The sequence below is a fragment of the Gekko japonicus genome, unplaced genomic scaffold (assembly GCF_001447785.1).
Source record: "Gekko japonicus isolate JY-2015 unplaced genomic scaffold, Gekko_japonicus_V1.1 scaffold1051, whole genome shotgun sequence".
NCBI lineage: Eukaryota > Metazoa > Chordata > Lepidosauria > Squamata > Gekkonidae > Gekko > Gekko japonicus.
Window position 1 is genome coordinate 137,999 of NW_015160868.1, and position 71,338 is coordinate 209,336.

The window sequence follows — 71,338 nt, forward strand, 5'->3', positions numbered from 1 at the left end:
CTTTTCTCAGAGGAATTTTAAGGAATACAGCTGGTAATCCGGTTGGTCTTAAAACCTTGTTGTGCCTTTTGTAGCAAGCAGAGACTCCAGCCCGGTGATGAGATCTAGCAGCACATTACCCGTCCCCCAACCCAGTAGTGCTCCCCCGACTCCAACCCGTCTGACCGGGGCTAACAGTGATATTGAGGAAGAAGAGCGAGGGGACCTGATTCAGTTTTATAACAATGTCTACACAGACCGCATTAAAGACTTTGCCCTGAAGTATTCCCCGACCAATGGAGTAAGTTGACCATAACCTTTCTCTTATAAATACAGGTGGTTTCCTTATCCTGTCTACTTGGCAGTTCTGGAAGAGGGGTTGTTTTTAGAACGATAGCCTTGACTGTGAAGATTACAATTTGTCCCTGCGTGCTTTCTCCAAAGGGATTCCCCTGGCTACTTACCAGCACCACATTTAGCTCCTAGTGTTAAAAGTGGTCTGTATCCATCCTAAGAAACTGTGTTCTCGCGTATGTGCAACGTGGCAGCAAGTCACAGACAACTTACGGCAACCCCAGCAAGGGCCTCTCAAGGCAAGTGGGAAGCAGAGGTAGTTTGCCACTGCCTCCCTCTGCCGTTCATAACACTTCCTTAGGTGGAAGGGCCCGAGTACACCCTCTGCCCTGGGTTTCTCTGCTGACGACGGGGGCAGATTTCATTTCAAGGCTTTCCCTCCACAGGGTGAAGCTCCCCCCCTGTCTCCGTACCCGTTCGTGAGAAGCAGCTCTCCACGCAAAATCCAGCTGTCCCAGAACCACCCGATTTACATCTCCCCTCACAAAAACGAGTCCGTGCTCTCTCCGCGCGAGAAGATATTCTACTACTTCAGCAGCAGCCCGTCCAAGGTGAGAGCCGGGGGTCGTCGTCCGCCTGCGGCTCAGGGGTCCCCCAACTTTTCTTTGAGCCACCGGGCGTCATTGGGACTGTGGTACAGTCACAAAACGGCTGCCGCAGCAGGTGGGGCCACACCCACAGAGGAAGCCCACAGGTGTGGGGGGGAGGGGTGATATAAAAATACACTGGGAAGGGGAACAAAGAGGGGAAATAATAATAATCTTTCAATTTATTAATCGCCCAATCCTGCAGAGCTTGCTGGCTCTGAGCGATTTTACAGTTACTCATTCACGCGGGACTAACAATGATGTATGGGGTAAGGGAGGACAACATATATCTTTTAAATCACACACATTCACAGTCGGCGAGGGTTTGTTCAGCTGCGGGTCAGACGTGTTCCGTCGGCATATTCACTTCGGCTCGGCTAGATGACGTCAGCTTCTCCAGGTCTTGCAGCGCTGCACTGCCACCGCCTGGCCGGAACAGTCCATTACAGGCTTCTCGGAGTCAAAGAGATTTTTTCTTAGGCTTTCAATCTTGCAAGCTGAGCATTCTGGTCGCCGGCTAACACCTCCCCCACGGGGTTTTTGGTGTGCCCACCCTCTCTAAGGAGTGGTACCCATTTTATCTACTCGCCGAAGCTTTCGAACCGCTGGGTGGACGGCGAGCTAGGGACAAGGCTGGTAGCTCACACCAACACGGGGCTAGAACTGACAGCCGTACTGTTCAGCTCAGATGTTGCTAACCAGAGGATAAATCCTCTGTGCCACCGCACGGTGGTGGCAGCTGCCAGTTAAACTTACTTTATTGTCATCTGCACAGCTAATCAGATCTCCAGTGGCCCAAGAGCCCCACTCCCTTCCTTAAAAAAATCTTGGCACCAGGAAAGATGTCAGCAGGCACCATGCCCTTTGCACAGCCTATCAGGTCTTTTGAGCGTTCAGCCTAATCTACAGAACTGATGGCTCGGTACTTATTTAACTTTGCTAGATAACTACGTATTGAAGGAGGCTTAAGGTAGCGGTGCAGCTATTCTGTGGAAGCGTCCCCAGTGTTCGAGGAAGGGGACAGACGTGGCTAGACTTGACTGGGCCTGAGTCAGCCACACTGAACTCCCCCCCCCCCCCCCCTCCCCTCTGTTTCAGAGGCTTCAAGAAATCAACAGTATGATTAGAACTGGGGAGACAGCGACAAAGAAGAGGGGCATCGTCCTGGAGGAGGGGGCCGAATCGCCCGCCAAGCGCATGTGCCCTGAAAACCACACTGCCCTCCTGCGGCGCCTGCAAGACGTGGCCAACGACAGGGGGGCTCATTGACGTCGGTGACGCCGAGCCGGGTTTGCCTTCTGTCGCTCAGCCAATAGAGGCAGAGCCTGCAGGCCTTTTCCGCTTCTAAGGCACTTTTCCAAGGAATAATGAAGCATTTTTACCGGGGTGGGGTGGGGGGCAAGGTGCTTCTGTCGCTTGAGGAACTGCAGCCTGCAAAGAGACTTCGGCTTCCCTCGCATCCGATGGGACCGCAGCACCGATCCCGGTTAGGTGGGGAGCAGAAATTTGCCTCCATGCCGACGCCGGAACAGCAGAAGGCCCTGCCCTCCCGCCTTGACGTACGTACGGAGAACGTTTTTAACTGTGACTTCGGTTTCGAACGACAGACTTTTTTTTAACTTATTGGCAAAAGTGATAAATGTACAGGGGCCAGTGTTTTAACGGCCAGCTCTTTCCTTTCCTTTTTTTTTTAATCACACCAGAAAAGCATTAATTTTGTGTTTTTAAGCCGTGTGTTTGGAACCTTGTGCTCGGAAGAGGCAGCATTGCAAAAAAGATAATCACTTTCCCCCCACCCCTGAGAATCTCTTGCTTTCAGTCTAATGATGGAATTGGCATTGTGTCTGTTTGGCCCCAGGCAATGGGCTCTTGAGAGCTTCAGCACTCTCGAAGGGCGGCAGTGAAGACCAAAAGCAGATTCCTTTCCTGATGCCCATTAGGGACTAACATTGGGGTGCTTTACATAATGCAGGGGCACTATGCTGTTTTTAGCTGTGCAGTGTCAAGAGGACTCTTGGGCAGAAAGCTCTGAAGAAGGTTAGAGTTCGCTGTCTGCTTACAACGGCACTTTTTAAGAGAATAGATTTTAAATAGCCAAATCCTAAAATAATGCACGTTTTCCTGTGTTAGATGGCCAAAATATATTTATTTTGAGTATGCAGTAGCTACACTTGGAACTTAAAATATACTGATGTGGGGGGGGGAGGGTCAGACGGCTTTCTTACCCTTTTGTATGATATGGTTACCTTGTGGTTAAATGAATTTAAGTGTTTAGCTGGCTATTTCACAGACCGGTGCTTTTAAGCGCGGCGGGGGTGGGGGAGAGAAGGAGAGGGGGTGTGTAGGGTGATATCTACTTAGCCACATTCACCGAAGGTTTGACAGCTAACATTTAATTCATTCTACTCCTCTAGAAGGAATGAGTCAAAATAAAGGCACATGAGACAGTTATCAGCTTTTGGGACTGTTGCTGAAGAGAAACCGTATTGGTTGACGCAGCTGTCAGTAATGCAGAATGGGCACGTGATCAGTGCACGGGACACAAATGGTAGCTTGGATCCCATAATGCGCAAGCAGAAAGTGCAGAACAGAGCTTGAGTCCAGTGGCATTTTTAAGACCGACAAAGTTTAATTCTGGGTATAAGCTTTGGTGTGCAGGCACACTGGACTCAAACTGCTCTGTTGCTTCAGACCAACACTGCTGCCCACCTGAAACTAACTCCAGCACCGCTCTGCTTGCACAGTGCCTTACACTTCCTTTCCTCTTTGTGTTTGAGTGCCCAGAAATTGGTTTTGCAAGGTCTTATGCAAGCGGCAACACACCAGGGGGGATACAAGGAATTTGACTAGGCGGAAGTGGCTACTGGTCTTTTTGTTGTACGAGTGGAAATTTTGCACTGGATCCAACCTGTGGGGCTTGAAAAGGAGTGCTAGTAAGACTGTTTGGGGAAAAGTCACCTAAGTTGGTGCTGCTGAAACTGCAGGGGAAAACATTAGAGCTCCATAAGTCCTTTTTAACAGCACAAGGCAAATCCTTCTTGTGCCCATCTGGTTCGACGTGAACAGAAGCCTCTCCACTTCCACGGAATGGGGGTGACATGACAACGACCAGAATCTGTTGCCCACCCCCTCGCACTCGCCTCCAGCAGCAGGTTTCAGTTAAATGAGGCATTGAAAAAAAGGGTATGTGTGGGGAAAGGAGACTGGAAATGTGAACGTCTGGTATGCAACTGAAAGCTAAAGGCATGTTTTCAAAAAAAGATTATTGTAAGTCCAATAAATTCCAAACTACATGTCCTGTAATGGATACGGTAGAGTGGAAAGTGCTGTCAATTTGTCACTGACTCACAGCGACCCCCAAAGGGTTTTCAAGGCAAAAGACGTTCAGAAGTGATTGGCCGTTGCCTGCCTCTGTGTTGTGGCCCTGGACTTCCTTGGTAGTCTTCCACCCCATCCCTGCTTAGTTTCTGAGATCTAAGGAGATTAGACTATAGCCTGGCCCATGCAGGCCAGGGCTTAATGAATATACAATAAAATAATCATAACATAAAATTCTAATCAGTTGTAAGATGAAAGACCAGTCAACCATACAAAGTTTCTTTCCCCTCTAATAAACAAAGCCAATTCTTATGTCAAAAATACATGCAAATCATACAAAGCAGTCTTCTACACTGCAGTGCACAGTTATCCACAGTTTAAATTTCAGAAACGTGACCCTTTTCGGGTCATGCCCAGTTCATGTTCTTTTATTTATTTATCAAATGTATACCCCGCTGGAGCAGGCTCGGGGGTGGCTTTTAAAAGTTCATTTTCAGGAACTGAACAAATAAAACACATACTGACCCAGCTAAACCGTTCACTGCTTGTGGCTTCATGAATCACTTGACTATCTTTCATGAAGGTCCTTATGACGTCCCTCGTCACCAACAGAAGTGAAATTTCCCAGCAAACCTGTTCTGCCATTACCTTTAAAAATGGTAAAAAAATTACATGACATTTACTGTCTCTGTCCATTAACAAAACTTTAAAGGTAGGGCTTTATTGTAGTGGTTTACAAAAGACACTTTGGTAAAGTGACAGGGACTGTGGGCCATAGGACCGTGTATTGCCTGTTGCTGAAAGCATGCTCCTATTGAATAACTTCTGCATTGTTTAATGTGTCATGTTTAAATGCTTATGCTTTATTTCAGAACAAAGTTTGAGTCCAGTGGCATCTTTCAGATCAAGAAAGTGTAATTCTGGGTATAAGCTTTTGTGTGCACACACATGAAAGTTTATACCCAGAATTAAACTTTGTTGGTCTTAACGATGCCACTGGACTCAAGCTTTGTTTCAGAGTTTTGCTATCCAAAGCCCTCTTGCATCGTTCAGGGGACGTCCCATCCTGTTGACCATCTTTGACTTACACTGTGTAATCTTCCTGGAGTCTCAGTGAGAAAGAAGAAAAAAGGGGGAAAAACTGAACCTAAACCTAGAATTCAGAACCTAAAAAGGTTAGTCAGGAATAGAAAAGGGCCAGCTCTAAAAATCTAATCATAAAATATACAAAAATATATATGTGTGTTTATTCAACATAAATTAAAATAACAAACAAGGGCCCATTCATACCTCATATAAAACTATAAAAACATACAAGGGCTAATAAGATAGACCTAACGCGTTTCGGCCTTTACAGGCCTTCCTCAGAGGTCTAATACATACAGAACATATTGGCTGATGTGCAAAAATACATACAATTCTACATAGAATTAAAAGACTGCTTTTAACCTAAGGAACATTTGGAACATTTGGCTGTACAACCTTCGATGAATATACAGTTGACCAGAGAGAAGTACCACTGGACATGTGATTACACTGGAGGCTTCATTTGTATTTCTGTATTTCTTTTCCTTGCCCAGTGGTTAAACTTTGGAACAATTGGTTTCTGGTCTTTATTCCATATTTTGTATATGTAGAATTGTATGTATTTTTGCACATCAGCCAATATGTTCTGTATGTATTAGACCTCTGAGGAAGGCCTGTAAAGGCCGAAACACGTTAGGTCTATCTTATTAGCCCTTGTATGTTTTTATAGTTTTATATGAGGTATGAATGGGCACTTGTTTGTTATTTTAATTTATGTTGAACAAACACACACATATATATTTTTGTATATTTTATGATTAAATTTTTAGAGTTGGCCCTTTTCTATTCCTGACTAACCTTTTTAGGTTCTGGAGTCTCAGTGAGAAAGACAGACTCTAAACACTTTTTTTTAAAAAAACAACTCACCATTAGAATTTTATCTCCCCGATTATTAAAATCTTAAAAGGAACAACATCACAAGACTCGAAAAGCCCATGCCTTGATTAAAGTTACACAAGCTGGGGTAAGTCAAATAAGAAATGGTCATTATAGCATCCTGGTGTGAATAAGAGTACAAACACCTTCTTAGTTCTTACAGAGAACCAAACAAAGGCTCACCACCTGTCAGTTGGGAGCCATTCCATATGTTTAACCACTAATGGGAAACGGTTTGTCAAAACCTATTTGGTCTTACCTTACAATTGACAATAAGAGTCTTTGTGTGTTGTGGCAGAGGTGTGTGTGCACGTGTTGTGACTATTACATTTGCTGTACATCCCTTAAAGGATATTTTTGTCTTAGAATATATTGGATTTACAGCATCTTTTACAGACACAGCCGAACTTTTGTTTTCTAGCTTTTTGCTGAAGATTAGTCATGTTCATTGTTAAAGGCTCCTTCCCGGCTGTCCCCTGTTGAAGTTATTAACAACCGAGGAAGCTCCTTGCCTTCTCTGGTGTAACAACCCTTCCAGGCAAAGAGTTTGGTTTAGAACGTGGGCCAGCACCTGGTAAATTTAAGCTTTAGGGACTCCCCTTCCACGACCTCACCTTATAGGCCACATACCAACAATAAAAGCGGTTTTGTTAGAACCTGCTTTTAAGCATCCAGCTGATTAAGGTTTTATTGGAATTTTTCAAAGGATGGAAGCCCCCACAGGTCATAATAATATGGCTGAGCCTCTTTTCAAAGTGGGCGTGGCGTCCAGAGGGAAGGGGGGGTTTGAGGGTTGTCTGCTTGCTAACCCTGCAGAACTGCTGATCCAGCTCTCTGCATGTGTAGAGGGGTTTATAGTTTGGGTAGGTGGACTGTTTTCTCCCTTCAGAGTATATCAGGGCAGCTCAAGAAGACACACACAAGTTAAAACTCGCATCCGCATACTTCCGACCCACTCAAGGATCTCATTCCTTGGTTGTCTAGCAAGGGAAACCAGTGGTAGCTCTGTTCTCCCAACCATCCTTCCCCCCCCCCCTTGGCAAAAGAGTACTGACTAGTAACAGAGACCCATGCCAAGACCGTAGAAGCAGGAAGCCCTGAACAGCCTAGTAGCTGGACTCCTATTAGTTCTGTGGCCCTAACGGAACGGGTGTCCTGAAGTACCTTTGATCAGGAATGAACTAGGTATTAAACAGTGACCATCTGATTGGTGACAGCAATCCGCACTAGCAGGATTGGTCATTCACACGCACGCTGAAGGCCTGCATACCTTTTCTTGCACAGAATGAAAGTTCTGCAGAAGGACCTAATACACTCTCCATTCACCACTGTGGAAAATTAGTTGCTGTAGATTTTCCGGGTTGTGTGGCCATGGGCTTGGTTGGCATTGTAGAACCTGACCTTTCGCCAATAGCTGTGACTGGCATCCTCAGAGCTATAACACAGAAAGATGGAGTACTCTGTGTCAACAACATACTGTGGAAAACGCTAGAACTTCTAGGAAAAAATGTGTTCAGAAGCAATAAAATGACAGCTTGTTAGCATATTAACCTGGTTATGTACTAAAGCATTTAGACTTGCTCAACAGCACCTTGCTATTAAAAAGCATCAGTCCAGGGAACTTGCTAAAGAAAGGAATGCAGAAGGCAACTTTTATTAAATCACAGGCCTTGGTCTGTGTGTAGTCAAGGCTGACTGCGTTATTACCAACTGTCCTTTGAACCAGAGATGCTAGGGCTCCAACACTGGGACGTCTGAGACTGAGGTTCTAAGTCGAACTGGTTTTGCCCAGCTGCTGAGAAGTATCTCAGGAAAAATAAGCCATCAGGTCTTTAGTCATATCACAGCCATAAGAACATATTCTGGCATAGGCAAGCTGCGCAACTCCGGGTGGATCCAACCCAGGATCAACTCTCCTAATTTCGTGACATGGTTTTAATGAACAACACAGGGAAGGCTGATCAGCCCAACCTAACAGCAAACTTTGTTCTAGAAAGTTAATAACAACAATGTTCAAAGCACCCTTCTACATCAAACAGGTAATTGCACGTCTAGCATACAAGAACTGCAATCACACTCTGCCTGTTAATTAAAGCCTTGGGTCTGCCAACTGTGTCATTTGGGGATTTCAAAAGACAACCGGTAAAGCTGATCTGAACAGGCCGAAGACTCTACCACCACCACTCGTACCAATGCCAAAATGTGAAATACCATTTTTCAAGGAGACGGGGTCATCTGGAACACACCACTTTGGCCTGCACCAGTACAGGGTCAGGGAGGGGTAGATATCCTTCTATTTATGACTTGGGTTTGATCCAGCCAGCTTTCTCACTGAATCTTGCCTGATTCTCCAGTCCACATGGCTTCTGTCCATACGGTTCACGTTAGGCTTACCAAGTACCTACCTCGAAATCAGCGGCAGTGCTCCCTCTAAGCTGTGGAGTCTTGTGAGCAAAAATTCTACTTTGCGAGCTGCCAGCATTAAAGTTGCGAGCGAGCCATTTGGCTACTGCATAACTTAGCTTAATCTGGAGCTGTCCTTCCTGAGCGAAGACAAAAACGTGAGCCGGAGGCTATAAAAAAGCTAGCTCACACCAACTCAGCTTAGAGGGAACACTGATCAGCGGGGGACACATACTTCTTGTCAGGAACATTCCCGCATGGAAAAAACGCACATCGAGTTTCCAGCTCCATTGCCAGAGCATCGCCCAGCTACATGCCCAGCGTGCTGGCGTCACGTCTGGGCGACGGCACGGTGGGACAGGGGTGTGTTACACTGAGGGATGTTCCGGCTGGGAACCACGTGTCCTCCACCGATTCGAAGGTAGGTACTTGGTAACCCTAGTTCCCTTGTATCCCAGAACAGGCTTTCTGCGTGGTCAAAGGGGACCTTTCAGCTCCAGAAGAGCTGGCTGGATACAGCCCCATACTTTTGCTGGTGAAATTTCTAAAGCACGGCTCCCCCGACGTGGGTCCCATGGTGCCTGCAGACATATGTCCAGGTGCTTTTAGAAAGCGGGGGGGGGGGCCTTTGCCCAGCAGGGCTTCTGATTGGCCGTGCACATTTGTGAAGAGCTGCTTTCGCCACAACACAAGGACCTTCTGTGTTGCCGTGTGTATGCAGGAAAATATATTTGCGCAATTATGTTCATTCTGAAAGGCATCCTGTTGAACAGGGCTTCTGCCAGAGAGGGGGAAGCGCTACTATTAGATAAGAGAAGCCATGTTGGATCAGGCCAGCAGCCCATCCAGTCCAACACTCTGTGTCACACAGAGGTCAAAACCCAGGTGCCATCAGGAGGTCCACCAGTGGGGCCAGAACTCCAGAAGCCCTCCCACTGTTTCCCCTCCAGTACCAAGAATACAGAGCATCACTGCCCCAGGCAGAGTGTCTCATCTAGACCTTGTGGCTAACAGCCACTGACGGACCTCTGATCCACTCCCCTCTCTAAGCTATCTATGCTTGTTGCTGCCACCACTTCCTGCAGCGGTGAATTCCATGCATTCATCCTGTGACACAAACGAACCTCAGAGGCGGCTGGGCCCCACCTCATAGGGTGCATTTGGCAGGATAGTTAGCATGTACACATTGCTCGCAGAGGCATGCAGACAAGCCACTAAATCGTTAGTAGAATCTGAATGTCCCCCTCTCTGGCTGAGTGGATGCCTCCCATTGGCCTTGTTTTATGATCAACAACCTCTCCTTCCCTCACCCATTGAAGTTATGCATGACCCTAACGTTTTCCGGTTACTTACCGTGCCGCAGCAGCCATTTGGGGGGTGCACCCACCACCCTGTGTCGAAATCCCAAAGGTACCCACAGGCCCAAAAAGGCAAGGGGGATGGGGGGGGCACTCCTTGATCTCAAAGCAAAATGCAGCTGTTAAGAGCCCAACTTGCCACGAATGCTCCCTCTAAGCTGTGGAGTCTTGTGTGCAAAAATTCTACTTCGTGAGCTACTGGCATTAGAGTTGTGAGCGAGCAACTTGGCTACTGCATACATTGGTTTGCTCTGGAGCCCTCCTTCCTGAGCAAAGACAAAAAACTGTGAGCCAGAGGCTAAAAAACTGTGAGCTAGCTCGCACTAACTCAGCTTAGAGGGAACACTGCTTGGCATACCTGGATGGTAGTTTCTTCACGCAAGAGTATGTGATCTTTTTCTAGCTGCCCAGAACAGCCTACCTGGAGCTAGCACAGACTTGAAGACTCCATACAAAACACAACAACAACAGCAGACATTTTACCTTGACTGGAGTTTTATTTTTTTATTATTATTATTTTTAAGATGCCACTATTTCAACACACATTAGCCACGACAGCCTGTCCTGCTATCTCTAAGGGAAGCTACCCCGTATCCTCTAAGATTTAATTGAGCCAAGAATTGCACGCCACTAGAATAAGAGTCATACGAAACCTGGTAACCACCCATCCACCCGCCCCAGCGCAGTTGGCTGTCCAACCTGACTAATGAGTGACTGAAGGCTGCCTCCTAACACAGATCTAAAGACCCCTCGGGACCAGCATCTGAAGATGCATGCAAACGTCACGCAGAACGGGAGGAAGAAGAAAATGCGGCATGGCGTTCTCTTCGTGGTCTCTGACACTTGCGCCAAGTGTGCGTCTTTGCAGCAAAGAAGATCGGATTCGCCTGGCTCCTCCCCCCCACCCCCCCAACGTGATGCTCGCAGGCAATTTGTATCGTGGACCTGAAGACAGGAGGGGAGAACCACGCTAGAAGACAGCCTGTAGTGACAATACTGGAAAATCAGTCTGCAAGTCACGGTACGTGCCAATCTCGGCCTTCCTGCCCTCTTGCGGGCAGCAAGGAATCCAAAAAAACCCCAACTATTTACAAATTCCATATCCTAACAATATTTACAATAGAAACCAAATACATTTTAAAAGTTTTTAAATATAGTATTTTTACTCTGCTATATTAGTTTACATAAACACAAGAACAAAGCGGCTGTTGCCTGCTTCTTTTTAAGTTAAAAAAAACCCCACCTAAGTCCTGGAAGGAAAATAATAATTAAAAAATAAAAAGCTTAAGAGTAACCCCACTTAAGAACCTCAGCATAGGAGAACCTGAGGTAAGATGAGCCACCCGAGGTGGACTTTGCTACCAAAAGCCCAGCCAAGTTAAGAGCTACTTCCCCAACTTGCAGGCTGTCGTTAAAACACGTTTAAAAAAAAACATGAAGAAGAGTCCAAGCCAATCCATTTGAGCGGGTTTACTCGAGTCACCTCTAGCGTTTTTACTCTTTACTAATCCAAAGTCAAGAAGGGAAGGGGAAAAAAAAGATTCCACCGCTTTGCCATCCGGCGCTCTCTGTTACATTCCCTTTCCCTGCAGAAAGTGTTGAGTGCTTTTTGCTTCCCCCCCCCATTCCACTGGGGTTTAAGTAGGCAGGGTCTTCTCCTCTTTGCTGAAGGGCTGAACCGAGCCGGGCTTCACCCAGGAGAGGCCGGACACTTGCGTGCTCTTGCCCTGTTGATCCTCTGACTTCTAGGAAGAGGGAGGAAGAGAATTCGTCAGCAGTTTAGGGATGCCCCGCTTTGACGTAAGATGGCCTCCTAAATCTACTTGCAATTACGCTTTTCTTTTCTTTTTCTTAAGCCCCCGGAGGGGATTTTTTATTGATTTTTTAAACACTACAAAAACTAGAACAGAAAAAAGGGAAAGGGAAAGCTACATATAAGGGAGAAAGTAAAGAACCCACTACTAACTAAAAACCCAAGAGAGGAGATCTCCAACTAGCTTTTTATACTCCATTCAGACTTTTCATCTTTGTACTTCTTATGAAGTGTGTCAGTCTTTTAACCCTTTTAACCATCCCCGGTTACATTTAATTGCCCAATAACAGTGCCCCCCATCATCCCCTAGAACCAAAGTTCTCAAAGGCACAATTCAGAGTCCTTCAGCCTTTACTTCTCCTTCTCTCTCTTCCGCAGTTTGTAGGAACTTTTCGGGGCTGATGCCCCCTGCTCAGACAAAGAGTCCTCACCAGACGAACCAGTTTCCAGCTCTCCACTGGACTTACGCTTTTCAATTAAAAGGGGCTCGGATGAATTGGGGGTGTGTGTGCATGGATGGAACGCACCACCAAGGCACAGTCGACTTAAAACGGCAACTCCATAGGGTTTTACAGGCAGGAGGACCTTCGGAGACGGTTCGCCGTGGCCTGCCTCTGCATGGCAGCCCTGGGCTTCCTTGGAGGTCTCCCATCCGATTGCTAACCGAGGCGGACCCTGCTTAGCTTCTGAGAGCTGACAAGACCAGGCTGGCCGGAGCCATCCAGATCAAGACAACGTTGCTTATTGACTGGGAGATCTTGCAGGATTAATGCAGAGCCAGTTTGGTGTAGTGGTTAGGAGCGCGGACTCTGATCTGGGAGAACCGGGTTTGATTCCCCACGCCTCCACATGCAGCTGCTGGTGTGACCTTGGGTCAGTCACAAGTTCTCTCAGAGCTGCTGTCTCAAGAGCAGTTCCTGTGAGAGCTCTCTCAGCCCCACCAACCTCACAGGGTGTCTGCTGTGGGGAGGGGAAGGGAAAGGAGACTGTAAGCCACTCTGAGACGCCTTTGGACAGCGAAGGGCGGGGTAGAAATCCACACACCCCCTCTTCTTCTATATACTACGTTAATCCTGTAAGGGCTCTCCCTTTTAATAAGCAATCTTGCACACCACAGAACCAAACATCTGGTGGATGGACAGCTGTTGTTTAGCTCCTACCACCCAGATGTGGCTCCTTCAGGGGCCATCCCATCTGCCGGCAGCAGAGAAACAGGAAAGATAGTGAATGCCCCCCCCCCCCAAGTCATCTCTCCTTATATATAATTGAATAGTGGGTGCCAAAGTTCTAATTCTAAAATGCACTCCCTTAGTGTATTGCTGATGGCACTGCTCCTCAGCATATATCACCACCAATCAGAAGGCAAAGCCCGGGTCCCGCCCACACCACAACTGCTGCGACAACCTGGTCTTTTGCATATGGAAGCTGATTGGACTTCACTCCATTCCACACCTCAAACTCCCCCCACCCCCTGCAAGGCAGTTGGAATGTCAGTTGCATATGGAACCTGCTGTATTCTGGTGGTGTGCAGGTCCCAGGTTCATGTTTTAAAAGCAGACTGACACTGTTTGCCCAAAGCCAGAGCACTCTCCCAGAGCCTCTTTCTAGATCCCGTTGTATTTATTTCCACAACGAGCCTTATTTCTAGTTATCTTGTAAAACAGGCACCAAGACTGCTGACAATTAAAGTAGGGTTAACAGATGTCCTCTTTTTTTGGGGGGGGGGGGTCCTCATTTGGGCTCTCTCTCTTTTTTTAAAAAAAACCTGATAAAAAATGGCCTCTTTTTGGGTTGGGGGACGCTGAGCCTGTTCTGCCCTATGATCCCCCAGGGGGAGGCAAGCTTCAGCTTCAACAGCAGGGCTATTTAAAATGAGATCTGCCATAGCAATCAGTTGTTTGAAGCAGTCAGTCGGGAAACAGGCCCTCTTTTACGCTTTTCGAAACAGGGTAACCCTCATTAACGGATTCTGTGCTTTTTCTGTGTGTTCCAATGAAGCTGCTTTTAAAACACTTGAACAGATCCTGGCTCTTTTGGCCAGTCCAAGGCCCATCCCCATGAGACAGAACGTCTTCACAGTGCCAGGCCGGGCAAGCTCCACAGACGAGCGAGCCCATTCCTTCCAGGGCCTCTGCCGAGACATGCACCATTCTGTTCTCTAGGGCACTCGGATCAAGTAATATTGAGGCCGAGTCCTTCAGGATCTTAAAACTGCAGGAGAGTTACAAATGTATTAGGTAAACAGACGGCCTGAAGTAGTGCCGCAAAACGGCTTCAAAAGGGAATTAGATAAGCATATGGAGCAGAGGTCCATCAGTGGCTATTAGCCACAAGGTATAGATAGGGACTCTGGGGCAAGTGATGCTCTACATACTCTGGGGGAAGTGATGCTCTACATTCTAATGTCCTGGCCCCAACTGGTGGACCTCCTGATGACACCTGGTATTTCTGGCCACTGTGTGATACAGAGTGTTGGACTGGATGGGCCTTTGGCCTGATTCAACATTGGCATCTCTTATGTTCTTATGTTCTTAAAACACAATAAATCTGGAAGGAGCTCAGACGTGCTGCCCGGAAGGAGGGCCATCTTACCTGACAGTGGTCTGCTCATAATATGTTCATCCACCAGTCTGAGTGAACGAGTGAGTAGACCCCAGCCTTTGAGGATGGAGGCAGCTCGGAGGAGGGCTTGGGAGAGCAAGAACGCCCTCCCGGCCCTGGAGGGAATTCCAGAACTCTAAAGATTTGCATGTAACCCTAAGCAATAATAAACAAGAGCACGTTAAACCTCTCCAGACTGGTGGATGAGCCTATTCAAGAAGAGCGGCGTAAGGGAAGAGCCGGAGTTAACCTTTCCTTCGGCACTGAAGCCAAGTTAAGACTCCTCTCCAGGGCAAAGGAAGGAGGACCGAATTCCTTCTTTTACACACCGTGCCTGGAAGAGTTTACTAGACAGCGGAGGAACTGTGCAATGTGAGCTACTCTTTACAGCATATGAAAATTTTAGCAGTGCTTAAAGTGGCTCAAGTGGTTAAGATGCTGAACTGCAGGCTGTGGAAGGTCGGTAGTTCAGCAGTTCGAGACCCGGGTGTGCCGCATGACGGAGTGAGCTCCCGTCTCTAGTTCCAGCTCCTGCCAACCTAGCAGCTCGAAAGCAAGAAATTGCAAGTAGATAAATAGGTACCACTTCGGTGGGAAGGGAACAGCGTTCCGTGCGCCTTGGTGTTGAGTCATGCCGGCCACATGACCATGGGAATGTCTTCGGACAGCGCCGGCTCTTCGGCTTTGGAACGGAGGTGAGCACCGCAACCCTAGAGTCGGACTCGACTGGCTTTCGAGCAAGGGAACCTTTACCTTTAAAGAGGGTCACACGCGCCAGGGAAAACGGGGGAGGAGCAAGGCTATTCCCTCCAGCGGAATTTGACCTGCAGTTGCGAGATCACACCTCCCTTTGAAGCTGCAGGTGCAGCCCATCAGTGTGTGATGGGTGAGTCATTTTGGGGGCTTTTTGTGTGCAGTTCCCCCCCCCCATGCACTTTAACAAGGAATCGATGAGCCGCACCTCCACACTGAGGACTCCCTACGGAGTTTGCGATGATGTACGTACTGCGAAGGGGGGGGGGACAACAGCATGGAGTCGGGATGGCCTGATCAGACCATTCCGACGGCATGAGCGCGCGCTGGAGTGATCAGACACGGGAAAGTCTGTCTGTGGCCCGTTGCAACCCGTTTACTACCAGATTCCCCCCGGTGTCTTTTAACTCCACTTCTGCGGCAGAGCAGAACAGGTTGCTGACGGCTGCAGGACACTTCCCAAATGTTGTTGTCCGATCGCTCCTGAGATCCTGGATGGCCTGCATTTCTGAAAATCATGCCAGCTCCCACACCTGTCCAGTGTTTTACATATCATGTCAGAGTCCTGCTACACGAGTTCCCTAAACCTTGTTGCAGTTTGTTGGAGTCCTGCCATACATGCTACATAAAACGCATTAGCAGTTTCTCCGACAAAGAACCTATTTTGCTCATTTGGTTTTTTATGGCTCTTGTTATTACGGTAAGCGAGCAGGACCCATTCCGTACCTTCTGGCTCAACATCTTCTCTCTGGCTTCGTCGTGTATAGCTGGATTCCATGGTGAAAAACTGCAAAGACGCAAGCAGAACAGAAACCTATTATATTCGGATTTCACCAACACAGGAAGGTAGTGATGTGAGAGGCATTGGTTTGAAAAAAAAATCAGTATTGATGAGCATGAAAAATAACTACTGTACAAAAGGGTTCAGATGCCTTTCTTTAAGCGGCACTAGGAATGAACGTGAAATGTACATCCTTGATTCAAGTCAGTGTGGTGAGAAAGGGACTTACTACCATTGTTAGTGGTCGTGTTATTATATTGTTGAATTGTAGCAAAAGGTATTGAAATTGATTCTATTAATAACAGGGTATTCACTCCCTTTACGACCTGAGCTAATACTGCTTAGTCTATGGGAAGAGATTCCAATTCCACAAATACGAAAGACTTTGTCACATTATTAACTGCTGCAAAGACAGCAATAGCTTCAGAAGAGCAAATTGGCGCCTTCGGTTTACTTATGGATGTCTAAGATAGGGGACTGCTATGTTTTAGAAAAAATTACAAACAGACTGTTACAATTTGAACATAAAAATAATCAATCAACTTTTGTTGAAAAAATTGTTTCCGGTCATAAGTTACATGGCACAGAATGGAATTATTTCTGGTTATTTAGTTTCATCTGAAGTGTTTATTCTATAAACCCCAGATTTAGAGTATGTTTTAATTTTGATCAATAATAAGAAGAAAAGAGATGAGAAGAAGAAGAAGAGATTGGATTTATACCCCGCCCTTCACTACCCAAGGAAGTCTCAGAGCAGCTTACAAACTCCTTTCCCTTCCCCTCCCCACAACAGACACCCTGTGAGGTAGGTGCGGCTGAGAGAGCTCTCTCAAGAACTGCCCTTGAGAGAACAGCTCTGACAGAACTATGGCTTGCCCAAGGTCATCCAGCAGCTGCATGTGGAGGAGTGGGGAATCAAACCCGGTTCTCCCAGATTAGAGTCCGCGCACTTAACCGCTACACCAAACTGAACTCAAATACTAGCTAGTTGAACTCAAATTATTACATTTATACAAGATGGTTGCTAACCCAACTGTATTATTAGAAAACATGTTATGAGTTAAGTTTTACATAGATATCCTAAATAGAATATTAAGAATATTATTAATGTTAAGCGGTTTGTATTATTTGGGATTCTCTGTATCAATTGTTTTATATTTAATAAAAAAAAATTATGTCAGACCAACAAGACTTTCATGTTATGAGTTTTCAAGAGCCCAGGCTCCTTTCGTCAGATACCCGAAAGCTCCTACCCCGAAAATCTTGTTGATCTCTTAAGGTGTGAATGGATTCGAATCTAGCTCTCCTACTGCAGATCTACACGGCTACCCTCTGAAACCAACTACATCCTTGGGAATTACCAGCACCTTCTCAATAACTTCTTGGCATCTCCACACACACACACCCCCCAGGCAGTAAGATGACACAGGGCAAAATGAAGCTAGGGTTTTTAAAACACTTTAAATGCCTTTGGAAACTCAGCGACATTCAACACTTCAATCCTGTGAGCAAAAGTAAGTAGATTGTTGTTCAGTCGCACAGTCGAGTCCGACTCTTCGAGACCCCATGGACAAGATCACGCCAGGCCTTCCTGTCTTCCGCCGTCCTCTGAAGTTTGCTCAATTTCATGTTCATTGCATCTATGACACTGTCTAACCATCTCATCCTTTGCCGTCCCCGTCTTCTTTGACCTTCAATCTTTCCCAGTAGAAAAAATAGAAAAAGTAGAAAGTACGGCAACCCAATTCACCAGCATTCGTGGCAGGATTTTGCCTACGCTTGGATTCTCACGAAAGGGCTGTGCCAGGCTGGTAGAGAGCCAGTTTGGTGTAGCAGTTAAGTGCGCGGACTCTAATCTGGGAGAACCAGGCTTGATTCCCCACGCCTCCACTTGCACCTGGCTGGATGACCTTGGGCAAGCCATAGTTCTGTCAGAGGTGTTCTTGAAAAGAGCAGTTTCTGTCAGAGCTCTCTCAGCCCCACCTACCTCACAGGGTGTCTGTTGTGGGGAGGGGAGGGGAAGGGAAAGGAGTTTGTAAGCCGCTCTGAGACTCCTTTGCGTAGTGAAGGGCGGGGTATAAATCCAATCTCCTCCTCCTCTTCTGGAAGTCTGGAACAGCGTCCGTGACCACGCAGCCACTGCACGTGGCTCACTAGAACAGCACGGAAGCGCCTTACCTGATGGCGTAGGGGTCCTCTATTTTTGGTGGGTCAAATAAGTGACTGCTGCAAAGCTTGACACTGTCCACCACCTTGCTTTTGAAAAGCTGGACATCCTTTTCGTACCTAGCAGAGCGACAGAGCGAAACAAAAACACGCCTTTAGGACTCTCCCACTGGATGAGAATGTTCTGTAGCTGCAAGGAACATTATTTTGGGAGTTTTCTAGACCCAAAAAAGTGTGAATGTATAAAAAAACAATGGTACGGTGCAAGAGTTCGGGCAGATCACCCTTCCCTCCAACTTCAGCACGTATCTAACGGGGCTGTGGGCCCTGTATGGTGTCCAGAAGGTCCCAGGCTCAATCCCCAGCATCTCCGTAAGGACCAGGTGATGGGAAAGACCTCAGCCTCGGACCCCGGAGAGCTGCTGCCAGTCCAAGCAGACAATACTGACTTTGATGGACCAAGGGTCGGAGTCAGTACAAAGCAGCTTCATGTGCCTCTTATACCACAATGGAAGCGGGGGAGGGAGAAACCATGCTGCCATTTTTAGCTTCTCTGCTGTACACAGCAGGGCAGCTGTCGTGCTTTGGTTTATTAGATGTCTCCCCTGCATAAATTGGTTTGCTCTGGAGCCACATCCTTCCTGAGCCGAGACAAAACTGTGTGAGCCGGAGGCTAAACAACTGTGAGCTAGCTCACACTGACTCAGCTTAGAGGGAAGACTGAATCCATGAACCAGTTTGGGGTAGTGGTTAAGAGCGCAGACTCTAATCTAGGAGAACCGGGTTTGATTCCCCTCTCCTCCACATGCAGCTGCTGGTGTGACTTTGGGTCAGTCACAAGCTCTGGCACAGCTGTCCTTGAAAAAGAGCAGTTTGTGTCAGAGCTCTCTCAGCCCCACCCACCTCACAGGGTGTCCGTTGTGGGGAGGGGAAGGGAAAGGTGTTTGTAAGCCGCCCTGAGACTCCAAGTGAAGGGCGGGGTATAAATCCAATCTCTTCTTCTTCTTCCTGCCTCCCCCCCCCCCAAAAAAAAACACTGGCTCAGCAAAGGGCTAGCAGATCTCCCCCACCCTCAACTGAACAACATCCGGAAGCACGAGGCACTGTTTTAAAAAATGGTAGGTGTTGCTAATAACCTTAGGGATTCTTCTTTTGGTATGTGTGTGTGTGCGTGCTTGCATGCCTGAAGTCATGGCTACTTCTTTCTTTTTTCTTTCTTTTTTGAGCCCCCGGAGGAGATTTTTTATTATTTTTTATCAAACTACAAAACTACTACAGAAAAAAGGGAAGGGGGGACTACATATATAGGATAAAGCAAAAGAACTCACTACTAACTAAAAACCCAAGAGAGGAGATCCTCACTAGCTTAGTTACAACAAATCTTCATTCCATTTAGATTATTATAAACTGTGTCTAACATTTGTATTACTTTCTTTTTCTTTAACTCTTAAATTTAACTGTTTAGGAACAGTACCCCCAATCATTCCATTTCAGAGTTCTCAAAGGCACAATTCAGAGTCCTTCATGAAGCCATGGCTACTTCTCGCAACCCCTACCGGGGGCTTGGATGTTTTCTTGCAAGGTGGCTTGATAGCCGGCCTCTGCTTCCTGAGCCCCAGTATTCCTTGGAGGTCTCCCTTCCAAGTACTTGCCCGGGTCGGCCCTGCTTAGCTTCCGAGATCTGATGAGATGATCGGGCTTGCCTGGGCTGTCGGGGCAAACCTAGGGATGCTTGAAAGGCAACTGCAGAGACCGTGCACACCAAAGAGCTAAACTGGAATCCGGTAGCACCTTAGAGACGGACAAGACTTTCAGGATGCGAGCTTCTGGGAGTCAAAGTTCCCTGATCTGAGACGACGGGAGCTCTGACGTTCACCAGCTGGCACCCCCAGGATCTTGCTGGTCTCTAAGGCGCTCAAATCTAGCTCTTCCACTGCAGGCCACCACCGCTACCCTCTGGAATAAAGCGCATACAGGTAGAAGAAGAAGAAGAGATTGGATTTATACCCCGCCCTTCACTTGGAGTCTCAGAGCGGCTTACAAACTCCTTTCCCTTCCCCACCCCACAACAGGACATCCTGTGAGGTGGGTGGGGCTGAGAGTTCTCTCAGCAACTGCTCTTTTTCAAGGATAGCTGTGCCAGAGCTTGTGACTGACCCAAGGTCACATCACCAGGTGCAAGTGGAGGAGTGGGGAATCAAACCCGGTTCTCCCAGACTAGAGTAGCATTAGTAGTGGAAAGTGCCGTCAAGATGCAGCTGATGTACGGCAACCACATGGGGTTCTCAAGAGACGTGCAGAGGTGATTTGCCGCTGCCCGCCTCTGCTAACCACTAATCCACCATCTGGAACGTTGTCAGGGATGCAGACTGCAAACTTTGTACTGATCCAAGCAATGTTCCCTCTAAGCTGCGGAGTCTCGTGAGCAAAAATTCTCCTGCATAAATTGGTTTGCTCTGGAGCCACATCCTTCCTGAGCCGGGACAAAACTGTGTGAGCCGGAGGCTGAACAACTGTGAGCTAGCTCACACTGACTCAGCTTAGAGGGAAGACTGAATCCGTGTACCAACCACGGCCAATGCTGCTTAAGCTTCTATGACCTGATGAGGTCAAGCTAGCCTGGGCCGTCCCAACTGGAAACTTACAGCACAGCAGCTTCAGGATTCAGAGGGCTGGTAGTGTCGATCTTATAAAAAACTCTGCGGGCGTACATCAGGATTTGCCATATGTGGTTATGGTTCCGCCTTTAGGGAGGAGAAGCACAAGAAAAACAGCGTTAGCGGGCCATCCTGACAAAGCCCCCGCTTCCAGATCAGGGCTCCCGGCACGTCCCACTGACCTCCACTTGGCAAAGGCTCTTTTCACGTCCAGTTCACCCGAGATGGGATCGACGAGCGGGTGGAAGATGGGCAGGTCGAAGACCAAGCGCTGAACGGGGTGGAAAGAGAGGAATGTTAGAATCCAGGTAAAGCTGAGCTCACACAGGGGCCAGACCGCCAAAAATAGAATCATGAACAGGGTGCTGGACTAGATGGACCCCTGGACCCCCCCCCCCAAAAAAAAACACTGGCTCAGCAAAGGGCTAGCAGATCTCCCCCACCCTCAACTGAACAACATCCGGAAGCACGAGGCACTGTTTTAAAAAATGGTAGGTGTTGCTAATAACCTTAGGGATTCTTCTTTTGGTATGTGTGTGTGTGCGTGCTTGCATGCCTGAAGTCATGGCTACTTCTTTCTTTTTTCTTTCTTTTTTGAGCCCCCGGAGGAGATTTTTTATTATTTTTTATCAAACTACAAAACTACTACAGAAAAAAGGGAAGGGGGGACTACATATATAGGATAAAGCAAAAGAACTCACTACTAACTAAAAACCCAAGAGAGGAGATCCTCACTAGCTTAGTTACAACAAATCTTCATTCCATTTAGATTATTATAAACTGTGTCTAACATTTGTATTACTTTCTTTTTCTTTAACTCTTAAATTTAACTGTTTAGGAACAGTACCCCCAATCATTCCATTTCAGAGTTCTCAAAGGCACAATTCAGAGTCCTTCATGAAGCCATGGCTACTTCTCGCAACCCCTACCGGGGGCTTGGATGTTTTCTTGCAAGGTGGCTTGATAGCCGGCCTCTGCTTCCTGAGCCCCAGTATTCCTTGGAGGTCTCCCTTCCAAGTACTTGCCCGGGTCGGCCCTGCTTAGCTTCCGAGATCTGATGAGATGATCGGGCTTGCCTGGGCTGTCGGGGCAAACCTAGGGATGCTTGAAAGGCAACTGCAGAGACCGTGCACACCAAAGAGCTAAACTGGAATCCGGTAGCACCTTAGAGACGGACAAGACTTTCAGGATGCGAGCTTCTGGGAGTCAAAGTTCCCTGATCTGAGACGACGGGAGCTCTGACGTTCACCAGCTGGCACCCCCAGGATCTTGCTGGTCTCTAAGGCGCTCAAATCTAGCTCTTCCACTGCAGGCCACCACCGCTACCCTCTGGAATAAAGCGCATACAGGTAGAAGAAGAAGAAGAGATTGGATTTATACCCCGCCCTTCACTTGGAGTCTCAGAGCGGCTTACAAACTCCTTTCCCTTCCCCACCCCACAACAGGACATCCTGTGAGGTGGGTGGGGCTGAGAGTTCTCTCAGCAACTGCTCTTTTTCAAGGATAGCTGTGCCAGAGCTTGTGACTGACCCAAGGTCACATCACCAGGTGCAAGTGGAGGAGTGGGGAATCAAACCCGGTTCTCCCAGACTAGAGTAGCATTAGTAGTGGAAAGTGCCGTCAAGATGCAGCTGATGTACGGCAACCACATGGGGTTCTCAAGAGACGTGCAGAGGTGATTTGCCGCTGCCCGCCTCTGCTAACCACTAATCCACCATCTGGAACGTTGTCAGGGATGCAGACTGCAAACTTTGTACTGATCCAAGCAATGTTCCCTCTAAGCTGCGGAGTCTCGTGAGCAAAAATTCTCCTGCATAAATTGGTTTGCTCTGGAGCCACATCCTTCCTGAGCCGGGACAAAACTGTGTGAGCCGGAGGCTGAACAACTGTGAGCTAGCTCACACTGACTCAGCTTAGAGGGAAGACTGAATCCGTGTACCAACCACGGCCAATGCTGCTTAAGCTTCTATGACCTGATGAGGTCAAGCTAGCCTGGGCCGTCCCAACTGGAAACTTACAGCACAGCAGCTTCAGGATTCAGAGGGCTGGTAGTGTCGATCTTATAAAAAACTCTGCGGGCGTACATCAGGATTTGCCATATGTGGTTATGGTTCCGCCTTTAGGGAGGAGAAGCACAAGAAAAACAGCGTTAGCGGGCCATCCTGACAAAGCCCCCGCTTCCAGATCAGGGCTCCCGGCACGTCCCACTGACCTCCACTTGGCAAAGGCTCTTTTCACGTCCAGTTCACCCGAGATGGGATCGACGAGCGGGTGGAAGATGGGCAGGTCGAAGACCAAGCGCTGAACGGGGTGGAAAGAGAGGAATGTTAGAATCCAGGTAAAGCTGAGCTCACACAGGGGCCAGACCGCCAAAAATAGAATCATGAACAGGGTGCTGGACTAGATGGACCCCTGGTCTGATCCAGCAGGGCCCTTCTTGCATTCTTACGAAGGCCTCGGCCTCTCTGCCCTGTTGTTGGCCCTCCCGAGGAACTGGCTGGCCACTGTGTGAGTCAGGATTAGAAATGTGAAGGCCCAGAAAAAAACTGGAAAAATTCGGGTTAAGACAAGGTGTTCAAATATTTTCCAAATCATTTCTAATATATATATATATGGTATCAGATTGATCTAATTTCTGTGCACTGAGGACAAGCAAGTCCTAGGTTACAAACTGAACTCTCCCATGCAAGAACAAGATGCATTTCTTCCTTTAGGAGGTGCTATTGTCACGAGAAAAGAAAAAGGTTTCAGTTTTGTTTTTGCATGTGGGCGGGTATTCTGTTTGTAATAACTGTCTGGGTACACTATATTTTTAATATGCTAGTTGTGATCATTTCGTGCCAAGCAAAAATGTCCATAGTCATATTTTATGTTCCTAAAGTAACAGAATGACTTCCAATCTGGAAAAGACAAAAGAAGTGCTAATGTAGCATTTTTTTCAATTTTTCCGAAAATGTCCGTTTCCCCCCGGAAAAAACTGGGGGGAAAAAACGGGTTTTTTCCGAGCTTCAACATTTCCGGAAATTTTACATCTCTACTAGACGGACCCCTGCTCTGATCCAACAGGGCTCTTCTTATGTTCTCATGGCAGAATGGAGGACTTGACTCCTGTCATGTATCAAGAGGTGCTCCTTTTTTTGAGCAATACGATGTTTCCATTGAACGACATGCCTTCCAACTACTTCTATTCCATGACTCACACCCTTTGGTGCCCGTCAGGAACAGACTCCAAGAAGGGGGGGGGGGGAGGAGTCACAGCGATACCCAGCTAGACTATTTTGACTCTTGAGCATGAAGAAGAGAGCCGATGCCAAGAAACAGACGCTCTCTTTCGAGCTGACTCTGAACTGGAACAAGTCTCTTCTTAGCAGGCGCCTGAACTCACTGCCAGAAAAAAGGACAAGGAACCATCTTCTACTAAGAGCAAGCAGAGGGACCGGACCCCCCCAAAGCGGCGTTCATGTCCTTGCACTTGGGCTTAGTGAGCAAAGTCCTGTCCAGTAACTTAAATAGACCACCAACCATAAACCACTCAAGTAAGTAAGAGGATGACCTAAGCAATGCTCCCTCTAAGCTGTGGAGTCCTGTGAGCAAAAACTCTCCTTTGCGAGCTACTGACAAAGTTGTGAGCGAGTGATTTGGCTACAGGGGTCATTTCCTGCCGGAGCGCACAGGGGCGGAGCTCCGGCAGGAAAGAGCCCAGGGGGCGGGCACATGCAACAAGCCCCACCCCCTGCTCCCAGCAGCCCTCAGTCAGAGGAAGACGCAGCCAGGTAAGCCGCAGAGCCTCCCCCTCCCCCCGGTCCAAAACAGTCCAGTGGCACCTTTAAGACCAAGTTTTATTCAGGTACAAGCTCTCCCTCCTCTGCCAGGACAGATCTGCACATGCCCCCCACCAACAGCTAGCAAACCAAAACAGTCCTGTGGAGCCTGAGCGGTGGGTGTTGCCTTCCAACACACTTCCGGTGATGTCAGGGGGTGTGGCATATGCAAATAAGTTATGCTACTGAGTTATGCTAATGAGCTCCTGCACCTCTTTTTCTATGAAATGACCCCTGCTACTGCATAACTTAGTTTGCTCTGGAGCCGCCCTCCCTGAGCAAAGACAAAAATGTGTGAGCCAGAGGCTAAAAAAACTGTGAGCTAGCTCACACTAACTCAGCTTAGAGGGAACACTGGACCCAAGTCTTGACAGATTGTTTTTGTTGTCGAGTCACAGCTGACTTATGGCGACCCCACGGGGATTTTCAAGGCAAAAGACAAACAGAGGCGGTTTGCCATGGCCTGCCTCTGCATAGGGACCCTGGACTTCCTTGCTGGTCTCCCACCCAAGTACTAACCGGGGCCAACCCTGCTTAGCTTCCCAGATCCAACAACCTCGGGCTCACCTGGGCTACCCAGGCCCAGGCTTCCCAGCCCTCGCCCGCCCTTACTTACCGGGCAGTCACCATCTGGGTAGTTGTCAGGGATGTAGACTGTAAACTTAAACACACCGTCCTGATACAGGCCGTGCCGAATGAATATGACGCCAAACCACACTGGGGGCAGACAGGAGACGGAGAAAGGAAATTATGAGCGGGTGCAATCGGGGGGGGGGGGGGGGTTTTCAGTGGGGAACCCCCCCCCCCCCCCAAAAAAAACAACCCCAGAAGTTATACTCAAACTTACTTAACGCTGATTGGTAAGAAGGCTGGATGTAGACGCCTGGTAGCTTCTGTTTCACAACCAGAGTGCTGCACAAAAACAGAGACAGGTTCATTGGGGTGCGAATGACAAATGCCTCTGTGGAAAGGCACAGGTGGCTTTCCAGCTTTCTCAAAGGCTGTATTTAGGCTTTCGATCTGGCTGACAACTAAGGATCTCCTCCCCCTTCTCCCCACACCAGAAGGCTCGGACACCCTCACACTGACCCAAGCCGGCTGAAAAGCCTCCATGTAAGAGCCCCCGGTGCTTTTATTTCAAGGGATTACATTATATAGTTTGTATTAAAAAGGAGCTGCGGTGGCTCAAGTGGTTAAGACGCTGAACTGCAGGCTGTAGAAGCTCGGTGGTTCAGAAGTTCCATGTGCCACATGATGGAGTGAGCTCCAATGTTCCCTCTAAGCTGTGGAGTCTTGTGAGCAGAAATCTACTTTGTGAGCTACTGGCATTAAAGTTGTGAGCGAGCGATTTGGCTCCTGCATAAATTAGTCTGCTCTGGAGCCCTCCTTCCTGAGCGAGGACAAAAATGTGTGAGCCAGAGGCTAAAGAACTGTGAGATAGCTCACACTAACTCAGCTTAGAGGGAACACTGTTGAGCTCCCGTCTCTAGTTCCAGCTCCTGCCAACCTAGCAGTTCGAAAGCAAGAAATTGCAAGTAGATAAATAGGTACCGCTTTGGTGGGAAGGTAACGGCGTTCCGTGCACCTTGGTGTTTAGTCATGCCGGCCACGTGACCACAGAAATGTCTTCGGACAGCGCTGGCTCTTCGGCTTTGAAACAGAGATGAGCACCGCAACCCTAGAGTCGGACTCGACTGGCTTTCGAGCAAGGGAACCTTTACCTTTTTATTAACCTGGGGTTGAGAGATAGCATCTTCTCTCTGAGTCATATGCCTGCATATTTTTATCTAGAAGTTGACGGCAGAATTGCAAACTTCCCTCTGCTGGCCATGAAGCACTGGCCAAGGCCTTCCAGCAATGGAGAAAGCCGAGACAAGGTCAGTCAGACGTGGACGGTGGCCTCGCTTGCAACAGCAATGAAAAGGCACTCTGATAGCGAAGAGCCTCGTTTTGCACTCGGGGAAACAGAAATACCAATTGGGCTTTAAGGACCCTCTAGGCAAACAGGCGGAGGAATATAAGAGATAAGAGGCCACAGTGATGGAAAGAACACGAACAATGAGAGAAAGAACTATTTCGCTTGTGGGGGAAAGAGAACTACAAATGCATTCCCAACACCTTTTTTGGTGAGAGAGAGAGAGGAGAAGAGTTGGACTTATACCCCGCCCTTCACTCGGAGTCTCAGAGTGGCTGACAAACTCATTTCCCTTCCCCTCCCCACAACAGACACCCTGTGAGGTAGGTGGGGCTGAGAGAGCTCTTGACAGAAACGGCTCTTTTTCAAGGACAGCTCTTATCAGAACTACGGCTTGCCCAAGGTCATCCAGCCAGGTGCAAGTGGAGGAGTGGGGAATCAAACCCGGTTCTCCCAGATTAGAGTCCGCGCACTTAACCACTACACCAAACTGGCTCTCACCACAAACTGGGCGAGGGGGGGGGAGAGAGAGAGACTCTATGTGTCTGGGAGTCATGATTGACTTCTGGCGATCCCAAGTGGGACTTGGACATTTCAGGGAGATGGCTTGCTGTTGCCTGCCTCTGCGTCCCAACTCTGGTGTTCCCTGGAGGTCTCCCTTCCACGTACTTAGCAGGATCGGCCTTGCTTAGCTTCCAAGATCGGGCTTGTATTCCCAACACTCTTATGAGAAAAGAGAAGGACGATGGTTCAGCAGCTGAGAACATCCTACAAGACTCGGTTCGTGGCATCTCCGGTGCAGAGGACCACGGATAGCTGGGAAAGACCTTTTCCCGGACAAAGATGGGTAGCCAGTAAAAACAGCAAGCGTCCAGGAGCACCTTAAAGACTTAACAAAATTTGTGGCAGGGAAGGAGCTTTTGTGCGTCACTGCTCACGTCCTCAGATACCCCCTGGACTCTTGCTCCTTTTCGGACCAGTGGCTCCACGCGGTACAAAGCAGCCTCTGTATCGGTGTGTGTCCTCATTTCCTGTTTGGGCCAAAAGGGTCTGCACAGCAATGCAAGCTTCTGATCGGAAAAAAAAAACTACAGCAATCTGGAGGAAGCCGCAGAGAAAGAGAAAGAGCAAGAACTGATGCACGGAACAAAGTGAGAACTTTGTTCATTCACACCATCTCTTGCCTCGGCGATAATGTATTTTCTTCCAACTTAAAAAAAAAAATTGCCTTTGAGCGCACATTACACAACCAGAACAGGCAATGGAGTTGTGCTTCCCTCTCGACGCCATGGCTCTCACAGATGGAATTTTAGCCAGCCATTCTGTGGCAGCATGGGGCGCCAGAGGCCGGAGAGGCTCAAATACGCTTTCACAAACAAGCTTTTGGTTAGCTGACGCGGAAAGGCCGGTTTTTGACTGCACAGAGCCCAGTCGATGGGAGGGTTGTGAGAGCCAGTTTGGTGTAGTGGTTAAGTGCGTGGACTCTAATTTGGGAGAACCGGGTTTGATTCCCCGCTCCTCTGCTTGCAGCTGCTGGATGACCTTGGGCAAGCCGTAGCTCTGATAAGAGCTGTTCTTGAAAAAGAGCAGTTTCTGTCTGAGCTCTCTCAGCCCCACCTACCTCACAGGGTGTCTGTTGTGGGGAGGGGAAGGGAAAGGAGTTTGTAAGCCGCTCTGAGACACCTTTGGGTAGTGAAGGGCGGGGTATAAATCCAATCTCTTCTTCTTCTTCTACCGCTGCCAACAGTGCCACCTGCAGAGCAAGCATTGGTGGAAAATGTATACTCCACATGGGTTGAGCCCCGCCTCTTCATTTGCATAGCCCCACCCCTCATTCTAGGTCTTGGCCAAAGTTCAACCTTTACAGAGAGATGGGACCCGAGAAAGTTTTCATACATGTACCAGCTGCTCTGGTAAGAAATGGGGAGCAAATTCGATCACCATCCTCTAATCCTGAGAAACGCAGTGGCAATATTATTTACTGGCCCACGGGGGTCCTCAGACTTTTGGAGATGGCAGGCACCTTTGGAATTCTGACACGGGATGGCGGGCGCAGCACAAAATGGCTGCCACCGGAGGCATTAAAGCTGTGAGCGAGCAGTTTGGCTGCTGCATGGTTTAGTTTGCTCTGGAGCCAGTTTGGTGTAGTGGTTAAGTGCGCGGACTCTAATCTAGGAGAACCGGGTTTGATTCCCCACTCCTCCACTTGCACCTGGCTGGATGACCTTGGGCAAACCGTAGTTCTGATAAGAGCTGTCCTTGAAAAAGAGCAGTTTCTGTCAGAGCTCTCTGAGCCCCACCTACCTCACAGGGTGTCTGTTGTGGGGAGGGGAAGGGAAAGGAGATTGTAACCCGCTCTGAGACACCTTTGGGTAAAGAAGGGCGGGGTATAAATCCAATCTCTTCTCTTCCTCAGACAAAGATGTGTGAGCTGGAGGCTAAAAAACTGTGAGCTGGCTCACACTAAGTCAGCTTAGGGGGAAGACTAGACACAAGCACCCCATCGGAGTCCCCCTGGGCTAGTCCATTACTTCTCTTCAGTCACGTTTCAGATAGCATTTCGGCAGGATTGGGGAAAGCGCTTTGAAGGATTCCAGCTGCTCAAAGTATCGTCCTCCCGGACCCGCAGAGATCGACCCTGAGAAAACCACCCCAGCTCGAGTGGTGCAAAGACCGCTAACGGATCCAGACAATATTCAGAACACAGAACCTTCCCCTTTAAGAAACACCACGGACGGTAGGCAAAACAGTGCAGGCAAGACAGCACAGCAATTTTGAGTACCCACAACACACGTACAATTCGGCCAGGAGCGAGTACTCCAAGTAGAAAGGCCCGTAAGAGGCGTGCGTTCCATTCGTTGATTGAGCGGAAAGGGCGGGAGAGGCGGGTTTGGTCACGGGCACGGCGTTCTTGGGAATCATCGGCAGCTGCTTCTTGGGAGCGGAGCGAGGAGGGCTGTTCTTTGGCTCGCCGGCCAGGGCCTTGTCTTCCGTTTCAGGCCTCTATCAGGAAACGCAGGACAGGGAAGAGGAAACTTTCACGCCAGATTTCAGGACGTCATGACGAAGTCTCCAGATAACCACACACACGCAGCTAAGGCACCAAACTGAGCTCTTATGTGGAAAGAATAATTCTGCCAGTTCTAACAGTTATTATAATGTATCCGGCTGTGTCATGATCTGGGCTGTGCCACCAGAGGCCTACTAGGCCCAGGGAACCTGGCTAGCAGTAGGTGAGGCTGGGCCTACAACTCCTAGAAGCCCCTGAGAGGGTTTGGAGCCAAAATTGACCAATAGGAAAAGAAAAGGGCTTGGAATAAAAGAACTGGAGCAGCAGGAAAAGCTGTTCTTCTTCCCAGGGGGCAGAGCCAGAAGGAAGGCTGCTGCAGGGAAGAGACCCTCATCCTAAGGGTGAGTAGTCTAGTGTTACTTGGAATAGTAAGCTAGGTACAGTATCTATTTAGATGCGTTAGGGCATTTGATTTCTTTTCACCCACTTACTGTTATAATTCTGCACCTTGTTTGTTTGACCTCTTATAAAATAAACTATTTTCATTGTTCACTCTGCCTGGTCCTCATGCCTATTATTCGGCCAAAAGGGAGGTCTAACAGTCTTGGGAGGGTGTTCTGGGCCTTCTCAAGGGAGCCTGGAACCAGAGTGGTGGCAGCGTCAGGTGACACTCCACCTGAGCCATGACAGGCTGCTTTGCTGAATTTAGCTGTATTGCAGCAGTGGGATCGGCTGAGGTCCGGCACAGCCAAGGTGTCCGAGCCAGCCTTGGAGATCAAGGTCAGCCCGTCACGCAAGGCCAGATACTCCCTCTGAACTGCTGCCCTACTCTTCACAGCCAGGAATTATGATTACCAATCTCCAGGTGGGGAATGGAGATCTCCCAGAATTAAAACTTACCTCCAGACCTCAGAGAACAGTTCCCCTAAAGAAAACAGGTGCTTTGGAGGGTGGGCTTCCCAGCATTATACCATGCTGAGCAACTTCCCCTTAGCCACAAGGTATAGATAGGGGCTCTGGGGCAAGTGATGCTCTGCCTTCTTGGGCTTGGGGGGGCCAACAGTGGGAGGACTTCTAATGTCCTGGCCCCACTGGTGGACCTCCTGATGGCACCTGATATTTCTGGCCACTGTGTGACAGAGTGTTGGACTGGATGGGCCTCTGGCCTGATCCAACATTGGCATCTCTTATGTTCTTATATTCCCCTCCTCAAACTCCTCCCCAGGCTCCACCCGCCAAATCTCCAGGGATTTCCCCACCTGGTGCTGGTCATCCTACCAGGAATTCTCTCTCGGGCAAGTCTTCGTCTAAAAAGCATGTATCAGGAGAACCTCTCCAAGGCAGGGAACAGTCTTCAGGACATAAGAAAGGCCATGCTAGGTCAGTGGCCCATCCAGTCCAATACTCTGCGGTACGTCCCATACTTGGATCTCATCCCTGGTTTTATCAGAGTTCAACTCACGACACAAGACCTTGCTTTTCCCCTGGTTATAACAGCACCCGATTATCCCGGGACAAGTGTGGGGCAAAACTGGGGTGACCTCAATGTAATGCGGAAACAAAAAAATACCCGGAGATAATTACAGGGGTGAACTCGCGGGTAGTGTAGAATGTAAATTCGGGGACAGGGTTGAACCAGGATTTAAGGCCTAGTGTGGAAAGGACCTGTGTCACACAGTGGCCGAAACCCAGGTGCCACCAGGAGGTCCACCAACAGGGCCAGAACTCCAGAGGTCCTCCCACTGTTGCCCCTCAAGCACCAAAAATACCAAGCATCACTGCCCCAGACAGAGCGTTCCATTTGTTTCTTGCGGCTAACAGCCACTGACGGACTTCTGCCCCATGTGTTTATCCAATCCCCTCTTGAAGCTGCCTGTGTTTGTAGCCGCCATCACTTGTTGCGGCAGTGAATTCCACGTGTTAATTACTCTTTGGGGAAAGACGTCCTTCCTTTAATCTGTTCTAAGCCTACTGCTCATTAAGTCTTGAAACACTTCAAGGGTACCAACGGCGCTCTCTCGCATATGCACATTGTGCTTTCGACTGGATAGCGGAATACCGGCTTCTGATCCGAGACTTCTATCAACAAGCATTATTTAACTCCATTGCTTTGCATCTATTAAAGACGGGCCCAGGAATTTACTCACCCAATACATTTGCTTTGTCAAAAGTGTTCAGCCTCGGCAAACCGCTCATACCCTACCTTGCGCGCAGAACTCGTGGACATGCTCCAGAAGGTATTCATAACGTGTCTTCCCAGGAGAAGGTAAATAGTTCTATGCCTCCCAACTGAACAGCTTTCTGCAGTGGGTCTTATTCTGGAAACATAAGGTGAAGTTGATCAATATGGTGCCCTGTTTGTCTTGGGGGGGAGGGGGGGAGGATTTAAACCCCGCCCTTCACTCGGAGTCCCAGAGTGGCTGACAATCACCTTCCCTTCCTCTCCCCGCAACAGACACTCTGTGAGGCAGGTGGGGCTGAGAGAGCTCTGAGATAACTGGTCCTGAGAGAACAGCTCTGACCGAACTTGTGACTGACCCAAGGTCACCCAGCTGTAGGGTTGCCACCCCGCCATCGGGGGAGGAGATCCCCATTTCAGGGTCCCCAAACTGCTGCCAGCCAATTGGCTGGCAGGGGAAATCGCACCACCAAACAGTGTCCTGCGGGGACGCCACCAACACAATGACATCACCGGTAGTGACATCATCACACTGGGGCCATCACATGGCGATGCTCTAGCATTCGGGAGGGGACATCCAGACAAGGAGCCAGGAGCAACCTTACCCATCTGGCTACATGTGGGAGAGTGGAGAATTAAACCTGGTTCTCCAGATTAGAGTCCGCCGCGCTTAACCACAACAACAAAGCCAGTGTTCCCTCTAAGCTGAGTTAGTGTGAGCTGGCTCGCAGTTTTTTAGCCTCCGGCTCACACATTTTTGTCTCAGCTCAGGAAGGATGGCCTCAGGGCAAACTAATTTACGTCGCTCGCTCACAACTTGAATGCCAGTCGCTCACAAAGTAGAACTTTTGCTCGCAGGACTCCACAGTTTAGAGGGAGCGTTGCACCAAATGGCTTTAAAGCATCTACGGCATGTGGCATTCCCCGTATCTCGGGGAATGTGAGCAGTGAGAGCAAAGGGCAAACAGCTCACAGCCTATACACCAAAAGCCACAGGAGCACGTCCGGGACTCGACACAACTGTATTCTTAAGGAACAACATTGTCGGGGAACCCAGGTGCCAAAACACAATCCTCCAGGAAAGAAGGGCTGGGGAAAAATAACGAGGCATGGGTGAGCAGCGGTGTTCCCTCTAAGCTGAGTGAGTGTGAGCTAGCTCAGAGTTTTTTAGCCTCCAGCAGACACATTTCTGTCTTAGCTCAGGAAGGATGGCTCCAGAGCAACCTAATCTATGCAGTAGCCAAATCTCTTGCTCACCACTTTAATGCCAGTAGCTCACAATGTAGGATTTTTGCTCACAAGGCTACACAGCTTAGAGGGAGTATTGGTGAGCAGCCTGGAAAACTCCACCGTGCTTCTGACCCAGTGGTCCCTGACCTTTTGGAGCCTGCCGGAATTTGGAGAGGGGGTGGTGAGCATCTTTCCAAAAATGGCAGCCAGGGGAGGCTGAACCAAACCCCAAAGGGCAGCTGGAAGAGGCCAAGTGTAGCTGCTTCCTAACTCACAGAAGGTGAATAAAAAGTAACAAAGGGAAGGCTTGGAGGGGGGGGGAAGATAAGTGGGGGGATCTTTTTAAAAAAGGAAAGCCTGAAGGGGGACCGGAACCTCAAGCCCAGGTGCCTCCCAGTCCTCCGGATCCTCCAGGGGCTGCAGCTGCTATTGCAGCCATGGAAAACACTTCTGTTTGACCAAGGGCAGCTAATGGCAAGCCCTGTCTTACCAGTTTGGTGTACTTCTTGGGAGCACGGACGCTAATCTGGGAGAATCGGGTTTCATAGAATCATAGAATGGAAGGGACCTTGCAGGTCATCTAGTCCAACCCCCTGCACTCTGCAGGGACATAGCCAAAAGACAGTCCTACATACCTACAACATACCCGAAAGACGGTTGCCCAGCCTCCGATGGAAAACATCCACCCCCTCCCGAAGCAGACTGTTCCACTGCTCAACCACTCTGACAGTTAGGAAGTTTCTCCTGCTATTTAGCCGGTAACGACTCCCTTGTGATTTCCACCCATTAGATCTAGTCTTGATTCCCCACTCCCCCCACATGCAGCTGCTGGTGTGACCTTGGGTCAGTCACAAGTCCTCTAAGAACTCTTCTCTCAGGAGCAGTCCTCGAAAGAGCTCCCTGAGCCCCACCTACCTCACAGGGTGCCTGTTGTGGGGAGGGCCGCTCTGAGACTCCTTCGGGTAGTGAAAGGCAGGGTACAAATCCAATCTCTTGTCTTCTTCAATGGTTCTGACCACTGTCTGAAAAGCTTCCGGGCACTCGGGAAGTACTGGGGCACGCCACGGTGGCTCACGGGCACCATGTTGGGGGACCCTACGGTTGCCAACCTCCAGATGCTGCCTGGCGATCCCTGGAATTACAACTGATCTCCAGCCCAGAACACACAGATCAATTCCCCTGGAGAAAATGGCTGCTTTGAAGGAGGGACTGTATGGCATTATATACCAGTGAGGTCCCTCCCCCGGCTATTCCCCAAATTCCCAGGTCCCCAACCTAGAGTTGTCAACCCCAGGGAACCTATTCCCAGTCCCCGCACATCCTCAAAAGCAACATAAGCACGGCTTGCGAAGAAAGAAACACAGCCCACGTAAGTGTCTTTGCAGTGCACATGTCCCTGCTACCTAGAATCATATCACAAGAGTTCATAACGGCTTTCTCCCCAAACTAGAACGAAAGCAGGCGGTGCCTCCGAGGGGAAGCTGAATCGTCCCCATTCCAGCCTACTCTCGTGTGTTAATCTGCATGCGTCAGGCTTTATTATTCAGCAGTCTCTTCCACAATGGGAAATTCAGCTGTGCGCAGGGATGCTGACAAGCCCTGGAACATCCCAGAAACAGACCCTCTGACGTCCAGAGAGCCATCTTGTTTACAGAAGGACCGTTAACCCGTTCTCCCACAGGCCTAACTATTCTGAGGGAACTTAGTGACCCAGTGTGGAATTTGAACACAGGTCTCCCGGTCTTAGTCCAACGCTACCCACAATTGGTTAAGCCTGCAAAGAGGCGCATGGCTGCTCAAAGGCTTCTGTGCCAACATTGTGCCTGCCACAGGCCATGCCGGGCAGGAGCGGCGTCTCACGTCTGTGATGCAAACATATAGCTGAATGACAAAAAAACAAAACCACCCTACCTTTTATTTTACTTCATTTCTACCTTGCCTTCCTGCTCATTTGGAACCTGAAGCAGCTTAAGGTTGCTCTCCTCTATTTTACCTTGGCACCAACCCTGAGAGGCTGAGGATGTGCAAATGGCCCAGAGTCACCCACCAAGCTTGTGGGGTGGAGTGGGGATTCTTAACTTGGGTCTCCTAGTCCAACACGCTAACCACTGCCCTACACCGGGTCTCTTAAAGGCCCAGCACAATTTGCGAAGAACACGGGGAGTCCACGAGCACAGCCGGACACAGAGGCAGGAAGCGATTGTGAGGTACAGAAGTCATTTACGTCAGTGGAGTGCACACAGGGCGACAACCACCATTGACAGAAGACACACCCAGCATCAGAACTTGGTTACTCCAAAGAAGATCAAGAATTTTTTGAAGACTGGAAAGACTTTAAAGACTATCTAGAGGAAAACTGGGACGTTAAACACAATTTATTGTATTTAGAACAATATTGATAGAAATGTTATCTTGTAATAGAATTTAAAATGTTTAAGCAAATATAAGTAATGTAAAGGGAAAAAGGGTCGAGCACTGCAGGAAGCCACTAGCAAGGGAGGGGGGAAAGGGAAATATGGGTATTGGATAAGTGAAAGCCAATGTTAAATGTGATATTATATCCAAAAAATAAAAGTTTTGTACAAAAAAAAAAGAACTTGGTTACTCAAACCCTTTGTCCAACCCCTCTCTCTCTGCAAGCGTTCCGTATGCGGTACCATCATCAGGAGACATGAGCTCACCTCCCGAGCACGCAACGTAAAAACAGGCCAGTCAAAGAACATCAACTGGTTAGACTCGTCTGTTGACGCCGCAACTAAACAACGCCGACACACCTTCTTAATCACTTCCTACAGCAACACTTCTCACACCAATCGCTGGGTGTTTTCATGCCTCCGCCTTCCGATCTTTCCATCAAAAACTACCCGGGCACATTAAACTTCTTATCCTTTGCAGAGAGCTAAAATGGGCTAGAGGAAACAGCAGGCAGATCAGAAAGCTCAGACAAACCTCAAAGGGAATTGAAAACAGGGCGGACAGTTCAGAAGCAGACAAAAAAGAAGACAGAGCGTTTCTTTAAACAAGTGTAGAAACTAAAGCGCCAGGGTATAGCCTGGCTGCAAACATACCTTGCCCATTGTGGAGATAAGCTATCTTACGATCATCTACCGAGAGAGACATGTCTCTAACCGGCCACTCCCTGTGCAAGCTATTCCAGCTTAGCAGCGGCCCCACAAAAAACAAATTTGTGCCATCTATAAAAGCACTCTCTGGGCTAAGAACCCCTTGATGACGTATATAGCAAGAAGAACCTTGCCGTCAGGACCTGCACCAGTTCTCATGATGGATGTCTAAAGCCTAAGAGTCCAGAGGGCTTAGTCACCACATCAGTGCACGACTGGAAGAGATGCCATGCATCCCTGCTCATCGAGAAACCACACGCCTGAGGAAAAAATGCCAACCGAGACCAGCACGACACACCAAGGCACAGCATGTACAAGAGCTTCTGTTAGAAAGGACAACAATAATTCCACTGTGGATCAGACGGTGAACTTCGAATATATCTGTGCTTCAGCACAAGATCCTTTGTTAAACAGAGACCACCCATGCCAAATGAAGTTCTCTGTGTGCAATTGATGTGACAAGCACCCTTTAAAAAAAATTCAAACCCTATCTTCCAAGGAGCTCAGGACACAGAGTTCTCCTTCCGCCTCCCAACAAGTTCAGATGAGAATAATAGGCCAAAGTTCACCCAGCGAGCTTCCGGGTGAGGCAAGGGGAGGTTGAACCCAACCTTTCTGGTCCTAATACCAATAGTAGGACTGCTACACTTCAGTGACTCTCAGTCTCATGCTCAGGCAATGGATGATACTCATTGTTCACACCTGACTCCCTTATTTCCCCCAAACCCGCAGCCAAAGGACACGGCTTTCTTCAGTAGCTTCCCCCCAACCCAACAATATTGAAAAGGCACTAGTTTACCATCTACCTTTCCTTCAGGAAACTCAGCGCCTCCCACTATCAACTAAACGGGCCCTTCCCTGAGTTTTCCTGCCCCCACAATCCTCAGATCAACTCCCCTCTTCTCTCTTCCCTGAGCAAAAAGCTTCTGACTCACCACAGCAAAACCCCAACCTCCATTTCACAAAAGTGGACCTCCCGTTACAATGTCAGCTCTTCATTGGCCTTCCCTTACTTACCTGCCAGATGTCCTACACCTGTGCTCTATCCGCAGCTAAAGGAAGCACCTCTTCCAACTAACTCCCGTCCCTATTTTTAGCCTGGCTTTCTTCCAAGGAAATAAGAGCAGTGCACATGGGTCTCCGGTTTATCCTCAAATGAACCCTGGGAGGGACCTTTGGCTGAATGCAAGCCCGAGGGTCATCCCAGTGAGTTTCATGGCAAAGTGATGACCTGAACTCGGGTCTCTCGGTTCCTACTTCAACACTTCCACCATTAGACCACGCTGAGTCCCCTAGGGAAAAGACACATGCACATCACACCTCTGTCCTTCAAGTCCCGGGGTGTGTGTGTGTCGTTCTTTCTCTCACACACCCCTTTCTCATTAGCCTTCCTACATGCAAAGCTCTTTTTGATCGATTTTACGGAGCTCTGCCAGTATGCTTTTCCAAGTCAGAATATATTGCAATGGCAGAAGGCACCCACCCCAAATTGTCCAGCCGCTCCTTTACAAAGCACAAGACACAAGTCAAGCCACCCCATTCCTTTGAACACAGAAGACAACGTGGTTCTACCCCTGTGCCTTTGAACCCGCAACTTGGCAGGCAGCCATTTAGCAGGTGAAGTATTTTTTGCCATGGGGGGGGGGGAGAAGCCACACCTGCTGGACTCCAGCTTGTCAGGCAGCAGGGCCACTGTGTGTGTGTGTGTTGCAGGAAATCAACAAGTGTGGCTGTCTGTTCTCACTTTCCCTCCTCGCAAGGGTAAAAAAAAACTCCTCCCTGTTGGACTTCTGCCTGCCAAGCTGCTGGTGGAAAGCCGAAGGTGCAGTGGAAGCAGCTCGAACAAACCGAAGGCCTGGCCCCGCTCCTGGGGACCGACAGCAATTCAGCAGGGACAGCTGCCTGCCACGCCCCGCCTCGGGAAACAAGGAAAGCAAGCTCCACCTGCCGAACTTCTGCCTGTGCAGCCGTTGCCTTCACAGGTGCAAAGCTGCAATGCAACACCCTCTTCAGCCAGCCTCCCTCCCTCCATTTCCCCGCAGCCCCGAAACAGACCTGCAGCCTCCACCGCGGAGAGCCTCCAGCGCAGGCCGGGCTGTCAGCTCCACCAAACGCGTTCCTGAGATGGGAAGGGAGGGGTGGAGGAGCTGGCCCTGGCCAGCCACCGTAGATGAAGTTAGCGGCCCCTGTCGCGCATGCGCGCTTTTGACGCCTCACTTCTTCCCACCGCCTATTGGTGCAGCGCGTCCGTGGCCAGGTGATCGACCCCCCCCCCTTTCCCCGCCCCCTCGGCTCACCCTCCTCGCCGCCCCTCCTCCATGGTCGTGCCCATCTGGCCCCGTCTCCTTCGCTCGACTGGGGCTCCGTTCGGCAGAGGCCGAGTACTCTTCTATTGGCCAACGTGTCGGCCAATCGCACACCAGGCCCTGCCCGCCGCCGTCCTTGTGTGACTTCACGCCAGCCTATCGACGCCGCTCGTCCTTAGTGAAGGCCGCCCCCTTGTTGCTAAGCGACGCCTCAATACCCAGCGCCGGCTCATGATTGGATACTCTCAGCGGCACGATTGGATGGGGCGGGGAAAGGCAGAGACAGGTGCTAGAGATTGATTGACATGAGCAATGACCAATTGATGGCGGGGAGGAACCAGTAGCAGACATGGAGCCTCGCCAATGGAAAAGTTGGAGGCGAGAGTATTGCGAAGAGGGCGGGGCAGAGCCCACGTGACCATTCAAGGGACTCTTGCTAGCGTTTGGTTGTTCTTTTTTATTATTATTATTATTTTTAAATTTATTATTTTTAAAATTTATTTTACCGTGCAAGTGCTGTGTGTAGTTCACAACTCTGGTGTGACAAATTGACGATGAGGAGGAGCTGTGGTGTCTCTCTAGGACTTCGGTTTCTCTGGGACTCTATGGTATACCATAGACTCTGGCCTCTGAAGCGGCCATTTCCTTCCAGCACCTCTCAGCAGCCAGGAAAAATTCGAGACAGGCTTGCTGCGTTCCTTCAGGGATGCTGCTCCCCACATGGAAGAGTTTCACCAAGTGCCACCCCAGAAGAAGAGATGGGATATTGCCTCACTGCTATATATTGAAAGCCTGTGATTTCTTTTAAAGTGCCATTCATTCATTCTTTGGCTCACCTACCGTGCCCTGCCATGGATTATTGGATGTCGGCTAAGCAAGACTGAAGGTGTCATTGTCACATTATAGACACTGTTGTCACTCATGAATTTAAAATAGGATGCAAATGTAAAATCAATATTATAACAAAGCCCAGTTTTGCTTCTGTTTAAGGTCCCACATCATTGGACCTTCACTCACCACCCGGCAGTACCCAAGAAGGTCAAGGGCCATTCTTGGGTTGCCAGCCTCCACCCTTCAAAGCAGCCATCTTCTCCAGGGGAACTGATCTCTATTGCCTGGAGATCAATTGTAATCCCAGGAGATCTCCAGCCACCACCTGGAGGTTGGCAGCCCTACTCCATTTTTATCCTCGCAACAACCCTGTGAGGAAGGTGTGAGTGTTTAATTGTCCCAGGATCACTCAGAAGGCTTCAATGGCTGAGTGGGAATAAAAAAACCTAGATCTCCCAAATCTGATACTTTAGCCACTGCACCCCACTGGCTCTCAAAATCAGAGAAGTGTGCCCAGCGATAACATGTTCAAGGGCAAGGAAAAGGGAAACACTGCAACATAGAGTAGCTCCAAGCTTCAGTGGGGGAAAAAGGTAGGGAGTGACGTCATGTGCTAACGCATGACACTACTTCCAGCTTGTTCCTAGAAATGATGTCACAATGCTCTAGGAATTCATATGTCTCTATGGTTCATAGATGAACAAATCCCTTGAGTTCCATGCTGTCATTTCTGAGTGTTCACCGGAAGTGCCGTTGTGTGGCATCACTCCCTGCCTCCCAAAGGCTCCCTCCGGATAATGCCGAAAGACAGTCTTCCCATGTGTGTCCAGTATCGTAAAGGAATGCAAAAAGTATTTTGAAATTATTTAATTTTACAATCTGCATAGCACCACTAGGTGGTGTTCTGCAGCTGCTGTATCGGCATGAGAAAAATAAAAATATTTCAGTGGCAGCGGTTCTGACTTAGTGATGCTGTGGTCCTTGCAAATAACGAGTTTCAAAGGTGATTTCGCGCAATGCCCATTTTCTTTCAGGTCAGTCATCCCAGATGCCCATATTGCGCATTTGTTCACCATTTAAGCTGAACAGTATTTCCGGTATATTTTGTTTTCTGCGCAGTTAATGGCGTGCATCGTTCCTTGGGCAGCTGACAGGTTTGGAACGTAACAGAATCGCTAGAATTGATAGAAACTGTAGCTTGGCCTTCCAGTTCAGTGGAAGAGGTAGCCATTTTCTCCAGGGGAACTGTAGTCTGGAGATCAGTTTTAATTCTGGAAGACCTGCAGACCCAACCTGGAGGTTGTTAACCTGCCAGCATAGCTTTTTCGGGGGGGAGGGGTGTCTAGGGTTGCCAAGTCTATCTTTGCCAGGAGCAGGGGGCTCCCGGCCGGCGTCTTGTGCGCGCACACACGAAGCGCGCGCCGCACGCACGTCACCCGGAAGTGACGGGAGGACGGCAGGCACGCTGGGGGCGGCGCCACGGCCATACAAGGGAAAACCATAGAGTTTTCCCTTGTATGGCCGTGGCCCCGCCCCCAGCGTGCCCGCGTCACTTCCGGGTGACGCGCATGTCGGGGTGGAGTTCCCCCCCGGGGCCCGATCCGGCGCCGCCGGGGAACAGGCTTCCCCGCCCCCCGGGGGGACTTGGGATCCCTAGGGGTGTCAGAGGGAACCCTTCTATTTTCCACCTGCAGAAAACTAAGTTGGATACAACCTCTAATTTTACAATCAGAAGTCTGGTGTAGAAGCACAGAATTACAGCCTCACATGGGCTCCCCAACAACTATTTTGGTACCATCCCTTTATATGCTTATCTGATATACCTGCAGCAATACTCAACCCCTGATTGCATTATTCAGTACCTGAAGGAACTCTAAAGGATGTGCTATCCATACTTGGAATTTAAATTACGAGACATGGAATTTGAAGACAGAATGTATTGGGGAGGGTGTTATTCCCTATTGAATTATTTAGTTAATACCATTTAAATGCACACGCACAATGGTTTGCTTAGACTAGAGCTGAATATCATAGACTCATCATCTTAATCTGTAGAAGTCCCCGCTCTGCGTTAGAGTGTGATCAGCTACAACCTTGGGAAACGCAAACCTGGTTAACAACCTTTGATCAAGCACATTCCGTAATATAATTACCAAGTTTATTTATGGGTGTAATTGTATGATGGGTTGTAGCCAGACTGGAAACCAATTTGGAGCTGTGTTCCCAGCGAAAATTAATTTGTTGACTGAAAATAATAATAATAATAATATAAAACACCCGTGCTTGCATAATTTGAGAGATGATCCGACATAACACAGCTTTTCCAGTTTTTTTTCTTTTTGTTCTCTTCGTTTTTGTTAACTTACATATGGAACTTGAGTTTTACACAAAAGTCACTTGCCTTCTTTCATCTCTTGATTACCTTCCCAGTGAAGTGACATATTAAGCAAGGTTGTAAGTGGCTGATAATTTGAGAAAGCTGCATTTTAAAAAATAAATCACATTGTGATGATCAAAGCGCCAAAAGAACTCTGCGGAGACAGAATAAAATGTAAGCAGATGGGCGGGGATCCTAAAATTGTGTTTATTGGAAACACCAAAGGAATACATGTTTGAAGAAAAGATCTAGTTCACTAACGCATGCCTCCTCAGAAGTAAGTCCCGCTTTGTTCAATGAGACTAACTCTCGAGTAAGTGCAGAAAATATTGCTGCTTCGGAGCCCAATCTTATGTTACACATGTTACATGACGCGCCTAATACTGAATCAGACTATCAGTCCATCAAAGTCAGTACTGTCTGCTTTGGTAGCGGCTCTCCAGAGCCTCAGGCAGAGCTCTTTCACATCATCTACTGCCTGGTCCTTTTAACTGGAGATGCCAGGGATTGAACTAGGGTTGCTGGGTCCTACCTGGCAGATGGCGGGGGGGTCCCTGGTCCTTTCCGGGATCTTCTGCCATGAAAGTAACATCATCACATTGCCAATGTCAGGGGTGACACTCTAGACAGAGCATCACTTGCCCCAGAGTCCCTATCTATACCTTGTGGCTAATAGCCACTCATGGACCTCTGCTCCATATGCTTATCTAATTCCCTTTTGAAGCCGTCCGTGCTTGTAGCCGCCACCACTTCCTGTGGCAGTGAATTCCAAGTGTTAATCACTCTTTGGGTGAAGAAGTACTTCCTTTTATCTGTTCTAACCCGACCGCTCAGCAATTTCATTGAGTGCCCACGAGTTCTTGTATCGTGAGAAAGGGAGAAAAGTACCTCTTTTCCCATGCATAATCTTGTAAGCCAGGGACCTTCTGCATGCAAAGCAGATGTTCTGCCCCTGAGCCGCAGCCCTGAAGGGAGTTTTGCCTCCTTCACTGGGGCTTACTCCCAGATAAGTGAGAACAGTAGATCTGATCACGCCCTGGAGTCTTTGGAACTGGGTGACTGGATACAGGCCATTGCTTTCAGACACCATCAGCCCGAAATGAACACTCAGTCGATTCAGATTCGTAGGGATAATTGGAGGAATAACTGGCTATGATATTGTTAATTGGCCCCAGTAAGAACAAGAAGAGAGCTCAGTGGTTATCACCAAAAGGCCATAACAGCTGCCTTTGCAAAAACGGAAGGGTCGGAGCTGAACTTTTTTTCAGGCCCTTTTAATATTCATTTCTCCCCTTGGCAGACATGCTGTGGCTAATCAGAATGGGCAAAAAGGTTATATCGCCTAAGGCTCGCGGTGTTATGCAGAAGCGCTGCATAACGATTCGATGAACAAGCAGAAGGATGTCCTTCGAGAATACAACACAATGGGCACGAGTGCCATGCGCTAGCAATGCGTCCGTCCGTTTCCACCATGCCTGGATAAGGGGGGGGAGGCAATGAACTACCCCATGAATTATGTCCAACAGTCTTATCACATCTGGATGCTCATCTAGTCCAACATCTGCTGCGAGAGAGTTTTCCTGAAAAATTCAGAACAACATTCTGTTCCCCCTTTCTCAGCCCGTTCACTTGTCGTAATTCTGGATTCCAGAAACAATTTTTAATGGCAGTTCAAACTTGTGTGTGGCAAATCTGCACCTGTCATGACCTGAGACTCTCCCATTTCTCGATTTAAAATATTTGCATCCCTTCTGTTCCTCAAAGGGCTTTTGACTAACATCCCTTAAGCATCAAGAAGGATCGGGGGGGGGGGGAACTGTTAAAATTACTGAATGACAGCCAAAAAACTTGGAGATTTAAACTGCACCTAGACTAAACCAAAGGGTTGCCAACTGACTGCTTTCCCTGGTTTTTCCTCCTTCTGACTGGTAGCCAGATGGATTGCTTTCTATTCAGGGCTCTTTTTGTAGAAAAAGCCCAGCAGGAACTCATTAGCATAATAGGCCACACCCAACAGCAGAAACTCATCACCATATTAGGCCACAACCCTGACAGCACAGCTCATTAGCACATTAGGCCGCACCCCCATGTTACCAGAAGTGTGGTCATCCAGCCACACCCACCTTTCCCTTCTTATTCTGTTTACCTTGTTTGTTGTCAAAACCCAGGGCCTTTTTTTGTAGCAGGAACTCCTTTGCATGTTAGGCCACACACCCCTAATGTAGCCAATCCTAATGAGTTCCTGCTGTTGGGTGTGGCCTATTATGCTAATGAGTTCCTGCTGGGCTTGGCCAACTTGGGAGCCAGCCGGAACTCCGTTCCTGTGCGTTCCTGCCCAAAAATAGCCTAATGGACTAAGAAGAAAGCCGGGTTTTATATTTTAGTGCCTCTTAAAGCAAAGGATTTTGTTGTGCTGCCCCTGTTAGGAATTCCAAAGCACTAGGCTTGAAACTAATTCTAATTTTCATTTTCATTTCTGGTTTGTCTGTGCCTCAGAAGCAATTTCTCTTAACACTACAGCTGTCTTCGGCTGCTGTGCAATGCTCCCTCTAAGCTGTGGAGACTTGTGAGCAAAAAAAATCTACTTTGGGAGCTCCTGGCATTAAAATTGTGAGTGAGCGATTTGGCTACTGCATCAATTAGTTTGCTCTGGAGCCATCCTTCCTGATCTGAGACCAAAAGGTATGAGCCGGAGGCTAAAAAACTGTGAGCTGGCTCACACTGACTCAGCTTAGAGGGAACACTGCTGCTGTGTTTGCTCCCTTTCTCTCCTGGTATCTCCTCAGCCAGAAAGAGAGACAGAAAGAAAAGGAAGGCTAAGCACAGTTAACAATACAACAACACAAAACCTTTACTGGCATATAAAATCAGTAAGATAAGAACTTCGTCCAGCTAAAACGACACCTATACATCTTAGAGCACACCAATATTAAAAACAGTTTCTTGCCACCAAAATCTTAGACAGAAAGTCAGCCATCTGTACAGTCACTTCTGGTGTCTTATCAGCAAGGAGAAACCTGATTGCATTATCAGAATTTATCCTAGACAGCAAGGGCTTAATCAAAAATATTCAGAGATGTGAATGGAAGGGGCAGCGTAGCAGAGTATGATCTAAGGTATCGGGTTCTCTAAGTGAGCATTTGCAGATTCTGCCGCATTTCGGAATGCCTCTATATCTACCTGAGACCCAGGATGAGGGGAAAACATTGAATCTGGCCAGCATAAAGGCTCTGCGTTGCAGCGGGATCACCAGATTAGAGAAATATTGGACCATACAGTTGATGCATTTATGGTTGCCCACCTCTAGGTGCGGCCTGGAGAACTCCCGGAATTACAACTGATCTCTAGACGACAGCGATCAGTTCCCCCGGAGGAAACACCTGCTTTGGAGAATGGACTTTCATGGCATTATACCCCACTGAGGTCCCTCCCCACCCCAAATTCTGCTCTTCCCAGTCTCCTCTCCTAAATCCCCAGGAATTTCCCAACCCAGAGCTCCCGGAATTACAACTGATCTCTAGACGACAGCGATCAGTTCCCCCGGAGGAAACACCTGCTTTGGAGAATGGACTTTCATGGCATTATACCCCACTGAGGTCCCTCCCCACCCCAAATTCTGCTCTTCCCAGTCTACTCTCCTAAATCCCCAGGAATTTCCCAACCTAGAGCTGCCAACCCTTGATAATTACTGGTTCCTATTGGCTCCATACCTTGACCCTACTGAGCTCCACCCCTTGACCCCTTCTCGTGATGGGTGGGTAGACCCTTGGCCTGGCTCGACCCCGGCCAGATTTGTGCCTTCCAAGATTTGGCAGCCATACCAGACTCCCAACCCCCACATTTGATACTTTTTGTCCCATCTGGGCTTCTTTGCTGCCAACAGTGGCTGTTTCTTGGCTTTCCTGTTCAAGAAGGAGCCAAAAAAAGTACTGGTTGATGACCGGACCAGACCAGAACAGAGTCTGGGAGCACTTATGCCAGTTGTTTCTTTTCCCCAAGGACAATGCCTGTTACCTGGTACTCTCCCTGGTGAATCCTTTGCCCATCGTTTCGCTTTCAATGGGGTGCTTGGTTAAAATGTTTAAGAAGAGTTCTTCCCACTCTTTTGGTTAGCTCCTTCTGCAGGCTCTCAGCCAGTTGAATCTGTGAGTGAAGAATGGATATCACCTGTCCCTCGAGAATGCAGCTGGAAAGGACTTAATTAAATCGTTTCTGAACTTACCAGAAGAGGAGCAATCAGAAATAATAGCAAGACTGAACTGGTTAAAAAGGGAGCTTTTAAAAACTAAGGAAGCCGAGACACTTCAAACATTTCCCTCTTGCCCAGAAAACAATATAAAGGCAATGAATTTGACTACAACAATAGCTAACCCTCCAACTAGGAACATAGAGGACAACTCTAAAGGCCCTCAGAGACAACACTTCAGCCAGTCATTGGTGACTGATCAAGTCCAACTGGAACTCAAGGGAAACTCAGAGACGTCAATTGTTAAGTCGGTTACTTAACAAAGAGTCAGAGAGTGATTTCAGCAAAGGATCAGCCTTATTCAGCAACTCGTAACTCAACTCCAAAACAGATCAACATGAATAGCCAGAACAGCTTTTACATTGCAGCTGTCCTGCTTTTAAACTCTCCCGGCTAATGTAGCCACGCCTACTGTACATTTACCAACCAATAAGGTTGTATGCATAAGGACCAATCACGGACGTTCCCACTCAGGGAGCTTGCTGACAAGTGATTGGTTGGTTCTTCCTGGGCTATCAATGCGATTGGATGGATTTGGATCCTAGCCCAGGACGAAGCTTAACATTGTACTTTAATTAGATGATTCATGTATTGCAATGGCAGCTATTGAATACATTACATCAATACAAGCTGAAATCCACATGTCCTCAATAATGGCTGAGAATCTCACCCTGAGCAGTGAGGGAGACATTGTGTGGCCAAGCACAAGCCAATGAATCGAGAACATATCAAGAGGTATGGGCAATGGGTCTGTGTTTTATGACACCAACAGCACCCTTGAACAACTAACCAAAGGAGACTGACTCATAAATTCTTCTACACCACCGTCATCTAAATCTCCTACTACTTTGGATAGTAAGATCATCTCTTGTTGTGCACATCCATGCAAATCCATGAACGCAAAGACGCTGTGCAGAGCACTCCCTTCGTTATATTTTGAAGGATAGATAGCTAATGTAGAAACACTCCCCCCCCCCCAGCTATCATCTTTGAATAAAATAACAAACATCTCCTTGGCTTTTCAATTTTGCAGGCTAAATGAGAATAACACATTGCTGGTGGGACAGGTCCTGTGTGTAATCAAAGGTAGGGGAGGGGCAGCGGCAGTGGTCCTTGGTATGAGAATTAATTTATTTAAATAGATTATATCTCACCTTATCTCCTTAGACCTAGTTTGCCATTGGCCCACCCACAGCAGGTAAACACCTGACCTTGGCTGCAGTCCGTCCCCTCCCGAAACTGAAGAGTGGGATTAAAAAAAAGCCAGGAAAATGGCCTCCATGGTGGTAATCTAGAACTTTCATGTGTCACTATGGTCTTTACCACAGAGATCAGGGGAAGTTCCTAGACTGTTACCAAGAAGTGATGTCACATCCTCCCCAAACTCCTCCCTTCCCATGCACCACCCTCAAAATCTACCATTGCTTGCCGAGTCAGTGCTGGCAATCCTACCTTAGACTTCTGGCATCTAACAACACAACAACAAAAAGCAAACACATAAAAAACAATATAAGCCCATCAACAAGATAAAAACAACATACAAGATACACAATATTTTACACACGCCAAACAGATGCTCTGCCGCTGAGACACAGCCCTTCCCTTAAAAATATAAAAAATAAAAATATTAAAAGCATAGCCAGATCTGCCAGAACACTTGACTGCCCACTAGAACTGTGGAACAAACGTATTTCTATTTACATCTGCATTGTTACAGAGGGTATGCTATCTTCACCACTATGGTTTCTGTTCGACTATAATTTTTATAGAAAAGTCAGTGCAAACCATTCCATCGAAATATCACCACAGCCTCTTTGCATGTCCAACAAGGCCTCCTGCATTGTGGAAGCCTCCGGAACCACTAAGATTTATTGGACTCTAAAACATTTAGGGGCCTCTGGAATTCATCAACATTATCTCAAAAATTTCAAGATCCACCAGGAAGGGGTGAAAAAACCAACCTTCTGATCTTAGAGGTATTTGAAGAACCTTGAAATCGAATCCGTGTTTTGTACTTCTTAAAAAGGATATTATTTGTTTGAAGGGAACTGTTACAAGTATTTGGGGACCTTTAACTTCACATTCTGTTATCCCTGAAATATGGTGTTTCCTCCTCCTCCATATAGGGCCTGTTCCCGTGCGTAAAATATCCCCCATTTCCCCCATTTTCTTCGATAGATCACAGTGACCAACCAGCCTGTCGATATAAGATTACAGAAAGTCTTAAAGGTGGCATGTACAGAACAATAATTGTACGCACACACTTTGATTTCCCCCACATATACACACACACAAAAACGAGGATTCTGGCTCGGCTCCTTTCCATCCCCCGTTAACTTTTGAATGGATTCTTTTCATAATTCTGGATTCCCGGATCTCGGTTTTAAGTGGCAGTTAAAAATTGCATGCGGCTCGTCCCAACGCAATTGAGTTTGACAGCGTGGCCATCAAAACTAAAAATAAATGACTTCACATCCAAATAATAAGTTATAACAATGTTAGCCTGCATAGGAATAGCAGGAGCAAATTCAAATACAATATTAATTTTAGGAATATGAGTGACTAGGGAGAGAGAGAGGCAAAGCAACAAACCCTCTTCATATAGCCAGAGTCTCATCTTATCCCCCAGGCAACGGGCTGCCTTTCACCTCGGTGGCGCGGCAATTATCCGGCATAATGACTGCAGTGCAAATAAGCGGGGAGATTTTATTAAACCAAATGAGCAAATCATCTGCGTCTTATTGCGGTTTGATTGACAGTGACAACTGTCGAGCAGACACGGATGCGAAGATGATAAAGAAGCTCGCAGGAAAGCTCTTGATAATGTTACTCTTGATAAAGTTGCCTCGGCAAACCTTGCTGAGTAAATAAAAGGGAAGGAAATAGGATGCATATTAATTCACGTCATTTGCCATCCGCTGGAATGGGAGGGTAAGAGGATTGCGTTGGGCGGGGGGGAGGGAGGAAGAACCTTGTGGAAGGTGCGGCACGTTGGCATTTCATCTGAATTCCAAAATTGCATTCACCAGCCACACAGACTTTACAATAATATATTAATATTAAAAGTAAAGGTCATTCCACATAACAGTTAAGCTGCCTGAGCCTCAACCTTTCCATCAGTAACAGGCTAGTGGGGGAAGGTGGAGAAGAAAACCAGACAGAAGGATCTGGATAAAAGATGGGGAGGGGGGGGGGGAGTGTTATTGGGAAGGAACATGCAACAAAGTTTGGGGTGCCTCATACAAACACCCCCTGGGGTGGGTATCCGCTTCCATTTCCTGCATGTGAGACATCAGGTTGATAGTGGTTCGGTTCTCAACATTTTCATTGATTTTATTTACTTTACGTTTTCTCCCCAGTGGGGCTCAAAGGCGCTTTCATTGTTCCCCTCTCCTCCATTTTGTCCTCGCAACAACCTTGTGGGGCTGGTTAGGCTGCGAGTGTGTGACTGGCCCAAGGTTACCCAACGAGCTTCCATGACAAGAGTGGAGATTCAGACCTGGGTCTCCTGGATCTTAGTTCAACACTACAAAGTTTGAGTCCAGTGGCGCCTTTAAGACCAACGAAGTTTTATTCAAGGTACAAGCTTGATTGGTTCATTTCTCATGAGAGCCAGTATGGTGTAGTGATTAAGAGATGAGAACGCTAATCTGGAGAACCAGGTTTGACTCTCCATTCCTCCTCGTTCGGCCAGTCACAGTGGTCTCAGGACTCTCTCAGCCGCAGCCGCACCTACCTCACAAGGTGCCTGTTGTGGGGAGAGGAAGGCATAAGTGATTGTCAGTTGCTTTGAGACTCCTTAAGGTAAAGATAAGATAAGTAGGATATAAAAACCAACTCTTCTTCTTCTTGCCTTGCTTCAGTCTTCGGGAGAGACACAAACTGTATTTGGAGAGCCCTGATTTTTGCCTGTGGATCCAAAATACAAGAACAGAGAAGAAGATAGTGTCCCAAAGCAACCATGATATCTTTACTCAAGATATTTATCTCTCTTAGCATTTGCTGTTTATTACTCTGGTTGGAAAACAGTAAAGACAATAAATAGCACAGCAATTATGTTCTCGAGATGGCTTACAAATAAGCAGTTCCAAGTGATAGAAAGTAATCAAATCTAGCAGCCAACAATGAACACAACAATAAAACCACAGTCAGATCATCAGTACCTTTACCAACAAATAAAACCATCAATAAATACAAAAGCCATTGCTTAAAAGCAACAAAAAAAAACCTAGTCAAAGAGGTGGGAATGAGGATCAGCCGTACATAAGTCCCAATGAAATCAACAGGACAAGTTCAGTCTTGAGACGGCTTACAAATAAATACTTCAAATTATAAAAAGTCATCAAAACTGGCAGCCGACAATGAACACAGAAATAAAACCAAGCAAAACCATCAATAAATATAAACCCATATCATAAAAGCAACAAAAACTAGTCAGCGAGGAAGGAATGGTGATTAGCCTCACATGAGTCCCAATGAAATAAATGGGACAAGTTAAGTCACCCAGGCTAACAAATTTAACTAACTCGTTTGAGCATAGCCAGTATCCTCAAGGCAACAGAATTTCTACAAATCCCAGTGTACAGTGGCCATTGATTTCTCCGCCACCATTATCCTTACTTATCAAGGACTTTTAAGTTACACATCATTTCTCATTCTTCTCTCTTACAATTTCGCAATCATTTACCTCTTTGGTAATAAAAATAAGCTGAGGATTTTTAAATATATATATATATATATTTATATATACACACACATATGCTTTAGGCTTTAAAGTCAGGAGCTGGCCTCCCTCCTCGCGTGGCTGATTCTAGCCCTTTAGAAAAATCAGCTTACTTATGAGACATTAGCAGTATTATTGCCTCCTTTAATATTCGTGACGGTCTCCAGGAAATGTATCACAACTTGGCATTTATTAGTGCTAGGCACAAGTTAGGGGCATGTTATTTGATTTAAATAACAGCTCGGAGCTACCGTTTGAGTCTAGAAATATATTAGTCAGAAACAATCTCATTTAATAACACCGAAACTAATAAAAGGGAGGGGGGATAAAGTATTCCAACTTCTTCAAAATTGAATTTATGAATATTGCTTAGCAGGATTAATGATCAAAAAAGCCCAACCTGTTTGTCATGTTATTACTGTATTTTCCATTTAAATGCAAAAATGGGGAGTCGTGGAGCCCGTCGGATTGTGCATTGTGGCGGAGGAAGCCATTTATGCACATCAGCTGGGAGACCAGCGATAAACTTTAATTACGAGGTCAGGTAATCAAATTATAATCAAGTGGACGCACATAAAATCTATGTTTGAAATTAATCAGATACAAGTCTACAGCCCTGTACTACTGTACCTCTAAAATGTACAGGAAGACATTTCATTTTCATTTAAAAGTCACCTTAAGGACTTTCCCTCTCAATTTCTTCCAAGTAGCTTAATTTGATTTGGACCTCTCTCTTTCTCTCTCTCTTTCTTTCTTTTTCTGGTCCTCGGTAATAATGTCTGGCTTCCATAATGATTTTTTAAAATTGATCATAGTATTTTTTTAAAGGCATATTGCAGACTTGGGGGAGGGGAGGGGATTGCTGAATGACATTGGCTGTCACTTGGAAAACTTTTGTTATTTACTGGTTTTTCTCTTCCGTGGTGGACTCCTGAGGATCGGTTTGAATCTCTGCTGTGAGCTGCTCTGAGATACAGCAAAAGAGGGAGAGAAATATTTAAAATAGATGCACTTTTAACGCATTGCTTTCTTATTTAATTAAGGTGGGGCCCGCACATGCCATCAAACTTCTTGCAACTGATTCTATTAATAAAAAAGTCCATAAATTCTGTAATCCTAAGGATTACAACAGCTAAATCTCAGGTGACAAGATGGGACGAAAGGAAGGGAGCGCCAGAGACCAAGAGCCACAAGACTTTTTTGGCAGCCCTCAGACTTTCTTCTAGAAGTAGCCCACACAGATCAGGACTAAAGGCCTAACCAGACATGACATTTTCCACACAGACCCTTAGCAGTTGTTGTCTTGTCCGACGTTCCCAAAGGATACAGTTCACATTCCGAGACCGGCAGAAGCTCTGACACTTGTGAGGTTCAAGTTTTAACTCTTCTGAGCATGATGGAACAGAGGGCATGAGAGGAAGAGAAAGAAGATGGTCACACTCCCTTTATATTGTTGGCAGGATTGGGTCTGCCCGGTTACGCCCGAAAGGAAGTCCATATAGGTACAGGCAACCTTAGAACAATTTACTCCCAAGCTGGCAATTCACAGTGCTGAACTGTAACCAACTGTAACCATTGTTTGGATTTCATTCCGGGGGGGAAACAGTAAAGCAAACAAATATGTCAGGATTGGAGATAGATGTGTAAATGTATCCGTCTTAATTGTGGAGTGCTAAGAATAATTAACTGAGACCTTGAAATTACCCTCCATCTGTTTTCCCCTGGAATGAAATCGAAACCAGATGACCTTATAAACTCAGCTTGTTATTCCTGTTAGCATCTGTTAAAACATCTTCAGCATGTTGTATGCTAATTGGCTGTTCAACCTCTGCCTTATATGTAAAAAGGTAAAGGTAAAGGTTCCCTTGCTCAAAAGCCAGTCGAATCTGACTCTAGGGTTGCAGTGCTCATCTCCGTTTCAAAGCCAAAGAGCCAGCGCTGTTCGAAGACGTTCCCGTGGTCATGTGGCCGGCATGACTCAACACCAAGGCGCACGGAACGCTGTTCCCTTCCCACCGAAGTGGTACCTATTTATCTACTTGCAATTTCTTGCTTTCGAACTGCTAGGTTGGCACGAGTTGGGGCCAGAGATGGGAGCTCACTCCGTCTTGCGGCACACTTGGGTCTCGAACTGCTGAACTACCGACCTTCCACAGCCTGCAGTTCAGCATCTTAACCACTTGAGCCACCGCAGCTCCTTACATGTACTCCTTATATGTACGGACTGGTAAATTCCATTTCACTATATCTGAGGAAGTGTGCATGCAGACGGAAGCTCTTACCTTAAATAAAACTTAGTTGATCTTAAAGGTGTCACTGGACTCAAACTTTGTTCTGCTGCTTCAAACCAACATGGCTACCTACCTGGATCTACCTAAAAATCTTGTTTGGTCTCTAAGGTGCCAATGTTTCCCTTACTCGAAAGCCAGTCGAATCCGACCCTAGGGTTGCGGTGCTCATCTCTGTTTCAAAGCCGAAGAGCCAGCGCTGTCCGAAGACGTTCCCGTGGTCATGTGGCCGGCATGACTAAACACCGAGGCGCACGGAATGCTGTTACCTTCCCACCGAAGCGGTACCTATTTATCTACTTGCAATTTCTTGCTTTCAAACTGCTAGGTTGGCAGGAGCTGGAACTAGAGACGGGAGCTCACTCTGTCACGTGGCACACTCGGGTCTCGAACTGCCAAACTACAGACCTTCTGGTTTGCAGTCTCAGCGTCTTAACCTCTGAGCCATCGCTGCCACTCTCTAAGGTGCGGCGGGGTGGCCGGTTGGCCGCCCGGCAGGGCTCTTTTTGTAGCAGGTACTCATTTGCATATTAAGCGACACCCCCCTAATGTAGCCAATCCTCCAAGAGCTTACAGTAGCCCCTGTAAGAAGAGCTCTGTAAGCTCTTGGAGGATTGGCTACATTAGGGGTGTGTGGCCTAATATGCAAAGGAGTTCCTGCTACAAAAAGAGCCCACACAGTTATCCAAGACCAGAGAGTCTATTTACTTAATTTGAATATTTATATCCTACCTTACTACAATGCCCAGGGCCACTTACAAAACATAAGACACACACACACAACATAGCTGAAACACATAGAACGGCGCAAGTCAAGCACTAGTTCTTTTATCTCGGCTGTAGATGGAGCCATCACACAATCTTTGTAGAAGCAGTGTCCCGCATTATGACAGAGATATTTTAGCAAGACATCCTGCATTGGGGTGTGTGTGTGTGTGTCTAAATTTATACATGAACTACTTATTTCTTTTTTTAAAAGAAATCCTTTCTTTTTTTAAACATGTTCATTTAGTTCGGTTGACTCCTCAGTCAAAGTCCAGAAGCAGAAGGGGAAAAGGGAGGGGGAGTTCTAGCGATCAACTTCTATTCCGTCTGGCAACTATCTCCTTATCTAACTTCCCTGCTCTGCTCCAGGGCATCTCCGGAGGGTGACAGTCCAGCAGGCGGTGGCAGGTTCATTTAGAAAGTTAAACCCACACCTGTCTGCATCTTTTACCCTAATTCCACCTTTTGTAAATATCTTCCTCCGTCACTGGATATTAAAATGTTGGCTTCTTCCTAAGTCAGTTGCGGCACAGTGGTGAGAGTGCCGGACAAGTGTCACGGAGACCCAAGTTCAGATTCCCACCCTGCCATAAAGTTGTCACCAGCCTAACCTACCTTGCAGGTTTGTTGTGAAAAGAGAGAGAGAGAGAGATATCTGGTGTACATAGAACAAGGGTGGCCAAACTTGCTCAACGTAAGAGCCACATAGAATAAATGTCAGATGTTTGAGAGTCGCAAGACATGAACAAATATTACACACATGTTTTTTTATTAAAAATATATGCAGATTTGCTTTTTATTAACATTATAAATGTGACTGCCAAAAATAAAAACCAAAGGGGTCAAAACAGATATTAATAATGATATTTATTTGTCCAATTATATTTATTTGTTTGCTAATGGTATCTATTTGTTTAAGAGGGAGAGAAAAAGGGAGAGGTGGAAAGAAAGAATGAAAGGGGTGGAAAGAAAGAGAGAGAGAAACAAAGAAAGCAAATAGATGGGAGGGAGGGAGGGAGGGGGAGGGAAGGAAGGAAGGAAGGAAGGAAGGAAGGAAGGGAGGGAGGGAGGGAGGGAGGGAGGGAAAGTATGCCTCCCCTTCACTTCCCCGGCCGCCCTGCCGGGAGCCACACAATACGTGTGAAAGAGCTGCATGTGGCTCCCGAGCCACGGTTTGGCCACCCCTGACATAGTAAAGGTAAAGGTTCCCTTGCTCGAAAGCCAGTCGGATTCTAATTAAGGGCTTGTGAAATCTTCTGCCTTTCGATTGTCTATGTCCTCCTTCCTTCAGCTCTCTCCTCACCAGGGGTCATTTCGTAGAAAAAGAGGTGCAGGAGCTCATTAGCATAACTCAGCATGACTTATTTGCATATGTCACACCCCCTGACCTCACCGGAAGTGTGTCAGAAGGCAACACCCGCTGCTCAGGCTCCACAGGACTGTTTTGGATTCCTAGCTATTGGGGTGGGGGGGACATGCAGATCTGTCCTCGCAGAGGAGGGAGAGCTTGTACCTGAATAAAACTTGGTCTTAAAGGTGCCACTGGACTGTTTTGGACTGGGGGACCAGGGGGGGCGCTCTGCAGCTTACCTGGCTGCTTCTTGCTCTGACTGAGGGCTGCTGGGAGCAGGGGGTGGGGCTTGTTGCATGTGCCCGCCCCCTGGGCTCTTTAATGCTGGAGCTCCGCTCTTGTGTGCTCCTGCAGGAAATGACCCCTGCCTTTACATATTTATCCCCAATTTGACATCTTTATTGCTTTGCTGTCCTTTCCCCCTGAACTAAATCAAAACAACTCTTGACCTTATAACCTTAGCTTGTCATTTAGTTTTGTCTTTGCATATCTTAAAAACATCTTCATCATGTTACGTGTTCATTTGCTGTTCAGCCTCTGTCTATAAGCTTGAACTGTTACCTTCCATTCCAATGTATTTGAAAAAGTGGCCTGCCCATGAAAGCTCATAGCTTGAATAAACCTTTTGAGTGGATGAGTGCAGAGGTGATCTTAACCAATGGGCAAGCAGGGGCAGGTGTTCCAGGCCTCATGCTGGGGAGGCCCGAACTACCCATGATCTTGCATCCTGATAGAGGGGGCAGCTGGCTTCATACCCTCCTGAGAACTGCTCTTTCGAGAACAGCTGAGAGAACTTATGACTGGCCCAAACCCGGTTCTCCCAGATTACAGTCCGCGCTCCTAACCACTACACCACACTGGTTCCTAACCACTACACCACACTGGGGATTCACACACATACACATAGGGGTGGATTCCATCTTGGCATTTACCATTCCAGAACAAGATTGTGATACACATCAGTTTGAAGACAAGAAGCCTGAATGTTCTCCATATGCTGAAACGATAACTTCCAAATCTCTTTCCTTCTGATAGGTAATAATAATAATAATCTTTCAATTTATTAATCGCTCAGTCCTGCAGAGCTTGCTGGCTCTGAGCAATTTACAGTTACTCATTCACGTGGGACTAACAATGATTTAAGGGGGTAAGGGAGAACAACATATATCTTTTAAATCACACACATCCACAGTCGGCGAGGGTTTGTTCAGCTGCAGGGTCAGACGTATTCCGTCGGCATATTCACTTCAGCTTGGCTAGATGACGTCAACTTCTCCAGGTCTTGCAGCGCCACACTGCCACTGCCTGGCTGGAACGACCCATTACAGGCTTCTCGGAGTCGAAGAAATTTTTTTCTTAAGCTTTCAGTCTCACGAGCTGAGCATTCTGGTCACCGGGTAACACCTACCCCACCAGGGGAGTTTTTGGTGTGCCCACCCTCTCTAAGGAGTGGTACCCATTTTATCTACTCGCCGAAGCTTTCGAACCGCTGGGTGGACAGCGAGCTAGGGACAAGGCTGGTAGCTCACACCAACACAGGGCTAGAACTGACAGCCGTACTGTTCAGTTCAGATGTTACTAACTAGAGGATAAATCCTCTGTGCCACCGCTCCCTGAGTGTTAAGTTGTACCTCTTGGTGTCCTTTCATGTAAATTGTATGGCCTCTGATAAAATATCTTGTTACATAAAACCTGTACTAAAAGTCTAACAACATATCTACGTATCTGGGATGTGAAATGGCCTATCATAGCCCGATCTCATCAGATCTCAGAAGCTAAGCACGGTAGCTGATTGGATGGGAAACCACTGAAGAAGACCCTGCAGAGAAAGGCGACGGCAAACGTCCTCTGCTTCTCACTTGCCTTGAAAACCCTATGGGGTCACCAGAAGTTGGCAGCAACTTTATGGCACTTTAGACACACACAGAGAGAGCCTTCTATATGTCTATATCTGCCTCTTTATATCTGGGTAAAATATTTACCTCAGTGAAGACTAGGTTTTGTCCAGACGCACCATTAAAAAAAGGAGGTTGTCTCACATTTACATACAAGTTACAGCGCTGTCCAGTATTTTTTCCCCTTCCTCTTGATGCATAACTTGTTTTAGAGGGATTGTCACCTTCCTTTCCAACAACTACAGTAAAGAAACACACATACACGCTTTGGCCAGAGCACTGTTCTGTTTTTGCAGCAGGGAACACGTCTTGTAGAATGGTTGAGAGAGCCAGTTTGGTGTAGTGGTTCAGTGCGCGGACTCTAATCTGGGAGAACCCGGTTTAGTTTCCCACTCCTCCACTTGCACCAGGCTGGATGACCTTGGGCAAGCCATAGTTCTGATAAGAGCTGTTCTCGAAAATGAGCAGTTTCTGTCAAGAGTTCTCTCAGCCTCACCTACCTCACAGGGTGTCTGTTGTGGGGAGGGGAAGGGAAAGGGGTTTGTAAGCCGCTCTGAGACTCCGAGTGAAAGGCGGGGTATAAATCCAATCTCTTCTCTTCTTCTTGTGCTTGTCTAAGTGCTGTCAAGTTGCAGCTGACTTATAGCGACCCCATAGGGTTTGAAGGCAAGAGACTAACAGAAGTGGTTTGCTATTGCCTTCCTCGGCAGAGTGACCCTGGACTGCCTTGGTGGTCTCCCATCCAGGTATTAACCAGGGCCAACCCTGCTTAGCTTCTGAGATCTGATGAGATCGGGCCAGCCTGGGATATCCATTCGAGAGACGCTCAGAGATGGTTTGCCATTGCCTGCCTCTGCGTAGCAACCCTGGACCTCCTTGTTGGCCTTCCGTCCAAAGACTAACCAGGACCAACCCTGCTTAGCTTCTGAAATCTCACGAGCTCAGTCTAGCCTGGGCTATCCAAGTCAGGACTGAGTAAGGCCAGCCCCTTTCTAAAACCTGCAGCTCTTGTGGCGAATGTTTTATCATCAGAGCTGAGGTTCTGCTTTGCGAACGTTCGTGAGCAACCACATGGAGCCGAACTTTACAGAAACTGACTTAACGCCCACACCATGGAATGCAACTCCGTGCCTTTCTCTTAATGCTGGCCAGAGCTCTGCAAGCAGAGCTCTGCCTTAATGTGGTTGGGGATACTGATATACATGCCTCAGTCACATATGGAGCCACGTTGACTGAATCTCGACCCTGGGGCCCATATGGTTCGAACGTGGTCTGCTGAGTTGGGGGGGGGGCGGGGCAGGATGAAATACTGTTTCCCTTGCAGGGGTTTAAAGGAACGACATATGCCCATATCTCCTCAATATACTTTTTGCTGCTCCCCAGTATCTCCTGTCCGGTTTTGACGTTGCGGCTCAGCAGTGAAGCAGACGGCGCGATGCCTCATTCGCGCCAATGTGTACCAGCCAATGGACCCTTAAATAAATAAATAAAATACTTTCCATTATTTCTGCAAAAAGGTGTGCAGAAGGGTTGGAACGCTTTCCCTATGAAGGACGGTTAAGGCGCTTGGGGCTCTTTAGCTTGGAGAAACGATGGCTGAGGGGTGACATGATTGAGGTTTATAAGATTATGCACGGGATAGAGCAGGTTAAGAAAGAAGTACTTTCCCCCCTTTCTTGCGATACAAGAACTCGTGGGCACTCCATGAAATTGCTGAGCAGTCGGGTTGGAACAGATAAAAGGAAGGTACTTTTTCACCCGAAGAGTGATTAACACTTGGAATTCACTGCCACAGGAAGTGGTGGCGGCTACAAGCATGGACGGCTTCAAAAGGGAATTAGATAAGCATATGGAGCAGAGGTCCATCAATGGCTATTAGTCCCAAGGTATAGATAGGGGCTCTGGAGCAAGTGATGCTCTGTCATCTTGGTGCTTGGGGTCAACAGTGGGAGGGCATCCAACATTGGCATCTCTTATGTTCTTATTCTCTCATCCAAAATTTTTGGTCGTCTATTCAAGACCAAATTTCTATCATCACAGGCCTCTCCATTCCCTGACTCAATGTTGCTAAATTTGTGGGATGATCCCCAAATCCCCCAAGTTAATAAAGATTTGGTTTCTATAGTATGCACCACTGCGAGGTCTGCAATTACCTCTGTGGCATCCTCTTATTTGGGAGGACTGGTTTTCACTTTAAATTACACTTTGTGTTCACAAACAGGGTAGTTTCTGCTGCCACCAGGAATTTAAGGAATTCCAGACCTTCTCTCCTTTGCTGTTGGTAAAGTGACCTAGAGTCTGGGCTTTTCAGAGGTCTCTGTGGCCCTGAGAAAGGATTGAACTGAATTCTGGGTTAAAATATGACTTATTGATTTAGGAACAAAAAGGACTTGCTGGTTAACTGTAACTGTTATGGGGAAGAGAAACTGGTAAAAGAAACTGGCAAGGTATCACAGTCTTTTGATCATAAGATCCCACTCTGACAGGAATCACTCTTTCACTAGGCAGTCACACTGGCAAAGCTCTTTGTATTGATTCTCTTTATAACTTTGGAGTCTCACAGACCCTTCTCTTAGCTCCTTCACATTTAACCAGGGCCTCTTTTGGGGCAGGAACGCACAGGAACGGAGTTCCGGCTGGCTCCCAAGTTGGCCACACCCAGCAGGAACTCATTAGCATACTAGGCCACACCCAACAGCAGAAACTCATTAGGATTGGCTACATTAGGGGTGTGTGGCCTAACATGCAAAGGAGTTCCTGCTACAAAAAAAGGCCCTGGGTTTTGACAACAAAGAAGGTAAACAGAATAAGAAGCAAAAGGTGGGTGTGGCTGGATAACCACACTTTTGGTAACATGTGGGTGCGGCCTAATGTGCTAATGAGCTGTGCTGTCAGGGGTGTGGCCCAATATGCTAATGAGTTCCTGCTGGGCTTTTTCTACAAAAAGAGCCCTGCTTAACTCTTAAAGCTGTATATACTGAACTCTAAACTCTTTAATTTTCCACACAGACTCTGTCAGCTCACTCACTGACCCTGACTCCAACTCAAAACTCCAACTGATTTCTCTAACTGACTTTTCATAACTTTTCAAGACACACACAAGGATTCCTTTTCAAAAACTCCTCCCACATTATCTCATCCTCCAATCACACCACACTTGTCTCCCTCAATCACTCTACTCTGCTATCACTGCACTCCAACCAAACATTTAAAGGAACACACACAGTAAAACAAGGAAGCATTACAACCTCCTCCTGGAAATCTCCCTCACCCCCAATTCTTAAGAGATGGTACAGGAACACATGGGATTATCTCACAATGGAAAGGATACTGATACAAACCTCAGATAAAGAACCTTACTCTGCCTCTCTTGATTATTATAATTTCTGGTACCCTGTTTTAAATTTTATTGCTCAAAACAAAGACCTTTTTGATCAGAATTGTGTTATAGATGTTTTATGTTAATTTATTGATACTTGATTATTTCCTATGATCTCACATGTTTATGACAGTTGATTGTCACTGTATCTGATGTTAAATTTTCAATCAAAACCTTTAAAAAAGAAATTTTTGGATAACTCCAGGTTCTACCTGGAGGTTGGCAACTTTATTTTGAAATGTTGCTACTCAGAAGGAGGGAGAGTTGGGGGGGCAGTTCCTGCACATGGTCAACCCTGTAGACAACCAGGTGATCGCACAGAGGCAAGGGACACATTCAGGATGCTTTCTCCTGCTCTTCCCCCCACACACATTCAGTGAACATGTGGGGCTGTCTTATGCAGTTGGCTAGTTTCAGCGGGACAGCCATTGCCAGTCGGAACAGACAATACTGACTTTGATAGACTGATGGTCTATCTCATGTGTTAGATGTAGAACAGAGCAAGAGTCCAGCAGCACCTTAAAGACTCACAAAATTTGTGGCAGGGGAGGAGCTTTCAGGAGTCACAAAGTGAGCGGTGACTCACGAAAGTTCATTCCCTGCTACAAGTTTTGTTAAGTCTTTAAGATGCTATTGGATTTTTGCTCTTTTCTACTGCTACAGACAGACTAACACGGTTACCCATCTTGATCTATCTCCATGTGTTTGACAGTATTAAAAAAGTAACCCAGTTCAATTTTGTAAAATGTAGGAATAAGCAACTTATGATTGTCGGTTATCACAATACGTGTACTTTTGTCAACCAGAACACCCACCCCAAAGATGTTAACTGGCCGGAATGCTGCATGAAGATATTTTCTTCTTGCTTCCTAAACAGCACAGGATCCAGAGCAATGTCCCCTCCAAGCTGTGGAGTCTTGTGAGCAGAAATTCTACTTTGTGAGCTACTGGCGCTAAAGTTGTGAGTGAGTGATTTGGCTGCTGTATAAATTAGTTTGCTCTGGAGCCCTCCTTCCTGAGCTAGGACAAAAATGTGAGAGCCAGAGGCTAAAAAACTGTGAGCTAGCTCACACTAACTCAGCTTAGAGGGAACACTGGTCTAGAGTATTGGGTTTTGATGGACAACTTCCAAGCTAAGCCTACAGGGCTCACTTGTTGGCCATGGGCTTGGTGAAAGCCTTGCCTACCTCACAGGGTTCTTGTGATGAGAGAAAAGGGAGCAGAAAGATGCACTTTATGCTTCTGGGAGAAACGGCAGGGGAAACTGTAATAAATAAGAGGGGCTAGATACTCATGGGGGAAGTGAAAATGTGGGCAGGGGGGCTGTAATCTTCCTGAGGGAGAAATAATGAAAGAACCACAGCTGCCAGCTTGAAGAGCAGAAAGGAAACAAAGCTTTGTGTGACGCTATAATAATACTCAAAGCATTTACACAAATATATCTGTCTATACTTTAACAGCACACAAAATTTAATAAAGTTATCTAAGTACAGAATACAAAAACTGAAGAAGGTCCTAAAGTAATCTTATTCTAATGAAGTTTCCAGGTAATGCTTTCATTTCCAAAGTCTTCATCAGAGAAGGACCAATTATAACTGTATAAAACATAAATTCAATAGTCACACTGTTGTTGAAAATCCTTGCTAAAATTGTTAAAAATGTAAAAAAATCATAAATATTAAAAATGTAAAAAATATTTATAACTATTTTTGTAACCTTCTGTAACTATTGAATTAATGTTTTATACAATTATTAGGAATAAGGCCCGTTGTGGAAATAAATATGAGGTCTAGAAAGATGCTCTGGGAGAGTGCCAAGGCCTTGGACACTCAGCGTCAATTTGCTGTAGTGACCTCAGCAGGGTATAATGACACAGAGTCCACCATTTTCTCCAGAGGAACTGATCTCTGCTACCTGAAGAGCAGTTGTAATTTTGAGTGATCTCCAGCCCGAACCTGGAGATTGGCAACAATTGTTACTCAGGAGGAAATAGCTTGTTTGGAGGGCGGAGTCTATGGCATTGTACCTGTTTGAGGTCCAACCCCTCCTCAAACCCCACCGTCTCTAGGCTCCACCCCTCAAATCCCCAGGAATTTCCCAACCTGGAGTTGGCAACCCCATCTCCTTCCCAGCTAACCACCAACCTAACGTTATCTGTCCCCTCTGCCTGCAGCTGACTACTGCCGCTCCAGATCAGTTGTAATTCTGAGTGATCTCCACACCCTCACTTGGAGATTGGCAACAGTTGTTCCCCAGGAGGGAATGGCTGGTTGGGAGGATGGAGTCTATGGAGTCATGGAGGATGGAGTCAGGGTAAGCCACCCTGAGCCTGTATGTAAGCCGCCCTAAGCCGCTTTGGTGGAAGGGCGGGATAGAAATTGAACAAATAAATAAATAAACTGTACCTGTCTGAGGTCCCACCCCTCCTCAAACCTCACCCTCTCCAGGTTCCATCCCTCAAATCTCCAGGAATTTGCCACCTGGAGTTGGCAACCCTATCTCCTTCCCAGCCAAGCATCAACCTACCTTTATTTCCCCCTCACTCTTCAGCTTTCCATATCCCCCACCCACCCACCTGCAGCCTCTACGGTGCTCTGAAACCCTGACTGCCACGTCACATTGGCTGTCATGGGGGGGGGGGCAGTTTGAATCTCCACTCTGCCATGGGAGCTTGCTTGGTGACTTTCGGCCAGTCTCATACTCTTAGCATAATGTACCTCACAGGGCTGTTGTGAGGAGAAAATGAAGGAGAGGAGAATGCTATAAGCCCCAGTGAGTCCCCACTGAGTTGGGACATAACTGAAGTAAATTAAAAGAAAAAAATAATAGTGTCTAAGGATATTTATAAAATATTCTCCCTTTTAGGATCGTCAGCTTTGCCTTTCCTTTCCGTTCCTCCCTCTTAGGGGCCTCCAAATGACGTATTCTATTAATGACTGACAAGCAGCTGATAGATACTTTTGGCTGAGACCTGTTAGGATAAGAATGTATAAACAGAAAAGCCTATTATTGGCAGAAAGTCGGCCACGCTCTTCTCGGAAAGCTGCTGATTAATTATGAAAATGCTTATTAAGCCAGATTTCTGGTTTCCTTCCCTTTTCCCCCAAATACTCAGTTTTGTTAATACCTAGATTTCAAATAATAGCGCTGCAATGCGTCCAGTGCAAATGGATTGTTCCAGGGCTTGTAGTATTAGACTTTGTTAGGCATTACAGGAGTTAAGCCAGAAATGAAGTTGACCTGATGGATTCAAAACACTAATCGGGGTGGGGGTGGGGAGAAAAAAAATGGTCGCCAAATTAAAAGCATCAGTGACTTATTGTGTCTTCTGCTTTGATTTGAGTCCTGTAGGACCTTGGACACCAACAAGCAGGGCTATTTTTGGGCAGGAACGCACAGGAACGGAGTTCCGGCTGGCTCCCAAGTTGGCCACGCCCAGCAGGAACTCATTAGCATAATAGGCCACACCCAACAGCAGAAACTCATTAGGATTGGCTACATTAGGGGTGTGTGGTCTAACATGCAAAGGAGTTCCTGCTACAAAAAAGGCCCTGGTTTGGACAACAAACAAGGTAAACAGAATAACAAGCAAAAGGTGGGTGTGGCTGGATAACCACACTTCTGGTAACATGGGGGTGCGGCCTAATGTGCTATGCTGTCAGGGGTATGGCCTAATATGCTAATGAGTCCCTGCTGTTGGGTGTGGCCTAGTATGCTAATGAGTTCCTGCTGGGCTTTTTCTACAAAAAGAGCCCTGCCAACAAGGTTTTGGGGCTATAAGATTTTGAGAGTCAAAGCTTCCTTTATCCGATACTGCTGAAGGAAGCTTCGACTCTCGAATGCTTATATCCTGAAAATGTTGTTGGTCTCTAAGTTCCTACTGGGCTGAAATCTGGTTCTTCTACTGCAGACCAACATGACGGCCTTCCTGAAACTGTCTTCTGTCTTGTACCTGGGGCAGTGATACTCTGTATTCTTGGTGCTTGGGGGGGCAACAGCAGGAGGGCTTCTGGAGTTCTGGCCCCGCTGGTGGACCTCCTGATGGCACCTGGGTTTTGGCCAGTGTGTGAAACCAAATGTTGGACTGGATGGGCCATTGGCCTAATCCAACATGGCTTCTATTATGCTCTTATGTGTGGGGAAGTGACGTTCTGTGTTCTTGGTGCTTGGGGGGGCAACAGCAGGAGGGCTTCTGGAGTTCTGGCCCCGCTGGTGGACCTCCTGATGGCACCTGGGTTTTAGCCACTGTGGGACATAGAGTGTTGGACTGGAGGGGCCATTGGCCTGATCCAACATGGCTTCTCTTTTGTTCTCTTAACTGAAGGTGCTGTAGACTGGATCAGACATTGGTCTGTTTACCTCAGCTGGTGTTATCTGCTCTGGCTACTCTGCCGGTCCTTCCCTTTGCCCTCCCCAGGCCCCACCCTCAAATCTCCAGGAATTCCCCGGCTTAGAGTTGGTAGCTCTAACATTGCTTCATCTGCACCTGAATTCTCCTGAACGATTTCCAAACTCCAGCCAAGGTATACAATTCAGTGCGTCATGGGAACGGGATAAATTTTTTGGCACAGACATTCAAGTGCCTAGAGGAACATGTGGCTCAGGCAAAAGAACAGCGTTAGGCAACGCTTTGGCCCCAAGGAATGTTGAGAGCTTCTCGTATTCCTGTTTCCGTTTCATTCCAACATTCTTCCTCTGGGCAGACAATACGAATTGGGACAGGAAGGATATGGAATAAATCTTGCTATTCGGGCTGTAGGGTGCGTGCTACATTCTCCCCACACACACATACACACACACCCTTTCTTTGGATATTTCCATGTCTAATCAGATGTGAGCACGGCCATGTGCAAACTATGTTCCTCAGATTAATGGTTGCAGAGAGAGAGGTGGGCCAAAAAATGGTTCCACTCACACAAAATCTTGATTTTGTCCCAGAAGGAACCAAACAAAATAACCCTTGACATTGTTTCACTATGCTTTTTCCATCAGCTCCCCTGCTATCTAAATCAAGAAGCAGAGACATCCAGAAAGCTCCAGTGAGCATATGAGAAGGCATGAGCGCATTCACAGGAAGTGTTGGATCCAGGTCATTCATGCTTCTGAAGGGCTTACATTAATTCTGTCTGTTGTGGGGAGGGGAAGGGAAAGGAGTTTGTAAACCGCTCTGAGACTCCAAGAGAAGGGTGGGGTATAAATCCAATCTCTTCCTCTTCCTCTTCCTCTTCCTCTTCCTCTTCCTCTTCCTCTTCCTCTTCCTCTTCTTCTTCTTCTTCTTCTTCTTCTTCTTCTTCTTCTTCTTCTTCTTCTTCTTCTTCTGTCTTCCTATCATAACTTAGGATCTCGTCCTATACACTAAAGTAAACCACAATGTCTCAGGGTCTAGTGGTACACCAATCTGGCCAGTCCCACAGTTTGGTTCACTACTGAAAATCTGTTTATTTATTAATTACATTTATACCCCGCCCTACCCCAAAAATGGGCTCAGGGTGGCTTACAACATAAAACCAACAAACAATCAAAACAATAATGAAAATACATACATCTATGAAAAAGCAGATAAAACCAAAACCCATGCCTCATGGAATAATTCCCCCAAGAAATGTCAGTGCCCAAGTAGTATCCAGGACAGGAGGGCACTGCAAAAACTTCATGAACAGCACCATGGACGGGACCAGGGGGGCAGAATGGATTGAATGCCTGTCGCCTCAGCCAAAGGCCTGGCGGAACAGCTCCATTTTACAGGCCCTGTGGAACTGGACTAGGTCCCACAGGGCCCTGATCTCAAATGGGAGCATGTTCCACCAGGTGAGGGCGAGGGCCAAAAAAGTCCTTGCCATGGTTGAGGCTAAGCGGACATCCCTCAGGCCAGGGACCACCAGGAGATGTTGATCAGAAGAGCATAAAGCTCTCCGGGGCTCATATGGGTCCTCGTTCACTGCAGTTCTCTTAAATAGGTTGCAAGCCATCCTCACAGTTTCTTCCCAACTGTAGAACAACTATGCTGTGTCTTCATCTAACGCAGGGGTCATTTCCTGCGGGAGCGCACAGGAGCGACGCTCCGGCAGTAAGGAGCCCAGGGGGCGGGCACATGCAACAAGGCCCGCCCCCTGCTCCCAGCCGCCCTCGGGCCATGAGGAGCAAGAAGCAGCCAGGTAAGTTGCAGAGCCCCCCCCGGCCCGCCTTCAGGTACAAGTTCTCCCTCCTCTGCGAGGACAGATCTGCACATCCCCCCCCAAAAGCTAGCAATCCAAAACAGTCCAGTGAAGCCTGAGCGGTGGGTGTTGCCTTCTGACACACTTCCGGTCATGGGGTGTGGCATATGCAAATAAGTTATGCTAATGAGTTATGCTAATGAGCTCCTGCACCTCTTTTTCTACGAAATGACCCCTGATCCAAACGTATTCGGTTCCAGCAACCTCCATACCTGATTTAGGAAGCTATGGTGAATGTGGATCACTTAAGAGCAATATCATGGGTGAAAGTGCGTGTTTGGAGGGAGGGGCTAAGGGAGAGCAACCATTTGGGTATCCCATCAACCCAACAGAGAGACCAGGCAAGTGGACATCCTTGCCATTTTCTACACTTACAGTGGGAAGAAAGGTAGCATGGTAGAACCCGATCTCATCAGATCTTGGAAGTGAAGCAGGGTTGGTACTTGGAAGGGAGACCACCAAGGAAGACTCTGCAGAGGCAGATAGATCCAGGGTGGGCAAGCTGTGTTGGCTTGAAGCAGTAGAACAATTTTTGAGTCCAGTGGCACCTTTAAGACCAACAAGGTTTGATTCAAGGCGTGAGTTTTTGTGTGCACGCACATTTCCTCAGAAGAAGGTGATGGCAAACCATCCCGGCTTCTCACTTGCCTTGAAACCCCTTGCCGGGGTCGCCATGAGTCGGCTGCGACTTGAGGGTACTTTACTCACATGCAAACACAGATACCGGTGGGAGGGAAGGCAGCACGATAGAGCCCCATCTCAGAAGCTCAGCGGGGTCGATACTTGGATGGGCGATCGCTGGGGAAGACTCTGCAAAGGAAGGCTGTGACAAACCACCTCTTAAGGGCATAAGAACATAAGAGAAGCCAATGTTGAGTCAGGCCAATGGCCCATCCAGTCCAACACTCTGTATCACACAGTGGCCAAAAACACCAGCATGGTCACCCCTGTAGACAACCAGGTGATTGCACAGAGGCAAGTGGGTCCAGGACACCAGAAGCCCTCCCACTGTTGCCCCCCCAAGCACCAAGAATACAGAGCATCCCTTGCCCCACACATAAGAACATAAGAGAAGCCAATGTTGAGTCAGGCCAATGGCCCATCCAGTCCAACACTCTGTCACACAGTGGCAGGGGTCGTTTTGTAGAAAAAGAGCTAGGGGAACTCATTAGCATATGCCACACCCCCTGACATCACCGGAATGTGTCATAAAGCCACACACCCCGCCCCCAACGGTCCCGGCCACCGCCGCCAGCCTTGCAGCTCCATGAGGGGCCCGGTGATGGACCTGCAAAGCAGGCGGGAGTGCAAGGAAGCCCCGCAAAGGCCCTCCCTGGCCCCAGGCAGGTGTGGGGAGAGGCAGGGAGGAAGCAACTTACCCTCCCTCTTCTCATGCCTCCTCCTGGCTGAATGAGGGCCAGAGCAGGGCGGCTGGAAGCAGGGGGCGGGGCTTCGTCATGTGCCCCCCCGTACCTCACCTGGGGGAACTGCGATCCCCCGCGATCCCCCCGAAATGACCTCTGCACAGTGGTCAAAAATACCAGGTGCCCTCAGGAGGTCCAGCAGTGGGGCCAGGCGACTAGACACCCTCCCAAAGCATCAAGAATACAGAGCATCACTTGCCCCAGCCCTGAGAGTTCCTATCCATACCTTGTGGCTAATAGCCACTGATGGATCTCTGCTTCATATATTTATCCAATTCCCTCTTGAAGCAGTCCATGCTTATAGCCACCTCCTCCTGTGGCAGTGAATTCCATGTGTTAATCACTCTTTGGGTGAAGAAGTACTTCCTTTTATCCCTTCTAACCCGACTGCTCAGCAATTTCATGGAGTGCCCACGAGTTCTTGTATTGTGAGAAAGGGAGAAAAATACTTCTTTCTCGACCTGCTCTATCCCATGCATAATCTTATAAACCTCAATCATGTCACCCCTCAGCCATCGTTTCTCCAAGCTAAAGAGCGCCAAGCACTTTAACCGTTCTTCATAGGGAAAGTGTTCCAACCCTTTTATCATTCCAGTTGCCCTTTTCTGCACTTTCCCCAAGGCTATAATATCCTTTCTGAGGTGTGGTGACCAGAACTGCACCTTGCCTCAACAACCCCTCACTGAGGTCGCCGTAAGTTGGTTGCAACTGAGCAGCACTTACGGTATGTACCCTTATAGCATTTTTGACGTTGGGATATGCAAAATCCCAGAGCGATCTAAACTCCCAGGACAGTTACCTTAAATCGCACTCCTTCATCACGTGTTTGCCAGATAGACCGGTGGCTTTGGGATAAACGTCTTGTAAGGACAGTAGGGGGGAGCTCTCCCCCACAGTTCATCTTGTATATCTTCTGCGATGGAAGACAAAGATAAATCGTGAACCAGGTTACCTGGCGAGGTGTGCTGTCCTCTGGATCTGGTTCATAAGAACATAAGAACATAAGAGACGCCAATGTTGGATCAGGCCAAAGGCCCATCCAGTCCAACACTCTGTATCCCACAGTGGCCAGAAACACCAGGTGCCATCAGGAGGTCCAGCAGTGGGGCCAGGACATTAGAAGCCCTCCCGCTGTTGACCCCCCCCAAGCACCAAGAAGACAGAGCATCACTTGCCCCAGAGCCCCTATCTATACCTTGTGGCTAATATCCACTGATGGACCTCTGCTCCAGATGCTTATCTAATTCCCTTTTGAAGCCGTCCATGCTTGTAGCCGCCACCACTTCCTGTGGCAGTCATTTCCATGTGTTAATCACTCTTTGGGTGAAGAAGTACTTCCTTTTATCCGTTCTAACCCGACCGCTCTGCAGTTTCATGGAGTGCCCACGAGTTCTTGTATTGTGAGAAAGGGAGAAAAGTACCTCTTTCTCTACCTGCTCTTTCCCATGCATAATCTTATAAACCTCGATCATGTCACCCCTCAGTCGTCTTTTCTCCAAGCTAAAGAGCCCTAAGCGCTTTAACCTTTCCTCATAGGGAAAGTGTTCCAACCTTTTATTATTCGAGTTGTCCTTTTCTGCACTTTTTCCAAAGCTAAGTTCGTTTTCCAAAGCTAAGTTCGTTATGCTGTGCGAGCCAATGGGTGAACAGAGGTTAAAGGTAAGCATTTTACATGTATTGTGTAGTGGGTTGACCACATGGCTAGGCCCACTCAGCTCCCATAACATGCTGCACGCTTGACTCCTACACAACTAAGACAAAGACAAATGGCCAGGAGGCCAGCTATCCCATTGGGGGGGGGTTCGAATTTCCCTCCCATGTTTTCTATTGGCTCCCTGTGGGAGAGACCAGGAGCCCAGTTCCCATTGTTCACCCAGGGTCAAGCTCTGGGTAGTCGCTGGCCCCTGGTGGCGGCCAGTGGACACAACAACGTGCCATTCTTTTCAACAGGAGTGGTCTAAATACACGTTCAACTCTCGCATGGAAATCAATGGGACTTCAGCCAGATCCTGGCCCCCCGTGCACTTAAGAAGTGCTAGTGTTTTGTTGTTGTTGTTGTTGTTGTTGTTTGTTTGTTTGTTCTCTAGGCAGTGCTCTGCAAATGAGCGCCCCACAGTGCTTTCCTAGGTCAGCAGCTCTGGTGAGCCAATGTTCTTTTGGCCCTTTCTTACAAGCCCAGGGAAATGCTGATCGCCACTTTGGGGATCAGGAAGCAATTTTTCTCCCGCCCAGTTTGGCTGGGGATCCTGGAGGGTTTTTGCCATCTTCTGGGCCTGGGACAGCGGTCACTGCGGGTCTGGAGGGGGAGGTATTTGTGAATTTCCTGCGTTGTGCAGGGGGTTGGACAAGTTGACCCTGGAGGTCCCTTCCAACTCTATAATTCTATGATGCACTTCATTGTCACGATTCTGGCATTCAGGGGTCGTTTCGTAGAAAAAGAGCTAGGGGAACTCATTAGCATAACTCATCAGCATATGCCACACCCCCTGACATCACCGGAAGTGTGTCGTAAGGCCACACACCCCACCCCCAACGGTCCCAGCCGCTGCCGGCCTTGCAGCTCCACTGCTGAGCCCCATGAGGGGCCCGGCGGTGGACCTGCAAGGCCGGCAGGAGTGCAAGGAAGCCCCGCGAAGGCCCTCCCTGGCCCCAGGCAGGCAGGGGTGGGGAGAGGCAGGGAGGAAGCAACTTACCCTCCCTCTTCTCCTGCCTCCTCCTGGCTGAATGAGGGCCGGAAGTGGGGTGGCCGGAAGCAGGGGGCGGGGCTTCGTCATGTGCCCCGCCCCCCGCACCTCACTCGGGGGAACTGCGATCCCCCGCGATCCCCCCCGAAAAGACCTCTGCTGACATTCTAGGTTTCTTTCGAGTTTTCTGGAAATGGATACTTACACAGAAAAGACACCCTACGTTGAATGCAGGTCACAGAGCTATGCAGTGACTCTCTGCAATAATGCCAGACATCTTTCCCAAGATCGAGTGGGCAGGCGGGACTTGGTGGCGAGCTCTGCTCCTTGCCCCCAGACAGATGTAAAGATAACAGAGTGAGAAGAAAGTCTAATGAAGGGCCAATAGTAAAAACCTATTTGCTTGCCGACATTCCAGCTCTGACTTTGATAGCCACGCAGGTGCTTTTTGGACCTAAATTGGAAGATGTTCTAATTCAGCAACTGTGCATTTGGCACCAGACACGTGACTTTCACCTTTTGAGGCCTCACAAACATCTTTGTCATGGGTCTTTAGATCTTGCTGCTTAACCTTCCTCTTCCTGGTCCAATATTCACTTATTGGTTATCTTTAGGGTTGCCAAGTTGAAATATCTCCCTACCGGGGGACTCCCGCACTGCAGCTGGAGCGCGCGCACACGCCACACGCACGTCACCCAGAAGTGATGTGACGATGCCGGGCATGCTGGGGGCGAGGCCATGACCATCCGAGGGAAAACCATAGAGTTTTCCCTCGGATGACCGTGGCCCCGCCCCCAGCGTGCCCGCGTGGTCGCGTCACTTCCGGGCGACACGCACGTCGGGGT

The 71,338-nt window shown here is 47.8% G+C and overlaps 2 protein-coding genes across 6 annotated transcripts in view; one reads left to right on the top strand and one right to left on the bottom strand.

Annotated features, from left to right (window-relative positions):
- Positions 1–3,556, top strand: part of RBL2 (retinoblastoma-like 2) — a 27,990-nt gene extending 24,434 nt beyond the window's left edge. The window contains exons 20-22 of the mRNA XM_015422215.1: positions 75–280; positions 720–884; positions 2,019–3,556. Of these exons, the coding sequence (XP_015277701.1) occupies positions 75–280; positions 720–884; positions 2,019–2,189 (542 nt within the window). The 3' untranslated portion in view covers positions 2,190–3,556. The remainder of the gene's footprint in view (positions 1–74; positions 281–719; positions 885–2,018) is intronic.
- A 6,896-nt stretch (positions 3,557–10,452) lies between these two features.
- On the bottom strand, positions 10,453–38,369 carry AKTIP (AKT interacting protein). 5 transcript variants are annotated; one of them, XM_015422249.1, is made up of 10 exons: positions 38,307–38,369; positions 31,682–31,796; positions 29,266–29,471; positions 25,401–25,465; positions 25,170–25,270; positions 22,945–23,033; positions 22,751–22,849; positions 18,088–18,195; positions 15,855–15,915; positions 10,453–11,706 (listed from the first exon to the last, which is right to left on the bottom strand). In XM_015422249.1, exons 1-10 carry the CDS (start codon positions 38,339–38,341, stop codon positions 11,599–11,601), a joined length of 987 nt encoding a protein of 328 aa, XP_015277735.1. In that variant the 5' UTR covers positions 38,342–38,369; the 3' UTR covers positions 10,453–11,598. The 5 variants fall into 5 exon arrangements, with proteins under 5 accessions (XP_015277735.1, XP_015277727.1, XP_015277742.1 ...); XM_015422241.1 differs by lacking the exon at positions 10,453–11,706 and adding an exon at positions 14,373–14,531; XM_015422256.1 differs by lacking the exons at positions 10,453–11,706; positions 38,307–38,369 and adding exons at positions 14,373–14,531; positions 38,065–38,182.
- Between the last annotated feature and the right edge of the window lie 32,969 nt (positions 38,370–71,338).

Excerpts from the sequence above, each read along its gene's own strand:
- AKTIP (XM_015422241.1), bottom strand. The coding sequence starts at position 38,341 with ATGGGCACGACCATGGAGGAGGGGCGGCGAGGAGG. Across the intron at positions 25,466-29,265 it reads TACTCGCTCCTGGCCGAATT|CACTCTGGTTGTGAAACAGA; the intron begins GTACGTGTGTTG and ends GTTTTTGTGCAG. Across the intron at positions 25,271-25,400 it reads TTCTTACCAATCAGCGTTAA|TGTGGTTTGGCGTCATATTC; the intron begins GTAAGTTTGAGT and ends GTCTGCCCCCAG.